At 33.2% G+C, this 70,743-nt stretch overlaps 8 protein-coding genes across 12 annotated transcripts in view; 3 read left to right on the top strand and 5 right to left on the bottom strand.

The window, feature by feature from the left end:
* Positions 1-4,487, bottom strand: part of LOC144576266 (5'-3' exoribonuclease 4-like) — a 6,685-nt gene extending 2,198 nt beyond the window's left edge. Inside the window, exons 1-15 of the mRNA XM_078326583.1 lie at positions 4,214-4,487; positions 3,802-3,904; positions 3,646-3,722; positions 3,302-3,493; positions 3,004-3,123; positions 2,844-2,906; positions 2,529-2,657; positions 2,265-2,429; positions 2,106-2,183; positions 1,878-1,955; positions 1,712-1,777; positions 1,525-1,614; positions 930-1,025; positions 764-834; positions 38-166 (exon numbers count right to left, since the gene is read on the bottom strand). Coding sequence (XP_078182709.1) covers positions 38-166; positions 764-834; positions 930-1,025; positions 1,525-1,614; positions 1,712-1,777; positions 1,878-1,955; positions 2,106-2,183; positions 2,265-2,429; positions 2,529-2,657; positions 2,844-2,906; positions 3,004-3,123; positions 3,302-3,493; positions 3,646-3,722; positions 3,802-3,904; positions 4,214-4,417 — 1,661 coding nt within the window. The 5' untranslated portion in view covers positions 4,418-4,487. The remainder of the gene's footprint in view (positions 1-37; positions 167-763; positions 835-929; positions 1,026-1,524; positions 1,615-1,711; positions 1,778-1,877; positions 1,956-2,105; positions 2,184-2,264; positions 2,430-2,528; positions 2,658-2,843; positions 2,907-3,003; positions 3,124-3,301; positions 3,494-3,645; positions 3,723-3,801; positions 3,905-4,213) is intronic.
* Positions 4,488-9,095: 4,608 nt separating this feature from the next.
* LOC144543594 (expansin-A8-like) lies at positions 9,096-10,250 on the bottom strand. The gene is made up of 3 exons (XM_078291915.1): positions 10,124-10,250; positions 9,683-10,004; positions 9,096-9,507 (listed from the first exon to the last, which is right to left on the bottom strand). The coding sequence occupies exons 1-3, from the start codon at positions 10,248-10,250 to the stop codon at positions 9,198-9,200; spliced, it is 759 nt and encodes a 252-aa protein (XP_078148041.1). The 3' UTR covers positions 9,096-9,197.
* A 4,478-nt stretch (positions 10,251-14,728) lies between these two features.
* LOC144543910 (uncharacterized) lies at positions 14,729-15,673 on the bottom strand. The gene has a single exon (XM_078292361.1). The coding sequence runs from the start codon at positions 15,671-15,673 to the stop codon at positions 14,729-14,731; it is 945 nt and encodes a 314-aa protein (XP_078148487.1).
* A 7,546-nt stretch (positions 15,674-23,219) lies between these two features.
* On the bottom strand, positions 23,220-28,442 carry LOC144543729 (GHMP kinase family protein). 2 transcript variants are annotated; one of them, XM_078292101.1, is made up of 10 exons: positions 28,332-28,442; positions 28,051-28,201; positions 27,650-27,747; positions 27,452-27,564; positions 27,238-27,290; positions 26,610-26,996; positions 26,047-26,148; positions 25,272-25,499; positions 25,062-25,184; positions 23,220-23,731 (listed from the first exon to the last, which is right to left on the bottom strand). In XM_078292101.1, exons 1-10 carry the CDS (start codon positions 28,337-28,339, stop codon positions 23,462-23,464), a joined length of 1,533 nt encoding a protein of 510 aa, XP_078148227.1. In that variant the 5' UTR covers positions 28,340-28,442; the 3' UTR covers positions 23,220-23,461. The 2 variants fall into 2 exon arrangements, with proteins under 2 accessions (XP_078148227.1, XP_078148228.1); XM_078292102.1 differs by lacking the exon at positions 27,650-27,747.
* Positions 28,443-39,217: 10,775 nt separating this feature from the next.
* On the top strand, positions 39,218-44,898 carry LOC144576107 (inactive poly [ADP-ribose] polymerase RCD1-like). 3 transcript variants are annotated; one of them, XM_078326366.1, is made up of 7 exons: positions 39,218-39,611; positions 40,262-41,256; positions 41,552-41,793; positions 42,074-42,150; positions 42,721-42,900; positions 43,840-43,935; positions 44,582-44,898. In XM_078326366.1, exons 2-7 carry the CDS (start codon positions 40,433-40,435, stop codon positions 44,663-44,665), a joined length of 1,503 nt encoding a protein of 500 aa, XP_078182492.1. In that variant the 5' UTR covers positions 39,218-39,611; positions 40,262-40,432; the 3' UTR covers positions 44,666-44,898. The 3 variants fall into 3 exon arrangements, with proteins under 3 accessions (XP_078182492.1, XP_078182491.1, XP_078182493.1); XM_078326365.1 differs by having other exon boundaries at positions 39,442-39,611; positions 40,441-41,256; XM_078326367.1 differs by having other exon boundaries at positions 39,592-39,702.
* A 6,649-nt stretch (positions 44,899-51,547) lies between these two features.
* Positions 51,548-54,108, top strand: LOC144543728 (putative xyloglucan endotransglucosylase/hydrolase protein 30). Its single transcript, XM_078292100.1, has 4 exons — positions 51,548-51,887; positions 52,015-52,115; positions 52,966-53,174; positions 53,310-54,108. The coding sequence occupies exons 1-4, from the start codon at positions 51,698-51,700 to the stop codon at positions 53,809-53,811; spliced, it is 1,002 nt and encodes a 333-aa protein (XP_078148226.1). The 5' UTR covers positions 51,548-51,697; the 3' UTR covers positions 53,812-54,108.
* Positions 54,109-57,717: 3,609 nt separating this feature from the next.
* Positions 57,718-60,108, top strand: LOC144543874 (uncharacterized). 2 transcript variants are annotated; one of them, XM_078292327.1, is made up of 5 exons: positions 57,718-57,798; positions 57,963-58,031; positions 58,288-58,538; positions 58,892-59,317; positions 59,667-60,108. In XM_078292327.1, the coding sequence occupies exons 2-5, from the start codon at positions 57,974-57,976 to the stop codon at positions 59,886-59,888; spliced, it is 957 nt and encodes a 318-aa protein (XP_078148453.1). In that variant the 5' UTR covers positions 57,718-57,798; positions 57,963-57,973; the 3' UTR covers positions 59,889-60,108. The 2 variants fall into 2 exon arrangements, with proteins under 2 accessions (XP_078148453.1, XP_078148454.1); XM_078292328.1 differs by having other exon boundaries at positions 57,747-57,864.
* Positions 60,109-60,888: 780 nt separating this feature from the next.
* Positions 60,889-62,199, bottom strand: LOC144543875 (transcription factor MYB58-like). Its single transcript, XM_078292329.1, has 3 exons — positions 61,904-62,199; positions 61,637-61,766; positions 60,889-61,546 (listed from the first exon to the last, which is right to left on the bottom strand). Exons 1-3 carry the CDS (start codon positions 62,034-62,036, stop codon positions 60,997-60,999), a joined length of 813 nt encoding a protein of 270 aa, XP_078148455.1. The 5' UTR covers positions 62,037-62,199; the 3' UTR covers positions 60,889-60,996.
* Positions 62,200-70,743: the final 8,544 nt, after the last annotated feature.

The following is a 70,743-nucleotide window of genomic DNA, read 5'->3' as shown; positions in this document are numbered from 1 at the left end:
GGGAACAGAGATTAAAAAAGAGATTAAAAAATAGAACCTATCCGCTGGCAATACACCCAACAGTTGATCAAACGGCTTGAAGGGTTTGCCCATTGTTAAACTTATATCTAAACTTTTTAGATTTGTAAACTCTGATGAAAAAGGAGCATAGTAATATGGATAAAACCTGAAATAGAATGAACAAGTAAAAAGCTATTAACAATTAGAAAGACAAAATAGCTTCATAGGATTCAGCTATGGTTGTATATCCCCTTTTACCAGAGTGAATAAAATGCCGTGTTATACATCCATACCCTTGTCCGTGCCACATGGGTGAAACTATGAGAAGATTCTTAATTTACAGTGAAAGAGCAGGGTTGTCAATGGATAAATCCAGGTTGGGTCCGGTCAAAATATTTCATTAATACCTTGTATGGGTCAGATCTAACTCACAAAGCCTTCAACCTGAACTTGACAGTCTAACACGTAAAAGGTAGAAATTATTATATATGATAAAGTCCTTATTTTAATCCAAAACTAAGTAGGAATAGTTGGTCAGCAGTTTTAGCTTCCATTCATTTTTTTTTTCTTATTTACTCCAAACTTTAGTTCCATGAAAAATAATAAATCCCAACAATTCCAGCAAAAACAGATTGGTATCATGACCCTAACCTGTGAAGAGTCAAGAAAAGTTTGACACAGAACTGAAGAAATAAATTAACAGAAGAATGCTAGAAGAGATGGATCAAGATAACCTGTTCAGAGAGAGAGCAAAGAATAATACCATTGCCAGGAACAGATGCCTTGGTAGTAATAATGCATGAACCAACATATTCCTTCCACATACTTTTGCACCTGTATTTACAACAACCAAATATCATTGTACTTTTTCAAGTATTAACCGTGCAAATGAAACTACGACCATAAACAAAAGAGGATAAAGAAGTTACTGCGTGGTCTTTTAGTTTGGTGCGATCATTTGGAGTATCAGCATCAAACTTTTCACAATAATACCTCTCCTTCCACCCTTCCTCAACTGTCCTGGCCTGTTTGTCAGCATTGCTCAATTTAAAAGAATTCAATAATTTGAGTAGAACTAGGGTTCTTAAGCTCATCAAGCCCGTTGATGAGTTTACCTCCAAAATCTATCTAAACGACTTCATACAGCAAATCCAAACCGTTGAAACCAATCTATTCACAAGAGGTGCATTTAAATGTCAAATTTATAAACTTTTGACTTAATATTATAAAGTCAAGCGGTAAAAAAAAATAAAGTCTATATAACTTTAATACATTCATTTTTTATAATTTTTTTTACTGCCTGACTTTACACTAAGTCAATTCAAAATTTTATAAATTTGACATTTAAATGGATCACTCATGAGGTAGATCGGTTTCAACAGTTTGAATTAATCATTTGAAATCAATATGATAGATTTTGGAGGTAAGCTCATCAAAGGGCTTGGTGAGCTCTTAACACACCCAAGTTTTACTCCAATAATTTTATTGTTTTGTATAGTTGGAAAACATATCACATGTCTTTACCTTATCTTCTTTCCTCTCAGCATTGGACAGTTCCTTTTGTGGCATGTCTTTAGAAACTGACTTGGGTTCGTCGGCACCATCCATCCAACCCTGTGCATTATATCAATTCTTCGTATTTAAGAATATTGCCAAAAACAAATAAATATATAAATAACAAGTAAAAAGAAAAACATAAATGTTTGCATACCATTCCATCATCAACGCCAGTTTCACATGCATCTTTCCCGAATAGGGTATCCTTTTCCCATTTGACCTAAATATAAAGAAGTGGGCTTGTAAAATTTTTCAGAAAAAAAAAGAAAAAAGAAAAAAGAAAAAAAAAACAAAACTTGCATTTTCTGGCCCCAGACTACCTGTAACCTTCTTCTCAAAATGGCAGCTTCATGAGAACCCAATGCCTGAAGGAAATGTTCAACACGCCCCAAATCCACCTATGCAACAAAAGAAAAATAATGAGAATTTATGTAAATTGATTACTAGAATAAAAATAGAGTGTAGTGTTCTGCTGCCCTTATAATTGATTCACTTTGCCAATCACCAAATGTTCAAAAAGAATTGAAAGAGATAGTTCAAGTACAAACCTCACAAGAGTTGGTTAGATAACCACCCATCTTATTAAATTCCTTTCTGTAAATATTTATAAGCAGATTTATTGCACCCTGCAAGTAAAACAGCACTTCAATTTCAGTACAATTGAATGGAATAATGACAACATATGCAACAATAAAAGAACCACTTACCTCATTAATTTCCAGCGTGGGGATATGGGGAAGAAAATCATTTCCCACAAATAAACACATAAATACAAAATCATCAATAAGTCGCTCAAAGTCGGTCTTCATTGAAGCCTCTGGTATGCTCAGCTCAAAATCCAAATATTCCCTCAAAATCCAAATATGGACAAACTACAATAAAAAAAAAATGTTCGACAAATTAAAGGAGTTCTTTTGAAAGTGCTCTAGAAATGAATGTTTTTTTTATTTAAAGCATTACAAATGACTGACCTGGAATCTTAGTCTTTTAATGAAATCAAAATCTTCTTTTTTAGCCTCCTTACTTTCATAATTCTGAACCGCTGATCTCTTCATATTACCATATCTATCCCTAACGTCATTCCGCTTACCTTGGAATTCCTTCCATAGGATTAAAAAGGAACAAAAAGGAAGTGGAAAAACACCCCTCGTGAGACACTTGAACAGACAAGGTCTAAGCTTCCACAACAGGAATAAAATAGCGGTTGCTGAACATTTTATGGGAAGTTGGGTATATTTCATCTTAAGGTTTTTTAGACTTTACAAAAGGGAAAAGAAAACAATTACCTCCCGTAGAACAGAGAAATGGATTTCATGAGTCGCCAAAGCAAGCATGATCAAGTCTGCATCCTAAAAATAAAAGTGTACATAATTATGTTTACACTTGGACAATGTACAGATGGGAGACATACTTATCAAAATAAAAAATAGAGAAAATAGTACTTACCAATCCATACAAGCAATGTCTGGTATTTGGGTCAAATCCTGGTAAATTCCTTTGATCACGAATATATGCTGCTACCTTGTGCTCTCCTTCTCCAGGTACATTTGCATCAGAAAATATCACCTAGTGTATTACCATAAAAAATAATGACCCACAAAAGATAATACGATCGAATCTAATAAGATATAATCAGTAGAAATTGTCACAACTAATCTTTAGGAAAACACTTTCTTCATTCAGAAGTTCATTGATTTCATCAGATAACACTAACTTCAATGAAAATAATTGTGACTACATGTACCTTGATTCCCCTCCAGCCAGGATCAGTATTTAACCTAAGTCGAATGTAGTATTGCAGCACAACAGACAGAGAGGCCATGAACTCTGTACCAGGAGTAATTACATTTGAATCCAATTTCTTAGTTTTATCCTCCGGAACTAAGTTCTTACATGCTGTCCCATATTCATCCTTTAACTTCTCAGCCATTGCTGCCTGACAAACATTTACTAAAGAACATCAGAGCAAATTACACAAGATTTTGTATACCATAAAATCAAATGAAAGTAACTTTCATTGACAAATGAAAAGAACAAAAGGCCCACAATGAAAATAACAGGATTAAAGGTATTATAATAAACTAGTACCTCCTCAGCAGCATCCCTAGCGGCTTTGAAACGCCTCGATCTTTGTTGATTCATCTTTGCTCGTGGTGCCACCCCATCTATGAATACATAGAATATTTAAACTTTCTGGTACTAAAGTATAGACCAAAGGAGTAACAGTTCAGGGGTGAGGGCTACCAATAGCTATGAAAAGAAGCTTTCTTGGCCGAATCAACGAGAAAATGTGATCTATATACTTGCATACTCCCTTGTACACTTCATCATATGAACTTGGTGGGGGCTGAGAAGAATCATGTTAGAGAATACAAAACAAATAATATATTAAATCGAGCTGCAAGATTAATGCCAGTTGAGATACTACTGAATAATAAAATGTAGAAAAGATAGGCGTCCATATGCATGGTTTCTAAGACACAAATATAAAACCAAGCTGTTCAACAGGTATAAATGCAAAAATAAACACAAATACATAAAAATTTGCAAACTTTATCATATTTACAGTGAGTTTCAGCAAAGTGGCATAGCCAAGAACGCATGAGCAAGATACAAGAAAACGAAGAGTAAAGTTACAAAATTGCAAAGCGCTAACCCTATCTTCAGAATGGAAACAAGGGTGAATGATTCCATTTAGATCGAGATACAAATTATCGAATTCTATTTCATTAGGATTTGGTCCGCTGGGGTCGATCGGGACCTCTATGCCATTAACGACCTTCGGAGATTCTCGTTTGACATCCACTACTGAGCGGGGATATCTATCCAGTATCCATCGGTAGAAAGCTGGTATCCCCATTGACGGCGGGTTATGGCTGCTCGCTCTGCCTTACTGAAGACCTTATTGTTTGGTGTGCTTAGGTTTTTTGGGGGTTTTAGCCTTTTAGGCAAGCAATGTTGTGTAAGTGTAATTATTGTGTTAAGTGGATATTCCCTCAGGTACCGCACGTATCTATGAGGAAATCCCAGCCGAGTTTCTTTTCGGACCTGTTGAGATTCGTGCCAGGTTGAAATAAACGTCCAGATCTCATTCTACTGGGTCAGATACCCGACTGGATCTGAATTTGTGTTGTGGGAGGCTGGGAGCTCAGCTGCCTTGGAATCAGGACGTTTATTTCAACTTTAATCTAGACCTAATTCAGACCCCACCGCGACCCCCCCCAAAGTAACCCTATTTTTAAATTTTGATCTGGACCGTCTGATCTGCTCTAACACGAATATTAAAGATTCCGTAGTGGAACCGCGGGCTGGATTGAACCGAATTTATGATCGAATCAAAACTAAAAAATTGGGTTACTTTAGGGACGGATAGGACAGGACTCATATGATAACTGGAGATTTACACCGTTGTCATTCCAGCTCTCTTAGGCCCTTGGCTACCGAAATTTTTATTAATAAAAAAAAATATATATATATTCATGGAGAAAGAAATGACGTAAATTTGACATACAGAAAAAAATGTGATTGTTTATAACGTTCAATCACCGCCAGCTTAGTGAAATTTAATTACTCTCTAACTAAACTGTGAAAAACAAAAATTCTTAACTTCATAGTCCATCACGGCCAGAGAATACCTCATACCTTCGTGACTTTGAAGTTCAGAGAATACATCAAGTCCATGTATTCTCTGGCCGTGATGGACTATAAAGTCCAGGAAAAAAAAATCGTTGTTTAATTAGAGAGTAATTAGATTTCGCTAAGTATGCCGTGATTGTTTATAACATCCGAATATTATATTTTTCTTAGATGTCAAAATTATGTCATTTCTTTCTCCATTGTGGATATTTATTTGTTTATTTTCCTATTAGTAAAAATTTCGGCCTTGGCTATGGTGAAAGATAGCAGACAATTTATGTCAGAGGCACAATGCACCGCGTATTACAATGCTTTGTAATATATTTTAGTTTGATTTTTTTTAGATTTTTCTGTAAATATTGTAGTTTGATTTTTTTTTAATCTTTTGTATTTTATGAAATAATAAATAATAACTATTATATATTCCACTTTATTTAATTATAATAATTGTGTAATATCAAGTCTTTTAGAAAGAAAAATAAAATTTCCTACAACTATTTCTGTAATACAACTGAATATTAATTTCAACACATTTTTATAAGTATGGATTCCTGCAGATTAATTTGTAAGTTTTTGTATCCGTAAAATTTTATTTCGCATAATTTCGTGACAACGGAAGAGAGTTTGCTCTTTTCCTTTCTATGTTATTTTATGCAATTCTTGATTAGACAGTTCAAAAGATTCATATTCTATGAATCTGTTTGATATAATTAAGGTTGTAATTTTTGTTTGGTCTAGTGATCGCTTTTTTCTTAAATACCCTTATATTTCTCAGATTTATGTTTTGGGGGGAAATTGATTCTCCGCTGCTGGTCCATAAAAGCCTGTTGTTTTATATATCTTCCCAATAAGTTATATTTATGCTTTTTGGGGAAATTTAAAGTTTGGCGGATCAATATTTCTGTGAGTTATTATAATCCTCTTTATATGTTCGGACCAATTTTCCCGTAGGTTATTAGAATCTTAGAGCATGTTCGTTTGTTATGGGACTGTTCGAGATGAAATTTGATAGGATGGAAACTCACTTTTAAAAAAGTGAGAATCCAGGTATATACATGATTGATCGTGGGAATGTGTTGTAATGGGTGTTCGGTGAAATTGATCATGAGAAATCTTGATTTATTTTAAAAATATGTATATCTATTTAAATTTACTTATCTCTTTAAAATAAGATAATTTGTAAAAAAAATATATTAGATCAATAATGTGATTTTGTAATATAATTTGTAGAAAAAAAAAATTTTTTATACTACACACTTGGCTCCGTCACTGACTGAGCAGAAAGTCTCACCCAAAATTTGAATTGAAGATTTTTATATAAAATATTGGCCAAAGTTTTAACAATTAAATAACAGAAGATATTTTTGCAACAAAAAAATCTTTATTTCGTGACATATAATAAAAGGGCTAGTTACTGTGGAGAGGTCCAAACTGTACTGCACTTGGTCTGATTTATCAATTTTACAAGTAGTTGGCCGGAATATAGGAGGGTATTGATTAGTCCCACAAGTAACAATTAGATAGATGAGGACTAGTTATGTAAGAAGTCGGATAAGTACTGACATTTTGTTGTGGAAACATGTGCAGAGGAAAGAGAGATCAGATAGGGACAACTGAATTTGGGAAAATGAAAATGTAGTCAGAGATGTTAATTTTTTTCTCACCAAATTGCATTGGCGTAGGAACCAAGATAGGAAACAAATTAGGAAAAGATGGGAATTACTAAGTCATCCTAGGATTGGCAAAAAAAAAGCTCGTGACTCGTGGCCCGCTTGGTATTCACCCGTGACTCGATCAGTGACAGCTCGTTCGTTAGTGGATCGAGTTAAAATTAGCTCGCTTACTACATACTCGAGTCAGAATTAATGAGTTTGAGTTTGGTATGGCTCGGCACAAGCCAGCTCGGTCGTTAACGAGCTATTTAATATACATAGTTTAATAGTTTAATCGGATTCGTTCAATTCAGATTGGGGATATTATGGTCTATGGATGTTATAGCCAATGTTATGGCAATTGCACTTTGGACTGTGTTTAAGTTGATTGATAATTTTGTATGAAATATGTGTGAATTAATTATAAGCAATTAATAAGTTAATTTGTATGAATTTGTTTGATTTGGTATGCATGAATTTATTCTGTGAATATGTTTGTATGAATTTAGGATTTTGATATATTTGTATGTATGAATTTAGTTGTAAAGTTAATTTATAGTAGTTAATTTGCTTAATTACAATTGAATTAAGAGTATTCCTCAGTAATTAGTTAGATAAATATTATTTTGTTTTAGCTATAATTGATAAGATGTGTTATGAAAATTTAAGATATAGCAAGAAAGAAAATATACAAATTTATAAATCTGCCAAGCTAGTAATGAGCTAGTTTGGCTCGCTCGAACAAGCCACGAGCCGGTCTTAAGCAATAATTTTAGCTCGGAACCTAAAATTCAAACTCGCTCACTCCACTCAGCTTGATACACCAACAAGCCGAGTATGAGTGTGACCTTGCTCGCTCTTTAAAAGCTCGTTGCCACCCTGAGTCATCCAAACGGTCATTGGACATATTTCTCCATTGATCACCGAATCCCGGTCCACCGAACAGGATCTTATTCTCAACGGATCACTTCAGTGCAATTTTGTGGGATAAAAAATCCAAAGTCTAGATTTTTTTTTCCCAAACTCTCTTTCCACTGGGTCGGGATTTTTTTGAATGCATTTGTTACTCTCTTTCCTCTCTCAACATTTCTTCTAACACACATGTGAGAGATATACAGAGAGCTTTCTCTTTGATTATTATCTATTATGGAACTAAGTCAAAATCTAGATCTGGACTCTCTCCTTCTTTTTTTTAGAGCATCCACAGCATGCTTTTATTAGTTCGTTAAAACAGAGATTTCTCTACGATGAAATTGAAGCTTAGCTATGGAGATTTTATTTAACCAGGGCATGCTATTTCTTTAATTTCACGTGTCACTTAACTGACTGGTATCAATATGATGTGCCATGCAGTCGAGTTTTAATCAAAACGCAATATTAAGAATGTACATGAACAAATCACAAACACACAAATTTCAGCTCTAATGTCAAAAGTGCACAAACATAGCACTCTGGACAACATTGGAACTATTTTTTTGTACTATTTATTTTATTTTAAAGTACCCATTTTATTATTTATTTAATTATATAAAATATTTATATTTTATAAAATAATAATTAATAAGTAATGTTATGTTAATATTTAATTGCATTATTAATAATAATCGTATAATATCAAATATTTTAGAAAGAAAAATAGAATTTCCCACAATCAATTTCACAATACAAGCGAACACTATTTTCAGTACATTTTCATAATCAATCCCGTAGGTACATGTATCTATGGATTCTCACTTTTTCAAATGTGAATTCTCATCACCATCAAATTTCATTCCGTATAATCCCGTAACAAATGAACATGCCCTTTTTTTTCTTGCACAACAGGCCCATTTTACCATCAACACAATTTGACATGTACACAAGCATAAAATTGCATTTGAATGCGGTATCAAGTATTAGCCATCAAACCTAACTACACAAGTGTCCAACAAAGCGAAAAGCTAGCAGAGAAGAAAATAACAATAGGTCATTAAAACTTTAGCCTTATATGAAACTGAGGTACATTTATAATTGAGCAAAATAACAATTAATGCTAATTGCCAGATACTAGCTAGCTAGGTGGGCTCCATCAAGTATCAACAATCCTAAGCCACTGCCTTAGCCCTAGTCTATGCTTACAAAAAAGAGCAACATAAGAAATGAAACATAGAAAAATGGGACTTTTGCATCAGACCCCAGAGGAACAAGAAATTTATTTATATCACGTGTGGAAATCAAATATGACATGATATAAATATACTTCAAGGTTCTTACTGGGTCAAGTATGTAAAATAGAGCCGAATAATAATTAATACTTCAAGAAAGCAACTATATATGAAGACCCATCTCCTCTTGACAATGGTATATAAATGGCTAAAAATTTAACCAGTTGGCAGTGTAGGTACCGCCAAACCACCAATAATAGGGCGCCACGTCATAGAAGGTCACCGTCTTCCAGTCATCAGTCTGGACTTGAAAGGAGAGGCTCTGGCCGTTGAGGTACTCACCGGACTGCCAGTTCTGACCCCAATTTCTCGACATCGATATCCAGTTTGTGTTAGAGCCCTTAATCCATACCGCACGAATTACGCCGCTGCCGCCTACATTGGTGATTGTAACCAGCTGGAAGTATGAGTGCCCGCTTACCTGGAACCTTACACCACCATTTCGTTGACACCTTACCCTGTAGATAAATAATATACATGCTTGTTATAATTAAAATGCATGCCCCTACAAAAGAACATATGTGACCATGCATGCTGCTTATTACAGTAACAAGATAATAAAAGTTTACTAACTAAAACAATTACTGATAATCATAAAAGAAGAAAAAAAAAACAGTATGAATGATCAAGTACCTCTGATAAGAAATGGGGATAATTCCAGCTTGGTAAACTCCGATTGTCTCAAAAGCAGGCTGAGCCATGTCGAAGTGCTGCCTGGGAGGGTTGCACCAGCCGCCATTATCGCTTGGCAACGCATAATTTGGCGGACAGAAGTTTGTGGCAGTTATGGTGACAGTTGGGTAGCCAGGTTTGCACCACTGCGTCTTGGTGGAGTCGCACTTGATCTGATAACATGCTCCACACATCCCTCCATTGTTGAACAACGCTGTGCTAAGCGCCGCTGTTTGCTGCCCATACCCGTCAGTGTATAAATTTCCGTAACCGCATGCTCCACCTGTGCATATGTATATCAAAGCATGAACTCAATTAGCACTACATTTTATTCAAGTTATAATTACAAACAGATATATATCCAGACATAATTTTATCAACCCAAAATATATAACAGCTCACCCATTGTTCCCGAAGCATCGGCACCACCATAAAATGTGGCATAGGCCGAGGTCCACTGAGCCATTGATTCTCTCCATTGAATAGATACCAAAAAGATAAAACAAAACATGACTGGTAGCCTCTCCATTTTTCTCTCTGTAGCGAGCTTCAAAGGACAAAGGTTATTGACATGTATTGGATTGGTCTAAAAGGCTATTTATAGTTGGGTTTCCAACCCCTAACCGGCCTAACTGCTCTTTAAAATATTTGAGACGGAAATGAAGAATAAAATTAAAAGCTCTTCATCTAATTATTGAACCACTTGATTGCAGGTTGACTCCATGAAACGATATATAATTAGTATATAGTTGTGTGAAAGTTAATTTTAAAAATGTCATTGAACATATACAAGTTTTCAAAGTGTTTATTAATAGTCTCTTATGCTGCATCTCAGCCGTTCAACTTTGGAGATTGATCAATTTATCTCATCCCTTCACTATAATCCAATTCCGTAACCCAGAGAACAAAGGTACATATGGGGTATATATAGGGCTAGCAAAAAAGTTCGTAGTTTTCTATTCGATTCGGGTTTGATTCGAGTTAATTCAATTTGAAATTAGTTTGAATAGAAACAAACCAAATCAGGTTCGGTTAAAAATTAATTCAAACCAAATTCAAACTAGGTTTGGTTTGATCGAAATGGGTTCTCGAACTTTTATGGTTCAAATCTCATAATAACATCGGCCGTTCATTTACCTAATAAAATTAAAACCCAAGATAGAGAGTCATAATTTAACCTAGCCGACGCTCTCTGGCTCTCAAAACACTTAGTTCTTGTACAATTACTTGTTTTATTGCATATTTCAGCTCTTGTACTTACTCCTCTTTTTACGATTATTTATTGCGATGTATTTTTTCATTAAAATTTTTCAAATTAAAAACACTCATTTCATACTTTGATGTCACACTAAAGATCTTTTTTTAGTACCGTAGTAACAATTGTGAAAGTTAATGTAGCAGTAATGAAGTTTTAGGGAGATAGAATATGAGGAACAGTATGAATTATGTATTAAGAATTCTGATTTACAAGTTCTCTATACATGTATACTTATAGCCTATTCTATTCTATTAGCCGTTGGCTATTTTCCTTAATAAGAGATTGCTTGATCTCTTGCCTAATTACATCCTGAATACAAGCTTGGTACCAATTATAGCTATACAGCTGTATTTTGCATGCTAGCCTATTTGTTGCCTATTTACAACCGATGATGAATCTTCTGAGGTTATATCATTTCTCAACACTCCCCCTCAAGTAGGGTTCGAATAAATTGATTGAACCCAACTTGTTGAGTATGTTTAGATGACTAGTCTTGTCGAGTGCCTTTGTGAAAATATCTGCCAGTTGCTCTTTGCTTCTGACAAATGGAGTCTCTATTTCTCCAGACTGCACTTTTTCTCTAACAAAGTGACAGTCCACCTCTATATGTTTTGTTCTTTCACGGAAGACCGGATTGGATGCAATATGTCGTGCGGCTTGATTATCGCAGTACATTTGCATGGTTTTTGCGTGCTCTATCTTCATGTCACCGAGTAGTTGTTTAATCCAGATAAGCTCACTCGCTGTCGATGCCATGGCTCGATATTCTGCTTCTGCACTTGAACGAGCGACAACATTCTGCTTCTTGCTTTTCCAAGTTACCAAGTTGCCACCTACAAAGGTACAAAAGCCAGTGGTTGATTTTCTGTCACAGCTCCCGGCCCAATCTGCATCAGAAAAACCAACCACATCGTTAGAACCATTTTTCCTCATCCAAATTCCTTGACCTGGAGTGCATTTGAGGTATCTAAGTATTCTATCAATTGCACTCAAGTGACTGGTACGCGGAGCATGCATAAATTGGCTTACCATACTAACTGCAAATGAAATATCAGGTCTGGTAACTGTAAGATATATTAGTTTTCCCACCAGCCTTTGATATTGTCCTATGTCAGATAGTAATTCGCCATTTTCTAACCCTAGTTTATTGTTTGTTTCCATTGGGGTATTGGCTGGCTTAGCTCCTAGTTTACCAGTTTCTTTTAACAGGTCAAGTACATATTTTCTTTAAGATAGAAATAAGCCTTTGCTAGAGTAAGCTATCTCTATTCCAAGAAAATATGAGAGTTGTCCAAGATCCTTAATATCAAATTCATTTTTCAAGTGTTGTTTGACATTTTTAATTTCTTCATTATTATTTCCTGTAATGATAATGTCATCTCCATAAACAAGAATAATGGTGGTAGAATTTTGTCTATGTTTAATAAACATAGAGGAATCAGCTGTGCTTTTAATAAAATTATTTTTTAACAGAGAAGAGCTTAGTTTAGCATACCATGCTCTTGGAGATTGTTTTAGACCATAGATTGACTTCTTTAACTTACATACGTGCGATGAGTCCAATGTAGTATTATGACCTGGAGGGAGAGTCATATAGACTTCTTCGTCCAGAACTCCTTGAAGAAACGCATTTTTCACATCTATTTGGAACAAGTTCCATCCTAAGTTGGTGGCTACCGACAACAGAATCCTAACCGTGCTCATTTTAGCTACTGGTGCGAAGGTTTCTTGGTAGTCAATACCATAGGTCTGGGTAAATCCTTTGGCCACTAATCTAGCTTTATACCTTTCAACCGTACCATCACTATTGTACTTAATCTTATATACCCATTTACACCCCACGGGTTTTTTTCCTTTTGGAAGGCAAACAATGTCCCAAGTATCATTTTTTTCTAAAGCTTGAAGTTCTTCTTTCATAGCTTTATGCCAAACTGGGTTTTGTTTTGCCACATCAAAAGTGGTAGGTTCGGTTTGATGTGTTATGTTCCCTAAATAAGCCCGGTATTCTGGTGAAACCTTTGTATAAGAAATATAATCTTGAATTGGGTACATCACCTTATGGGATACATAATCCATCAACTTGACAGAAGGTTTGGTTTGTCGTATGGATCTTCTCACGACAATTTCTGGTTGAGTTGATTCTTCATTTGACTCATTTTTCTCATCTTCTCCCCCTGAAGCAATTGCAGTTGTTTCACCATTTTGATCAATTGCAGTTGTTTCGCCATTTTGGTCTTCATTAACCTGTACTTCATTTGTTTCTTTTGGAAAAACAAAGTTATTTGGAGGCAATACAATTGGTTGACTTGGTGGATTTATTTGCTCATTTGTTTGATAATAGGGTTTGTTTTCAAAAAAGGACACATCTCTTGAAAAATAAACTTTAAAATTTTTCGGATCATAGCACTTATATCCTTTTTTTTCAAGAAGAATATCCTAAAAATATAGTTTTAACATAATTTTTGTTTAACTTGTCATGTCTTTTAATGTGTACAAAACAGGTGCATCCAAAAACTCGAATATGGTCAAGGTCAATTTTTCTACCTTTAAGAATTTCTAGAGGACTCATGTTTTTTAACCTTGCACTTGGTAACTTATTTATAAGATAGGTTGCGGTTAATACTGCATCTGACCAATATGTTTTTGGAACATTATTTTGAAAAAGAAGTGATCTAGTGACTTCAAGAAGATGACGATTTTTTCTTTCTGAAACACCATTTTGTTCAGGTGTATTAATACATGTGGTTTGATGCAAGATTCCTTTTGACTTAAAGAACTCTAGAAAGTTTTTGTTTACATATTCTATCCCATTATTTGATCTAAAAATCTTAATTTTCGCATTATATTGATTTTCAACAAAATTAAAGAAATCTTTGAAACATGAAAAAACTTCATTTTTTCCCTTTAAAAGATAAACCCAAGTAGCACGAGAGAAATCATCGATAAATGTGACAAAATATTTAAAATGGTTATAAGAATCAACTGGGGCTGGACCCCACACATCCGAATGAATTAAATCAAATTTTGCTTCTGATATACTAGTAGATAAGGGAAAAGGCAATCTGGTTTGTTTTGCAAGCTTACACACATCACAATAACTAGAGTCTAGATTAGAACAAAACAATTTATTTAGAACTTGATCAGATGGATGACCAAATCTCCAATGCAGTAATTTGTCACGGTCTATTGGATTTAATGACACGTGACATTTATTTATGGGTTCTTCAAGATAATAAAGTCCATTTTTTAAAAAACCTTCACCAATCTTCCTCCTTGATTCTTGGTCCTGAAATATCACTTCTTGTTGTGAGAATATTACTTTGCAATTCAAATCTTGTGTTATTTTTGCTAATTGATAAAAGATTTGAATTAAAATCTGGTAGGTACAAAATATTTTTTACATCTTTTGAGAAAAATTTTGTGGTACCTAAGCCTTCAATTTGGACTTTATTTCCATTTGCAACAAGTACATGTTGTGATTCTATGGTTGGTACAATATTTTGTAGTTTATTTTGATCCCATATCATATGATCGGTAGCACCGGAGTCAATAACCCATTTACTAGTGTTATGCCCCAAATTTGCAAGTTTTGGACTACTGCTATTATTTTTAAAGGAAGATAAATTTGAATTATATAGTACAAAAACTGCTGTCTGTTGTTGTAACAGACTGTTTAACTGAGTCAGAAGCTGGTTTAGCTGTGTTGTTGATGCCACAGAAGATCCAGAAGGATCTGAAATTGGTTCGGCCTAGTTTGCCCCTGCTTGCTTTATTGGATCCGACCCCAATCCAACACTGACTCCGCCAAATGACCCTTGATAGGGCCTCTGCTCATTTCTCCCATTTCCGCCCTTCATAGCGCCGCCCCTTTCTCCCTTGTTCCGATTCAGCCGGAGATGTGGATTAAGCACCCAGCAGCCTTCTCGGTTGTGCCCTGCGCGCTTGCAGTGGTCGCACCAGTCGGCTGTTGTGGTCCCCTTTGTTCTGGCCGACGAGTTAGGGTTAGATAGTTGTGCTCGGAAGGCGCAATTTTCGGTGTTGGTTGCTGGCTGGGGGTTCATAAGTGCACGCCGAGACTCTTCTTGTTGGATTCTTGCCACCACATCATCAAATGTTGGCATTTCGGCTGAGGCAAGAATCTGAGATCGAATTGCTTCATATGTTGTGTCGAGTGCCCCCAGGTAAGTGAAAATGAGATCCTGTTCGGATCTTTTTTGGGTTTCATTTGGGTCTGTTGTTGGTGGAAGATACACATTGAGTTCTTCCCATTTGGACATGATTTCGGTTACTAATTCATTGTTGCTTTGGCCGTTTTGTTTGATTTGGGCAATTTCTTGTTTGAGGCTAAATATATGTGCAAAGTTTTTTTGCTGGCCATACCTTCTTTTCGCCTTGTCCCAAATTTCTTTTGATGTGTCGGAATACATGAGAACACTCGAAATCTTTGGCTCCATAGTGCTCAGTAACCATGACATGATCATCTGATCCATGGTCTCCCATTCTTCTATTTTTGCTGTTTCTTCAGCGGTTGCCTCCTTGGGTTTGTCGGCTACTGGTTTTGCTTTGGTTCCAGTGACAAAGCTTAATTTTCCTTTGCCACCGAGACCAATTGTAACAGATCTGGACCAAGGGATGTAGTTGCTGCCATTGAGTATTATTGTTGTGAGTTTTGTGCTGTCTGATTGTTGAGCCATGATTGATTTTGGAGATACTGGTAAGGACTGATTTTTGCGGAATTTTGTTGTTGATGCAGGATTAAACCTGGCTCTGATACCATAATGAAGTTTTAGGGAGATAGAATATGAGGAACAGTATGAATTATGTATTAAGAATTCTGATTTACAAGTTCTCTATACATGTATAGTTATAGCCTATTCTATTCTATTAGCCGTTGGCTATTTTTCTTAATAAGAGATTGCTTGATCTCTTGCCTAATTACATCCTGAATACAGGCTTGGTACCAATTATAGCTATACAACTGTATTTTGCATGCTAGCCTATTTGTTGCCTATTTACAACCGATGATGAATCTTCTGAGGTTATATCATTTCTCAACAAGCAGCTATCAGTGTTGCACTTGTCTATGCTGTTGGGGTTTACGGGGTGCTATAACCAAAAACCCGTTTAGGCTTAAGTTGCGGAATGACTGTAGAACAAAAATTTCTACGGCCAACTTAAGCTCAGGATTAAACGGGGTATGTCAGGAAACTTTCCAAGGCGGTCCACCTTCAGTATTCCTTTGGCATCAAAACCCAATTTAATCCTTTTTACAGATCTACTCCATGATTGATTTCTAAAACTTTAATCTACTTACCAATTAAATAGATTAATATAGCATATTTATACATTGTTTCCAAATCACAGTTGGAATGCAGACCGAGCGAGTAGAGCCTCACCAGGGAAGGAATTGACTCGGAGTATCACACGTGTGATACCTCTATCGGTTATCCACCAGGACTAACTGGAGAGCGGTTTATTTCTTCTGCCAGAAATACCGTAAACCGCGGAATTCTGTAAAAACACTATTCACGGGAAAAAGACGAAAACCCGTAAACACGAATTTTCGGTTGCTCAGTTTCATCAATATGCAAAACTGACATACCGCTAAATTCGGTAAAACACTATTCATCGATCCCGTAAATATACTCCACAACAACCCGCAAGATTATACGTCAAGTACGTATAACTTTCTTTTCTCAACCGAAACACTATTTGGGAGAGAAACCGAGAAAGAGAGAAAATACCGATCCGTTTCGACACGAAACCGGTACGAATGAATTAGTTAATTTTTCTCTACATGCACCCCTCTATTTATAGGCTTTTGAGGAGGTTCGCAAAAGACCGAAATACCCCTCAACTTATGCCTATTTACAAGATATGCCATTGAATGGATAAGGATAACATGTCATGTGGATAAGATCGATGACGTGTCATCTGGATAGGATCGATGACATGTCATGCGGATAAGCACAAATCTGAAAAGACCCGAATGCCCTCGGCCCGAACACAAATAATATTCGTATAATTATTCTGAACAATTATATATATATTTTTCTTGCGGTTTGTTGTTTCGGTAATTTATACAACGTGTCCTGCACATTTATACAACGTGTCCTCAGCTAAGCTATACATATGGAAAAGCTACCGTTATGACTGCTTTTTACGGACAGCGGTAGATAACAATCACACATACATATTTCTTAGTGGGAACGATAAATACCTCATACTGTAGAACGTGACACTGAATGAAAACATAAATGACACGAACACAATTCTATTTAATGTTTCATTCGGGGTCTGTCAAATACCATGTTTCTAGAACATGTATCTATGTGATTAAAATGACATCTCGTGTCAGGTGGTTTGTAAAACTTAACCATCTTTTAATCCACATACTAACCTTATCGCGGTAATTAGTGTTCCTGCTAATTACCTTGGTCAGTGACTTTTTAAGAGTATATATTATCTATATTATGGAGTTTCACAATTTCAGTAATGAACTCGAAATGATCCATAAATTCAATAATACTCAAGGCAACAAAATGATATTAATCATCCAATTCATGAACAAAGCTTTATGATAAATTATCGTATTATTGACTTCTAGATTATTACACTAACATATGCTCAGTTGGCAGGATTATAGCAGCTAATTACAACTAATAAACTAGCTCATAATTCATTAGTGTGAATTCGTGAAAGGTAAAAAAAAGCTATGTGAATTGTCACGCGAGAAGAAAATTAATGTATAAACTACCGGTATAACTATGACTGCTAAAAAAAAAATAGTTCGTAATTCGATTCGAAAAATATATAGTTCGCAATTAATTTGATTCGAAACAAATCAAACCCAATTCGGTTCAAATCTTATTCAAATCAAACTCAAACTAGAGTAAATTCAATTCGGTTTGATTCGTTGCCACCCCTAGGTATATATGATCTAATTTCATTACTAGAATCCAATTAATTCGATCAATCCAATCTAGCTAAAACGTCAAAAATTAAAAATTGGATGGAATTTTCAAAACCTGCGACCTCTAACACGAAGAGCATTGTTTTTCCCCACCAGACCAAATGCTAGCTCTTATATTTTTGATTGTATTTTTCTAATTATAATATATTGTTATCTAGGATAATTCTGTGGTGCATGCATAGCATATTGATCAGCAGGTGCTATGACTTTAAATTTTGATTTTTGAGATTCAAACGGTCGATTTGATTGAAGAATTCTTCAACAAATGTCCATCAAACATGTAAATTTTGGTTGTCTAGAAAATTCCAGAACTGGATGAGTTTATTTTGTGATTGGTTACTCAATAATTGAAATTAATTATTATAATTTCAACTATAATAAATTGAGGCATCTGATGGAAGCTAGTCGACATCCAGTAAAGCAGCATCGCCGAGAGAAATAATTTCTCAGCGAATAAATTTAGATACATTTTAAAGATATTGTGAGCAAAATCGAGCAAATTTTCTCTAAAGAAAACAATTTGATAAAATGTTGAGTGACATCAATTAATTGAATATTTTATCTTTCCATATATATGCATGATTAATTGCAATCTCACAGTGCCATGCACTGGCATATTGACCGTACTGAATAATATTAATTCGAATATCTATGAATTAAATGGCAAATCGAGAAGATACAAATCAGGCATCCATTAGATTCAAGAAGATACAAATAAAAAACAATTATCAAACTAGATAGTTAGTTGTTTGATATATACATCTCAAGTACCAAACATATATAAAAAAGAAAAAATCAAACTAAAACTACAATCACATGCCGGAAGAATCGGGCCAGCAAAATGATTTTGTGTTCATACCAAAAGATCGAAAAGATCACAATAATCTACTATATATATATATAAAGAGGATGCGTTTTTCAATCTTTCACATTTTTTTTTAATCAATAACTTATTTTCGTAACTAATCATGATAACTTGAAATTAGTAACCAAAATGTTAGTTAGAACGTGCATTCCCGCTAAGCACGGTCACCAGCATGGTATCAAGATTGTCTGTGGCGCTTGCAGTCATATATACATATAGGCTTAGAATTTAGAATTATATATTACACCTCGTCCTCTAAGAGAAACTCAGATGCTTTGGTATTAGCATTTGCCTAAGTAATTGAAAATTAAAAGAATATGATATACTTCCCAGAAAAAAGAAAAACATATAGCTAGATTTGTGTGCAAAAGTATATATGACTGTTTCGAGTTTAGTAACAATATATGTGATAAATTCGTGAATAATTAGTGTTTTATTCGTTTTTTTGACGTTTTCGGATCGAATTCCGAATAAAATATAAAAAAACGTATAATACATTTTATTCGCGAGAAAAATGCAATTTGCTCTTTTCTTTTTCTTTTTTTTTGGGGGGGGGGGGGGGGGGGGGGTGGGTTTTTTTTTTTTTTTCTTCCTTGTTGTACCAAATTATTCATGAATTATATCCGAATCACGAACTTTTGACTCTGCTGAACCGAACCCGAACTATTCGTTTGTAACTATGGTTTCGAGTGACAATACTTTATCACGTGATCAAGCGACATTTAATTTTTACGAGATGCATATATCTCAGTTAGTTAATATATATTTGAGAGATATACAAGTTCAAAATTAACTAGATAATTTCGATTGGGTATATATTTGTATTTCACTGACTTGAATTTTTTTATTCATCATACTTCAAAAGCTTCCAGTTAACGAAAACAGAAGAGTTGGAACTTTTATTCTTCTTAATTTAGATATATTTTGTTTGCATCCGAGACTTTATACAGTTGATCACATGGTAACAGAATTGTGAATGATAAATCGATAACCTGTGGCGTGTTAAGTTTGACTATTCTGCTGTAAACTAACTATAAAAATATCCACATGTGGTTAATTTAAAGGAAATGCCATATTTGTTAATCAAGGAGTGATGAACCATGCATATGCATGTAAGATCCAACTCCCCTTTAATTAGTTCGCCATAATTTCATTTAGGAGAAGGTTAATTTTTTTTTTTCCGAGATATGATTGAATCATCTAATAATCATATCGGTCTAAACGTGACCGCACAAATTATTCAATTTTATGTAGTTTAGTAATTCGAGTAGAATAAGGGTGTTCTTAAGTTCATCAAGCTCTTTGGTGAACTCTAAGTCTAAAATCCATTAAATCGACTTCAAATGACAAATCTAAACCGTTGAAAGCTGCCTATCTTACGAGTGATGCGTCTACATGTAAATTTTTTTTGCATATAGTCATATGGTCAAAAAACGTTAAAAAAATAAATGCATTAAATTAATTTATTAACCTTCTAATTTTGACCGCTTTACTTTATACAAAATTAATTCAAATGTTTAAAATTTTCACATGTAGACGCATCACTCGTAAGGTAGGCAAGTTTTAACGGTACGAATTCATCAATTGAAGCCAATTTGAAGGGTTTTAGACTTGAGTTCATCATAAAGTGTTCATCACTAGATTCACTTCTCCTTTTTCGAACTATTTATATGAAACTTTCATTTAAACACTTTCTTGAATAAGTACATATATAAATTTTACAATTTTTATTGGTAGTGATGTAAGACCACTTTTATCATTCATTATAAAGAAATGTATAAACAAATCTGATGTACATATAATGAGTACATTAAACACTATTTAGGAATAAAGTTATTTCTTGAGAGGTGACGATAATTTTATCTATTGAGTTATTTTTTTATAACTAGTGATCATTTATCTGAAAAGTTTTTGTTGTCGTTTAACTAAATCTTAGACTATTTTTGATAGAAATATAAAAAGATAACTTATTTCATTTAAGAGTAATAACAAGAATTATTTTTAGTGGAGAAGTCAAGATTTGTAAACTGTGGTATCAATTAAGAAGGTTTTTTAACAATAGAAATTGAAGTGTAAATTTTTCTGTTAAATTCACTGAGATAATTTGGGTACACATTTTGACAAGACTGTTTTTAATTCATGCGGGATAAATATCATGAGCTAGTGCTCTGTATAAATTAAAAACATCTCTATCAAAATGTGTACCCAATAATTTAATCTCATGATTGGATTTCATTATATTTGTTAATATGTTATTAAATGAATATGAATGGGGGTTAACTTTTTGGATTTTTTAAGACAGGTTTTTTTGATTATAAGCTATAATTATTGGTGAACCAGATGCAATCATTGCATTTGTAGGTAAAAGAGTGATTGAAGAAGTAATGAAGATCGAAGTACCCGAGGGTGTACAGGAAGCTGAATACTTATTGGAAAAGGGCTCATTGGATTCAATTGTACCGCGTAATCTTTTCAAAGGTGTTCTTAGTGAATTATTCGCGTTCCACGGTATCTTTCATTTAAATAGAGGAGATTTATGAAAAAAGAATTGGTATGTACGTTTCTATTCAGTTTATGGAATCATTTTGTTTAATCTCATGATTGGATTTCATTATATTTGTTAATATGTTATTCCCCAAACTGTTGAAGAGAAGTTAAAAGAGGGAGAGAGAGATTTGTAGGGAGCTCTGCACAGCACAGCTACACTGCACCAGCGAGCGTTCTTTGACTCTTTTTTTTCCTTTTTAATTTTGTCTCTTCGCACTTTCACCGAGAAAGAAAAAATATTCATCTCGCGCGCTATCTTCTTTTGTTATCATTTTTTTTAAATAAGATATGATATCTCTGATATATATTAATATAATTTTGTTTATTTAAAATCCAATCATAATACATATCAGAAGTTTTTAATTTCGCACTTGTAATTGTCAACTTAAATGATTATATTTTTATCTTACACTTTATAGAATGTCATACAACAGATTCATTTATTCGGTACTATAGTAAGGAATAAAATATGATATAAAATGTAATACTATTTTATAAGTATATATTTATCACTCATTAAAGCAAATCACCACCGTATATATATTCAGTTCGGATCATATGTCCGATTTTTTATAAAATTAAATACCCGGAAATTAGTAAGATTTATTTTTTCAAGAAACAGGAACATGATAAAAAATAATAAATAAAATAAAAATAGCATAACAAAAATAAATACAAAAATAAAATCGGTCGGAGGGTGCTTGGTACAAATTGAGTGTTTAAATTAAATAGGTAGGATGCAAATTGCAATGTTAAAACATCAACTAAAAATATGAACCGGCTCGCGAGCCGAACCGAGCCGAATTGAACTAAGTGTTTACATGAGTTGAGCCGAGCTTTTTCTTTAAAATCGAGCTGAGTTAGAGCTGAATCATTTTACTTCTCTCATTGAGCCGAGTCAAGTTTGAGCCGAGTCAATATGAGTATGGATATCGTATTGAATACGATACAGATACAATGATAAAGTAATTTTCAAAAATTAAGAGTACAATACATCTATTATATTATATTATTTTAATTCAACACTTTTATTATATAAACCAAATATAAAAAATTATGAGCATACATTAAATAAAATAGTTACTAGATTCTAACATCCAATGTAAACTAGTGTACTGGTAAAGAGGAGTATGTTGCTGATGCAAAAGAACCTCGGTTCTTCTCCACTGGCGCTAGAAAAAACTTGGTTTATGGTGGGCATGGTCCATGTACGGTGCACACTGGTGTGTATGGTATATTCACCCGATGGTTTATGGTGGGCATGGTCCATGCGCGGTGCACACCGGTGTATGGTGTATTCGCACCGTATTGGAGACCGTATCAAGTATGTATCAGATCATAGATTAAAGAGCATATTAGTAATTCCAAAATAGAAGATCCTTGAGACTGTTGAGAGGTCTTTACAAGCTCTTTATCTGTTGACATTTTCTTCATTCTATCCTAGACTCTCACATCACTCTTTCCTCTCCTCATATCCTTTTGTTCTTGATCTCGGCCTAGCCTGAGGTGCAACACCACCCCAACCCGTGGTGCCCCTCCGGGCTCCGGCTCCTCAGGTGACATATTTTATGAAAAAAACAAATATTTGGTCTAATGTGTTACAACATGTAATATATGAATGGAGATAGCTATACTCTCAGTTGACATACTTTTTTATTTTAGTTGACAAAATGATAATTGCTGAGGCCAGCATTCTTGATCGTGTCAATCTCACATGCTCACATCAACAATTGAACACCATAGCTCCATTCTGCTTTGCTTTTTAATAATATGAAAAAGTATTTTTCAATGCTAAGAAAACAAAAAACATACCAAAGATAATTGGTCAATGCAAATCACATAACCTACTTTAATCTTGACAATCTGAAACTCTTATTCTGGTTTTTGGTTTTTAAAGCATGCTGTCCTCTGGTCTATAAATCATAACAATTTATCAAAAAAAAAAAAAAAGATAAGGCATTTCATGAGGTTTTTGGTTACAAGCTATAGCGGCGCAATAAGATAAGGAACTTGAAAACCTTCTCCATCACTCCCAAAAAAAAATTCGATAAATTACAACCAAATAAAAATGTAATAACCAAATGAAATAAAAATAAATCAGCTAATAGTAATGGAAGAGATAGCAGATGAGACATCTCTAGCCCTCGGATCCCCAGTTTCTAAACAAACACCAAGCGGGTCTTCTCCAACCAACAGGGGAAGGACACCTCGAGAGATCCAAGTACTTATTATCGGGTTATGATTTGCATCTCCCAAAATAACTGCAAAAACAGCATCAAATCCTCCTGCACCGGGAACACCAGCGAATAATACGCCTTCTGTCTCCATGGTGAGGTCTAAAATCTGAGTTTGTAATTCAGGTTCAATCTGTACAAATAAAAGGTCACATGTCAGATAGATCGATAGATCAATAAATAGATAGATTGTGTGAGAGAGAGCAATAGATAGATTGCTGCTATGCTTCTCAAGGGTAAAAATTTGACACATGATGATGAGAGTAATGGGGGTTAATTGTGCTATGAGATGTGTAATGTGCCCGAGTTGCCTGGTGGAGTCCGCCGTCCACCTTTTCTTTCTGTGCCCCTACGCTGGTAAGGTTTAGTGGAGACTATCTTCTTTATCAGGTTGTTGTATCATGAAACCAAGCGAGTCGGTGCAAGAAGTCTGGGAGGGCTCTAATCGGTCTATGAAAATAGAGGGAAAAATCAAAAGTTCTAATAGGTGTAATAGGGCTCTTTATCAGGTTGTTGTATCATGAAACCAAGCGAGTCGGTGCAAGAAGTCCGGGAGGGCTCTAATCGGTCTATGAAAATAGAGGGGAAAATGAAAAGTTCTAATAGGGCTACGCTATTCTTTTGGGGTGTCAATTTTAACAGATCTCTTTTTAATTGATGCAAACCTGAGGTGAGGGAAAAAAATTTGGACGATATTATTCTCTCTTCGAAAGGAAACTACTGTAGTGATGTCATCCAAATCTTATATTCCCAATCTTTATAATAATTGTCAGATCAGCTCCCTGGAACGATGAAAGCCTTTTCAAATTCAGAGCCATTTCAACACACCCATTCTTTTGTGCATGTTGGTTGATTTGGAAGCAAAGGAATACTTTGGTGTTTGGAGGGAAAGTTGTGCCAGCGCGGATTCTAGCAGAAAGAATAGCGCGGGAAGGCGAGCTGTGGAGTAAATATTGCTAGGGAGGCTGCACAAGGGGGATGTAAACAAAAATAGAGGCCTTGGGTGTCGATGTGAGGCCCTGGGAATGGTTACTGGTACGGTTCAGGGAGTGGAGATGGATTTAAGTCACAAGAATGGGGTTACTGGTATGGTTCCAGGGCAGGGAGAGGGGTTAAGAGGTGCGGTTAATACCTACTGGTACGATACTGGTAGACCAGTCGGATTGGACTGCAAGTTCAGTGCTGAACTCAGGGTGTAGATTGTAATTTTTAATCTTTGAGGGTGGTGTTTGATTAAGACCAGTAGCAGCCAATTTCTTTTCATTTAGTAAGTCTGATATATGTTGTACTGTAGAAGATGATGCTAAAAGATTGTAATTTAAACTTTTATTTATAATAGGAGGAATTTCATGTGTCCCCCTCAAAATCCTTGAAATTACGTATTTCCCCCTTTAAAATTCATGGTTTGGCAGCCACTGCCAACATTTTCAGAAAAAAAAACACAGAGAGAGAGAGAGACTTACAGGCACACCAGCATTTTTCCCCATTTCACGCAAGAAATGGCGTATTTGTAGGAAGGCCTCTCTTGTGGCTAAAAGTGATTTCACAATTAAATCTCCAATTTGGTCAGGAACCGTCTCGATCCACTGCATGAAAAACAAAAGACAAATTAAACCCACACTAACTGTATCAATCTGTTGTACCAGAATCAGCACTAGAGTTAAATAACTCACCTTGTTGTATGGAAGGCGGCTACAAGCAGAAATGACATGTTTATATGATTCATAGTGATCAAGTGAATATTTGTTCAAGTTTTTCAGGTGCAATTCTAGCAGTGAGTTTGAATCTGCCAATTTTTGCCAAATTTCCTGAGAAGTAGTAGGGTCTGAGTTTTGCCATTTCCTCACTGACCCCACCATTGATGGAGTAGATGAACCCCCAGTACCAGGTTCACCTAGCAACTGGAAAAATTAATAAATATAGTATTAGTAAATGGTTACGTGCAGATTGCATCCAATATCCGGCAATATTTGCAGACCGAGCATCATATTTTTAATATATTTAACAAGCCCAGTTTTTGGAGATTGCTCACACCTTTTAGTTAATTTTATTGAAAACTTCCATTACATGATCACTCCTATATCTAACAAACTATTGTTTTTTCCTAGATCATATGCTAAGGTTATAACTTATAACTTATCTGAGTCACATCTTTTACACATCTGAGAGGAAGGAGCAAAAATATCACAAGCTTGAGCAAATAGTTAAACTGAACATATATCTTTTTCTTTCTTACATCAGGTGATGTATGCAAAAAAAACAAAAGAAGCGTTGGGCCTATGCAGACATTAAAAAATATAAGTGCATTCTGAAATATAGTGAATGTGGGTGTTATTTGCAACAATACTCCAAGAAATTGAAAGCATCCTGACCACTATAGAAAAAATAATTTTAAAACTAAAAAAAATTAAATGAAAACGAAAAAATGGAAAGGTTTTGGAAACTTACCAGCTTTAGCAAAGGAGGAAGAGAAAAAGGTTTGTTTTCATGGTCCCATTTTTGTTTTAGAACATCTGATACTATTTCGGGCAACCTCCTCCAGCTCGAATCCTATCATATGTAAATTTAAATATTTGTGAGCTTCCAAGACATTCACATTCATTTCTAGGCATGCATGCGTCATGCAAAACTAATAGGTGGACCCAACCAACTAAGTCATAGCTGAAACATTGGGTTCAATAGGTTAGCCTATGTTAAAGCACCTCCTGGCTTGGTCATACCTGACCGGACTCATATAATTACAATATTATGTTATATACAAGTCCAAATTCCCTATACAGCCAATATTTTTTGCAAAAAGATAATAAAATAAAACTCAGCCCAATGGGTTTAACTGGTAGATAAGGGTAATGCACTCTTTCTACCTCATAAAATCAACCAAGTCACAAAAACTGCAAAACGCGCTTGAATATGGCCGATTGTGCCAATTACTAACCTGAGTAGAAGTGTGGATGTGTGTTCATGAGAGAGGGAGGAAAGAAAGGGTAGAGAAAGGAAGCGAGATAGACAACCTGAGTAGAAGTGAGAACTTGAGGGGAAAATCTAACATACTTCTGACTCCCATAAACAGCTGAACTGACGTCGAAACCGCTTCCAATTTTCCCTTGCGCAATACAGTGTGCGCTTTGTGCAATTGTATGCACCAAATCAAGACCACTGTTAATTCCACTTCCGTTTTCAGTGTGCTTGTTTCCTGGTAACGGTATGGAGACGGCGCCAAGGTAGTGAAGCAGAGATGCTACGACAGATGTCGTCATGGCGGCAGATGACCCAAGACCTGTTTTAGCCACCTCCGGTTTGGAACTGGACTGTACATCTCCAGTGTTGAATGTGATTGAAGAAAATGGAGGGAGGGAAGCGAGTGCTTCTGGCGTCAGAGGTAAACCACGTTCTTCAATCTTGACAGAATTAAACCAGGACATTTTATTCAATTTAACTGTGCAATGTGCAAGGATTTCAATAGTAGATATTGGAAACAAAAAATGAGGCACATAGAATTGCTACATGACCAGTAAGTAGATCAGCATATGTTATATAGACCAGGACTCTAATCTGTGGACTAGATTATATATAACTCAGTCCAGAATTAAACAAGCAAAAAAATAAAATAATAGAAAAGTATAAATGAAATATAAGCACCTGACTTCTATATGAGTAGAAATCATTGGATCCTAAAATAGTAATGTCCAGACCTGCAATTTGGAGGTTTAATAAAAAAAAATGCTGATTAATCCAGCATTTTCAGCAAATGAATGAGCTTTAAGCCTTTTTCAAAAAAAAAAATGTTGTTTCACATCTCCAGCATTATCCCCAGAAACATATACTGCTTGAAATTAGGAAAAACGTAGCTTACCTTGCAAGAGCAGTTTATCAAATGCATCTTTTCTCTCTTTTTCAACAATTACTACTTTACATGCTGCAACACAGTATTGTATTGCTTGCTCCACAAATGGATTTGTTGATTCCCTGCAATCAATTATGCAAAAAAGAATGTTGCTTATTTTCAAGAATAAATAGCAAATGCTAATGGTAGAAATAAACATGAAACTACCTAGAAGAGGTGCATTGAAGAGTACAGTCTTTAAGAGACAACTTGTAGCTAGCTTCCCTTGCCAGCTGAGGAGATGTCACTTTCACATCTGTCCATTTCTAATTTCAATTTTATATAAACATTACAAAGTTAGCACTTCAGCTATGTTACATTCATACGATCCACCTTGTAAAACAAGAATTGCAACATACCCAGTTTGTACTGATACCAAAAGCAAAAGTATCTCCACAGGTACCAATTTCAAAGTTGGGAACTTTGCTGGTGAATTTCAAAGATTATAAACTATAAAATGTTAGGTACAAAATCCAACTTTATGATGACATAATTAATGGGATAAAATCCTCAAATTCAATCTCAAAGAAAAAAAATCTTAAAAAAAAAAATTGAGGGAAAATTGATACCCAGGCCCAGCTGTCAGGCATGATCTCATCATAGATCGGTCTAACAATCGCATAAAACCGAGCTGTGGTGCTAAGAACGATCCCTGCATTGGGTCTCTCCAGTACCAGATACCCTCCAGTTAATAGCACCTTCCCTGGCGCAGAAACAACCCTGTTTGACACAATTGCGAGAAGTCATTATGGATCAAACTGAGGTGAGGTGCAGAGTGATCGAAAATTGAGAGAAATTAAGTGGGGATTTCAGTAGTAGCAGAGAGGTAGAAGGTTGAGAGGGCGCTTACACTTCCATCGCTGACTCACGAGATAACTTTGACCCGTCACAGGAAAAGGTAGAAGGACGCACAAATTAATGTATGAAGGGGGGAATTACATGCGGGGTCCACAGGTCAGTGAACTCTTTCTCTTCTACTTCCAAATGAAACGATGATTTGATGAACTCGCGGGCTCGCGGCTGCTAAATCCGAATCCAGGTTTACTGAAAAGCTCTTTTTTTTTTGGGTGGAAAGTTGCTATTATTGGGCTCGTTCTGGGCCTCAGGTTTTTCGTTGATTAGAGCCCAGATTTAGTTTTGCCTCATTATTTACAGAGCTAGTATTGTTTCACGCAGCGGACGATCAATGGAGACAAAATGAAAAGGTATATGAATAGTGCGCTGTATAAAGTGGAGAAATCTCTGTCAATACCTTTACCCCCTGATTAAGAGAACGGACCGGGTCAACGGGCCCCAGAAATAAGCTATATTTAGAATGAAGGTAAATAGAATTAGAATTAGTATTAGCGTTCATATTAAATGCAAATAGTATCGATCTCAGTATGTTGCTATCATTAATTTAAAATCTCTCTCATGGAGCAAAAAATAAGTTTCTATAAGTCATATAATTTCCAAAGAAATATAATAATATTTACGCATCTATAATTTCCAAGCAATGAATTGTAACTTTCTCTGTCTTAAAATCTAATAATCCACCAAAAAAGAAGCATGCGCAAAAAGTGTTTTCATGTACGTTTTTAAAAGAATAAAAAAATCTGTAACAGTCTTCTCGGAAAAAAAAGGAGTTTGATTGATTACTTAATTAACATTGAATAAATCATATTATTTTGGATTATAATGTTGAATTTTCCAAATTAAAAGGTATTAACAAGAACTAAAAAAGATTAAACAACACATAGCTTTGTAAGTATTTTATTTTTCTAAATGATTTCATCAATACAGAATAACTAATTTTATAAGTTGTATATCCAAAAAAAGACATAATTAATGTTCGATAATAAAAACATAATTTTATGTGGTGGGCAAAAATAGAGAACAAGAAAAAGTGAGAGGAAATAAAAAAATTATTTAAATCCTCGCATGTGTCCCATAGCAATTCCATCGCATATGTTGTTGTCGACCATCACATGTGGAAGTATCAATTTTAATTACATAAATTTTTTGTATCTATTATTAAAATACTGATTGTAATTTGTTTTAAATCAAACTAAATACTTTTAATTGTTTCAATTTTAAAAGAAAATCCACACATATTTTGGTTGTTTCATATGAAATATATTTTAACTTTAATCTAATTTAGGATAAAAAAAAAATTCATGATGTTGTAATATTGAACATAACTTAAAAAATTCTAGTTTGTTTATTCAAACGTGCACAACACCTATAATGTAGAATTTTTTAAAAGTCAAATTGTTTGATAACTTCGATAGTCAATTTACAATTCATTGTTATTTTGGCGTCATAATTTAAAATTTATTAATATTATCTATTCAATAAGTGAATGCTTTAGTATTCTTAAACTTAAGCCGACTTTGATGTGAAAAAATTTGGAGTATAAAAAATGACAAATAATAAAAGAGAAGATAAAATAAAATTAAACACAAAAATTCTCAAATTGCATCTTTTTTTCTCTGAAGAGGTTTACAAGGTTTTGTTAGAATTATCAACACCACCAAAATCTAAAACTTCACAAACTAAAACTAAGTATCCTGACCTGCCTAATGTCATGAACTTCCTATTCTTTCTTCTTAATTTCCCCATGAGACAGGATCCCATTAATTATGAGTTAATTGGTTATGTCATGGATGCTTTTCCTCTTAGATTCTCTGGTGCTGTTTGCATTCTGGTTTTGCCTGATAAAGTCTTTTTTTTTTTGCATGGCTACTTGGCTAGCAACTTGGTATCTATTTTTAAAATGTGGAAGTATCAATTTTAATTCAAATTTAATTTCCACATGTAGAAATATCAATTTTAATTACATAAATACTTTGTATCTATTTTTAAAATACTGACTGTAATTTGTTGTAAATCAAACTAAATAGTTTGATTGTTTCAATGTTTAAAAGAAAATTGACACATATTTTGGTTCAATGTTTCAATGTTTCATATGAAATATATTTTAACTTTAATCTAATTTAAGATAAAAAAAAAACCTTATGATGTTGTAATATTGAAAATAACTTAGAAAACATTATAAAAAAATAAAGAATAATTATACGAGTTGGAACCCTATTTTTAGATATATATGTTAATGGTTTGATAAAAAATCACTATAATTCAGAAGTTTGTTACTTTCGACCTATAATTTTGAAACACACAAAATTCTTACAAATGATTCTGAATATTTAAAAATAAAATAAAATAAAATATGATTTTCTATATTTTTGACATTTTTTAGACTTCAATTGATAAGATTGTCATAGATTGATTTTCTCTAATATTCTATTTATATATTTTAATGATCGACAAGCAATATTCTCCTATAAATAAAATCAAAAACATAAATTAACAAATTGCACAAAGCACACCGATAGAGATAATATAATACAGTAACATATACATAAAGTTTAAATGAGTAAATGCCAATAGCATTCTATGCACATGAAATTTCCATGAACAAACGTCACGCGCAGCAAAATCTCGTTTCAAAAACAGGCGAAATTGCATATGCTGTTTCATAATTGTTGGTAGTTATATTATTTTTTCTTTTCGATACAATACCGGGCTTTTTCAGAACAGGAAAGCCCATGAACTATATCTTCCTTGTTCTCTGCGTATCTTTACATTGATGCAAATTTTGAAGAGAGAGAAAATGCCAAACCAGAAAGCAAATATATTCCAAGTACGAAAAGAAGTTTATTTTGACTATGAATAGACATTGAGACGAGTTAGTGCCGGGTCAAAATATACACCCGTACACTAAAGAAAATAAGAAAGCGCACAATATTCTTGTTCTCCAAGAAAATGGTTGGCAAACATAATTAGTCTTCCACGCTAAAATTGAAAAATAAAAATAAAAGAAGAGTCAATTCTAAAATTCTATGCGGCACTTTTTCATGTTGGTATTGCTGTGCTAAAAACTTATTTATTCTAATTTTTTTTTTTTAAACTTGATAGCGACTACCGTCAAAGTTATAAAAAAAACAGAGAGAATAATTGATGAATAATTGTATACAATCTTGACGACCACCGTCAAGTTAAAAAAAAATGAATAATTGTATACACTAGTTTGGTCTCCAAGCTATATATTAATTAAGTAAAAAAGGTAAAATTTGGTCTCAAAGTTATATATTAATTAGTTCATACAATCTTGGAGACCAAGTTTAAGATGATTATCAATATTTTAATTAATAATTTGTAATTAATGTAACGAATGAACCTCACTATAAAGAAAATTTGGTCTGCCTAATTTTGTGCAAATGTAAATTTATCTACTTACAACATATAATTAATTTAAAATAAAAAAAAGAAAAAAAATGTATTTGTCAAGCTATATATAGCAATTAAGTTTATACAATCTTGGAGACCAAGTTTAAGATGATTATCAATATTTTAATTAATAATTTGTAATTAATGTAACGAATGAACCTCACTGTAAAGAAAATTTGGTCTGCCTAATTTTGTGCAAGTGTAAATTTATCTACTTACAACGTCATATAATTAATTTGAACTAAAAAAAAGGAAAAAAAAAATGTAGTTGTCAGCATTTGCCGAAATTTTTAAAAAAAAATACCATAATCAGAAGACAAAAAACCAAATAACTATCGAATTCGGAAAATTCCATTTTTGACATGGCCTCAGCTAGCCGTAGTGGACCCCCTTGAAGGTCCCCTAGATGTGGCCCCAAAATGGGGACCTCAGCCCTGGGATCTCAACTAGAGGCTGATGCCCCCTTTTTTTTTTTTTCTGAGATGTTATGAGTAGTTTGATTTCATTATATTCGGTTTAGAAGTTTGAAGTAGTTCTAAGAAGTTTTTTTTCTTCTGAGAAGTTATAAGTAGTTTGATTTAGAAAAATGTCGTTATGTTGGGTTAAAAATGAAGAAGCAATAAATAGAACAATATCATGCTTAATTAACTTAAGGTACGCCTAACAAACATGAAAGTATTTTTATTCATATTTTTAAATTCAATTCCAACTTTAAATTTTTTTTATTGAGACTTAATGATAACAATATTTTTTTTGTTTGTCAATTTTCAGCTTGAGAGGCAAGCAATGGATATTTATCTAGTAGTCAATTTTTTATTTTGATTGCATTGCTTGTTTTTTATAATATTTCCAAGAATATTATTTAGGAGTACTTTTATTGTAATGAATATTTATTTCCTATTTATTTCATATTTGTTAGGCGTACCTTAAGTTAATTAAGCATGATATTGTTCTATTTATTGCTTCTTCATTTTTTAACCCAATATAATGACATTTTTCTAACTCAAACTACTTATAACTTCTCAGAATTTTTTTTCTTCTTAAAACTACTTCAAACTTCTAAACCGAATATAACGAAATCAAACTACTAATAACATCTCAGAAAAGGGGGGGGGGGGGGGGGGGGGGCGGGGGCTCAGCCCCTAGTTGAGAACCTCAGCTAGGGACTGAGGCTCCCATTTTGGGGCCACATCTAGGGCTGAGGTCCCCTTCAAGGGGGTCCGCTACGGCTAGCTGAGGCCATGTCAAAACTACAATTTCCCAAATTTGATGGTGTTTTTTTTTCTTTTTTCTGATTATGGTATTTTTTAAAATTTCGGCAGCATTTGACCTCCTTTTCTATATATGTTGTTGTTTCTTGTATGCTTGTTAGCATTTTGCTCTATAAATTGTTCTCAATATTGTCTGTATTTTGTTGTTTCTTCACTACAACAGATCGGACTATCAGCGATCGGTGGAAATCGGTCGTTGATGCTCGCTTGATAACGTCATCGATTGCTGGATGACGCCATTCCATTCGCTGATGACTTTTCAACGACCGATTTTTCTTGATCTTTGTTGGTTTTTGCTGACGTCATGTAAAGGCATCAGTACCGGTCGCTAATACCTTGAGTATCAGCAACCAAGAAATTGGTCGCTGATATCAAAAGACCGGTCGCTGATACCAAAAGGCTAGAATTTATATAATTATGTATTTTTAAATACCAATAATATCAAATAATAGCTCGATTTGAATATAATATTAAATAATCATAACATACATAATAGCTCGATTCAAATTTCATATCAAATATAGTACAACAATTAAATATTGCCATACAACATGATATCATATAACATAAATAAAAAGCCATCACATATATATACACATTGATATTTTTCTACAAAGTTACAAACTCTAATAAATCAATTGTACTGCTACTGAGAGAATTTGCCTCAAAAATTAAGTGCAAATCAAACCTAATTATGTTATCTATTTACATTACAAGATTGTTACTGGAATCATTGCCATATTCACTTACATCAGTATATGTTGTTGCCATTCTATTTCTAAGTATTAAAAATTTACTTATTTTCTAAATTTTTTTGTCACATTTATAGTGAAACATAGATTTCAGCGAGTTTTCTCTGAGCATGATGATCAGCCATGAATCTAACAAATGCAAATGATAGTAACACCAATTAATAAAAGGTACCAAGCAAGGAGGACTTATTGCGAGAAATTTCAGCTTAGAGAACAAACAACAATGAACATTTTCAACAAATTTCAGCTTCAAACATAAGCCAATAAGGAGAAATTCAAATCATATATGCTGTTTTTTTTTATATTTTTGAAAAGTCTAACTTTGAAAATAGCTAGAAAATAGCAGAAAAATCCAAATAGAGAAAATTTTGGCTCTAAACCACTTGTTTTTCTGTCCTCTATCTAACTGTGTAAGTGGATTTTGGATTTGGACTTTTTATCAGCCTGCATTGGCTGATCTGTCACAGGAGGTCAAGAAGGGATTGTAGCCAACTTTAGAAATTCATTCCAAGATTTTTACTTAGCCAAATTTGATGTTATTTATATGAAAATTCTCAGGACATGATGTTCTATATGCTGGTAAAGTTCTTCCTAGCTATACCAAACAGTAGCCTAAACACAGGGGTAAACTGGGAACTGTGCTGTCATTTTTGCTGTTTTTTTTTCATTTCAAAGACTGAACTTCAAAAGTTCATTAAAAATAGCAAAAAAATCCAAATTGATCAAAATTTGAGCCTAAATTGCATGAAATTAAATCCTCTATCTGCATGTCCTATTTATTTCAACAAAATCAGAGTTTATATTATCTTATTTGCCAGCTTTCAACAGAAAGGTATTTTTGACTCAAGGCTATTAAAATTTAAAATGTAAAACTATCTAAATTTAGAATTTAAATGATTTTAGATAGATGTTTAAATGCTTGTGAATAACATTTTAAAATGTTATAAACATAGTTTTAAATGTTTGGATATTAGCGTTGGAAATGGAAGTGAGGTAACATTGAAAGTTTTTTCTATATATTAAACTACTTGGGGGACTCGCTCAGAGATTTTGTTTGAGGTACAATTATCAGGCTCCTAAAAGATAGTCTATAGTTTATCTCTATTCTATTATTAAGCACGTTGGGTGTCCGATCCGCCAACGGCTACAATTGAGAGATGAAACTTCGGATTTGAACTCAGCTCTCCAATTACATATTTTGTCTTCTTTTGATTAAATACATCTGTTTTATGTATATAAGTCTAAATTTAGTTAAAAGCATACCCACCACATATGTTGCCACACGATACGTTACAATTAAAATTGACTAAATTCTGAAATTTAATGATATATTTATCTGTTTCCTTATTTTTTTTGTTTCCATATTTTTCCTCTTCAATTGAGAAGACTCCACCTTCCATTTTCTTATTTATTGTTTCCTTACTTCTTCGTTTCTATACGGATCACAATGGAAATCATTTTTTTTATTTCCTTATTTCTCTTTCTTTGTTTCTATACATATTGGTGTGGACAATTTAGAATATATTTCGATATAGAATATATCAATGTGTGTGTGTGTGTGTTCTAAATTGGAAACAAAGAAGAATATAAATTGAAACGTGTGTGTGAAAATATATTTTTCTTATAATATGTGTGTGTGTGTATATATATCCTATATATACACACGATAACACTTTTTATTTATGTTTTTTGATATCATTGGTACTTAAAAATAAAAAATCATCACATCATCAAATTGTTATCAGAGATCACGATTAAAGTTAATTAAAAATACAAAATCATATAAATTTTCTATTAACATGTGTTTTAATTTTTAGATAATTATTATTTTCATTGATATATTTGTTTTTTTATAATATGTCTCACCGTTGCAACGCACGGGTATGATACTAGTATATTAATAAAAAGAAAAAAAAATATATATATATGAGTATATATCCGAAATTTTTATTTCTATCATTTCTCAAAATGTCCAGTTTTCTAGGGAATTTGAAATTTGCCATAGCCGCGTTGGCATTTTGCGGACCAAAAAACTGAAGTCCATATATACTATACCGATGCGGTCCTAGTCAGAGGTCTGCAAAATGGATCAAAATATGCTGTTATTCTTGTACATGAATAGTGTTCTTGCTATCCCTGCTTTTTCAAATCCAGTTATTAAACTGTTTCGAGATGCGTGCATAGAAAAATTCTGAAAAAAGTTGCTTTGAAATTTGTTTCAAAAAAAAATTGAACAATTAAATTAAAAAAAATAGAGATAGCCGAGTTACTATTTACGGAAAAAGAATAACGGCGGATTTGATTCCCTACATAATATCATGGTGGCCCCATTCATTTTTTTTTAAAAGCTGAACGAAAAGACTTTGGTTCAGACTTAAAAAAAAATTGGAATTTGTGTTTAGACTTCATTTTTTCACGTTGATCAACAACTTTGTTTATTTTTTTTTGGTAAAATCAACAACTTGAAACATGTGTCCTTGGGGGGGGGGGGGGGGGGGGGGGCGGGCGCATCGACATAGTGCGGTTCTAAATATTTGAGGCTGCACTGATATTCTGTGACCGTAGTAGAAATTGAATTTTTTAGAAAAGAGGATTTTATTTATTTTTTCTTTTTTTTGAGAAAATACTACAAATAAAAATTTCGGTTTATATATTCATGTCATAATATATGTTTTTGCTCTTTTATTCTTAATCCTATTTTAAAAAAAACATACTTGGAGGTCACGTCGAACTAAACCGCCACTTATCTTTGAAAATAAATCTGCTGTGATCCGTAGGAATTGCAGGGACTGCTATTCCAAATCTAACTTTTCATTTGTTTTGAGATTTGTGCATATAAACAACTTATATTGAGATTCATGTGTTCCAAAAAATAAAAGGTTAGATTTGAAATAGCAGGGTCGGTCCGGCAGTTCCTGTGGATCACAGCAGATTTATTTCCCTTATCTTTTGTAATTTGTAGTGAAAAACCGACTTAACCGACATAATGTGCAGTTCATGTTGGCGCCAACTGGATCAAATGAACCAGATTCTTGCCACCTGCTCCTTCACACATGTAGTCCCTTAAAAGCGGAACTTTTTACCAGTATGGGCAAACTTCATGTGTGCGAAGAAAAACTAGGTGCTCGATAGAAATGGGTCATCTATATATATATCTTGACGAACAAGTCTCAGCCCCTCGTTTTACAAACGAAAGAAGGATATAGATAACTAGAACACCCCAAATTAAATATCCGAATAGTATTCATCAATTATTATTACGAACGAGAGGTTATAATTGTGACACAACTGGGCTTCGTGCCTTCATTGCTCGTGCTGCATGATGTCTTAATTTGAACAGTTGGATGGGTCAAGTGGGCATCGGACTGACTTGACCTTTGGCCTTTAGACGAATAAAACTTGTAATCTGCTTTCAGACCGTATCTGAATATAAGAATTAGGGTTTTCCAATCTCCAATATGTACCTATGATGCACATATTTTTATATGAAATTGTGCATCAGACCAAATTAGTTTATATTAAAATCACAAATTTAACTTGAATTCGATTCAAATAAAATATAATTATAGAATGTTACATCTTGAGATGATATATTTTTCTATCACACCAAGGTATTTTAGCAAAAATTTCTGAACTAATTTAATTTAATTTTCACTATTTAATTTTGCAATTAACTTTAATTTTAATCATGGTGGATAATTTATATATTAAGTTTTACGTCCTGAAATGGACAATTACAAACCAATTGCAAACTAATGTGATATTTTTAGACATATTTGTAATTTAGCAAATATTATTAAATTAACATGCTTTTCATCCCTACAATTGTCAAATTAACTTAAATCAGAATGCAATTAATTAACTACACATGCTCCTAACGGTGCAATTATTTATGATATATTAGGTCTAACACTGATAAAAACAAAGTAGTGAACTGTACCCATGGTTTTCTCTACTGCCATGCCCCTTGATTCTCAAAAGGCACCTAGGAGAGAGATAAGCTCCAATTCTCACCGCACATGTAAAATTTCTGTGGGTATTAATTTTCAATGAAAATTTGTTTAATATTTCTTGATTGTAAATTATAAATTTTTTCCAAGTATATTTTAAAATAGAAATGATGTTGAACAATTATAATTGACTGTTTGAACTTTGAAAAAAAAATATAAAACATAAATAAGATTTGAAATAGTGATTATTGCATCATCGTAAAAAGGATAAAAAAAACGTTATAATTAGCTATAACACCGAAACGGTTGATAGTGTTGTAGCTTTTAAGGTCCAAAAACACTATAGTACTGCTATTTAGAACACTAAACATGAAGGACATGAAGCATTTGAATCCTCTTAAATTATTTATATGATGCAAACTATTAAAAAAAATATTGTTAGACAAAAATAAAATTTGGTATTATAAGACACCAGTTTATAAACTTAATTTAAAAATCTTCATCTATTCTACTATACATTATAAGACACAAGCATTTATGAACCCTTTCTTCTCAAATATAATTATAATTTTTTAAACATCTCACATAATAAATTATTATAATTTAAATTAAAAGCTTCTTCAAATCGAAATTATATCATTGTTTTTGTTCATAGTAATATAATTTTTGGAATTAGAGATTTAAATTTTTAGTTTTTTCGTCAGTAACTCTTTGAATTCAGATAAGACATTAAATTTTTAGAAAGTAAAATATTAAAGATGTGGATTAATTTAGTTCTTAAAACATAGTATGATATAATTATAAATATTTGTTTCCTAAAAAATACTACAGAAAGTTACCTTTTCATCGTTATTAATCTATGTTTTATATTAATTAATTATAAATAATTATATTAATATTGTATCAGATATTTATACAGGCACTGGATCAAATTTAGTTGTCAGTCGGAGAATTAAATTAAAATAATATCCTATTCATTATAATATCAATTCTGATTCCAATCCGAATCGAATATTTAAGTATTAATTTTATAACTATATCATAATTTAATAAGTTATATTTTTTAAATCATATTTTATTTAAACTAATCAGATCCAAACAAAATAATAGGATAAAAGTAGCACTCCTATTTATAGCTCATCTAGCATCATATTACTCTTTTATTTTGGAAGAATTAATTTATATATTTAATATACGGCTCATTGCCATTTGCCAGTCATTAACTGAAATAGAAAAAGAAAAGAAAAGAAAAGTAATAGCTAGCCGCCAATGAATGTCGGGTTCAGATCGTAGTGTAGAATGAGATGGGAAACAAATCTGCTGGAATCCTCGGGGATTTCATGAACCCTGAAAATTCTCAATTGAACCATCTATATGTTTTGAGATTTGTGCAAAAAAATTGTCTACTTTGAGATTCGTATAGGACAAAAATTAGATGGTTGGATTTTTAATTTCAGGTCCCTGATCCTTGTGGATTTCAGCAGATTTAATTCCGAATGAGATTTGCATAGTCGGTTTTAACCTGGCACGAATCTTAATGCGGACCCTATAATCCAAATAGGGCACCGCAGGGAAATACTCAAACCTGCGAAGCACAGACCCATTATTCTTCTTTCATTCAATTAACGAAATATACTTCACGCAACCCAAATTCTCTCTTCCGACCATCAATCAATCAATCAATCACATCAAGCTTTGAAGAATCAAATCGGTAAAATATCTTATAATTCAATCGGTGCGACTACGACGATGAGACTTTCGATTTAAAGCGTTGTTCTTTCGCCCAAAACGGGGCCAGTCGGTTTGAAAATTCGCCCAATAATCAGATCGTGATCGGTTGATAGATTTTCGTAACCATGGTATCAACAATGGATGACTGCTTGCTATGGTAGGTTCTAATTTTAAGTAAGGTATTTCAAAAACAATAAAATTGAAGGGGGCCTGGTTCTTCGCTGGCCATCCCCTGACTTGAACAGATGGTAGTTTATATTATACCTTTGACTTTGCTTTGGGTTGTTATTAAAGTTTCAATTTTGTTGGTTATTGTATGCATATACTGTATGTCGGTTTTAGTAAGAGATGATTTGTTTTACCGTACAACTTAGGAGGTAGGACTAACATTAGTCAGGGTCAGGGTTAGAGATTGGAGGGACTTTTTACCTAAGATAACTTTTTAGTTTAATTATATAAGAAATTTCAGTTTTTTTGGAGTTTCATGGCAAAATTCCCGTCACTTTTATCCTTTTTTTTTTTTGCATGGTTTTAGTTCATGTAAGCTCAATTCCTGTGTCCCCGTGTTTGAAAACATTTGTGTTTTCGGACAGGGTTAGTTTTGTATGTATGTGTTATTATAAAGAAGAAACGAAACCAGATGCCTTTTTTTTTTCTCTAATTAAGAAGATGTGCATATGCATGCATTACAGGTGCATGGCTAGATCTGTTAGTCAAATAAAAAACAAGTACAACCTTTCAATATGTATTTTTTCACAAATAAGTATTGACATTTCTTTTGTAATGAACAATTAGTTTTCTTTTCAGGGTTACTTTTCAGAATATCTTTACCCCTAGAACTGATCTCTACAGGCAAGAACCGATGATGAGAAGCCTACCTAGTCTGACTCATTAGCTTTTGCCTAACCTAACTTTGCCATAGCCTGTAAAGTAACAAAAGTTAGCCAGGAAACTTAGAACTAACTTTCTTGTACAAAAATGAATAGTGCCTTTCCTAGAAACCGTTCCAACTTTAAAAGGAAAAGAGAATGCTCAACCATCAATAACCGTCAACTTGTCAAGAGATACGAGAACTTTCTTACCAGCGGGTCCCCTCAAAGAGTGCTATTTTACGAGAAGAAACAGTGGACTGATTTCCCTCCTCAAACAGTCATTCTGGCTAGCGGTGATTTTAAGAACAAGAAATCAGTCACCGAAACAGCTTTCAGAGGTCAGCAACTGTTGTTGGATTTTGTGCACTGTGTCTGTGTAGATCAGGAGACAGGTTTTAAGAAACCAATTGCATGGATAGATGAAAATGAAAAACACTACTTTCCAGAAATTACACCCGAGATCTGTGATGAAATTGTTGGGACCAATTATGACCCCAAAGGGCAGCCTGAGATCGATAGTATGTCTTCAGCTGAGAGCTCCAATTCTGATCCTGGATGCGGAAAGGATGAAGAGGTAGTTTCCAGTGGTAAGAAGAAAAAAGTTGAACATGTCATAGATTTTGGTGTCATTAAGAGCAAATTACTTCGTGGCTTGGGCCCGCTTTTCAACGAGAGGGATGTAATCAAAATTTTGCAGTTGCCTGTTTCAGACAAATCAGGCCATATTCGGGCTGAGGCTTTTGAACAGGAAGTAGAGAAGGTAAAAAATTTGCGTGGGGATGCAAATGTGAGGTATGCATGGCTTGCTTCTAAACAGGATGCTGTATTAGAGATATTCTCAGGTGGTTCCTTGCAAATTGCCCAGTCTGTGAAGTGCCCCAGTTATGGTATCGGGGCCCACCTTGTTCCAGAAAATTGCTCATACACATGGTAATTTCCATTTTAAGCCTTTCAGATTATGATGCTGCTTTTTTTTTTTTTATACTGTTGAATTTTCATGTGTACCCAGAACTTGCTGTTTTGCAATCAGAGGTTATACCTTTAGATTATGATAGCCACAATTATGTTGGTTGATATGCTAGTTCGATAAATCTGTAATCGCTTTAACTGAACAATATTACATACTTGACTTGTGTATATGTGCATATAAAAGCTTAAGAGGAATGTGTAGATTTTCCTTTTGAATTACAAAAAATGATTTGTCTCATTGAATGCCGGTAACCAGTGCTAGCTATGCTGACATGGAAGAAGATGGTTTAATACGAATGATCCTTTGCCGGGTCATAATGGGAAATATGGAGCCTCTTGTCCTGAATTCCAAGCAATTCCAGCCTACTAATGATACTTTTGATGGCGGAGTGGATAATCTCCAATCCCCAAATTACTATGTCATTTGGGACACAGATTTGGAGAAACGCATTCTTCCCGAGTATGTTGTGACAATTAAAGTGCCTGAAAAAGCTAAAGGTATGGCGGTTTCATTTCTTGTTTGCAATCTTCAATTTAGCCAGATTGTATCGATACTAAATTAGTTTTGTTTATTGCTGATACCGACATGTGCCGACTTGTTGAGGTCGGAATAGACATATGTTTATCATGTTGATGTGATGTAGAGAAATATCATACATATATATACTTGCCTAGATCTTGTCCATCTCAAACAAAGGCTATCTTCATGTTCTATGAATATTGCTATTTGGGAACAAAAAGAATGAAAAAATTGAAATCTCTTATGTTACATGTGCAGAATGGATGAGTGTCAAAGAAAATAATTTGCATAATACCAGCGTCACCAATTCTGGATCCCCTCGCAGTGTTTTGGAGGTTTGCCTCTCTCTCTCTCAGAAATTAGCAGCGGTTGCCAAATTAAATTAAAACTGTGGAGCACAATAATGATATCACAAAACAAACTCCCCACCATCTATGGAGACACATCTGCACGAAATCTCTTCCCCCGCCCCCCTCTCTCTCCTTTCAGATTGCAAAATTCTGTTGAATTTGTACATTTAGTTTCTAAAGCAATAACTTTTTCAAAGGAGTTTGAGAGAAATTTGGGCAGTACCCTACAGCAAAAATAGCCTTACGACTTATCAAGATCCGGTTCTTTGGATTGGAATTCTAACAAGACTAGTTATTTTATTTGGATTTTCATCTCCATGGTCTGGTCATGTTCCTTTGTTTTTTTTTCTGTAAATCTACATGCCATTAAGAAGTTTAATTTCTTCTGAATTTGTGCAATTTCTTTGGTTGTCTCATGCCGTACGAGGCCAACTTTTTACTCTTGATGGAAGCAAAAGCTTGAAAATGTTTGATGTTTGTCAGACTGCACAAGTACATTAATTAATTCTTATTCACTTTTCTGTTTTTTTTTTTTTGGAAAATGTTCAAAATTAGGAAAGGAAATTTTATCCTGGGATGGGACTTAATGGGGGAGAGACTAATCGAAATGATAAAAGAGGCAGTGCAATGCCATCTTCTCAGTGGATGCCTTTTGCGATGCTTTTTGCATCTATTTCCACGAAGGCGTCTCCTCATGCCATGGACTGCATCAATGCTCACTATGAAGACTATAAGGTAAGTGCGCTTTTCTTGTTTTGTTTCCCTAAAATTATAATTTCTCCACATTTGTGCACTAGCATGTTTGGGACTAAAGGCTTGGTTGTTGTTGTTGTATCTGTGCACTAGCATAAAAGATGGCACCACATTACAATAAAATTGCAAAGTTGGCTGGTGACTTGAATTCCATCTGGCATGTACTGGTTTTGGATTCAACTACTGTGGGACTTCCATGTCAAAATACTTTGCCAATTTTGTTGTTGTGCAAATTGAAATCAAGACAACAATGACAGGAGGAGGAAAATTAAAGCATCTGATCTGTTTGAGCAACCAGAGTTTTAAGAGTTTCAAATAACATTGATAAAAGATCACAATTCTATATCAAATTTCAAATAGTGTAATTTGCATTGGTTGAGGGTGTTGATCAAAATTTTAAGCTGATGTCAATGAATGATGTGATTAAATTCGTCCCATCTATTATTGTCTCCTACGATCTGTTTGTAGTTTTGCTTAGGTGGATTACAGCTATTTCTAACTGTTTCAGTCTAGTCCATTGGTCCTCGTGTCGACCATTGATTTAATGGAAAGTAACCGATGCTTAGCCCTAGGGGCTTTGATCTTATCCGTTGATTAATATTTCTGTTCTGTATTCTCTGCTGCCCTGTGTATTCAAGGGGCTATATATATAGCTGTTACTAAGTTCTCCAAAGGCAGCTTTTAGAGTGCTGCACCTAATATTCATAGGGTTTGTAGTTTGGGGCCTTCTTTATAAGATATTTTTGATGTACTTTTGATAGAAACATTGTATGGGTAGAGTATATGCGCTGTATTGGAACCTGAGACTGGTACCCAATACATATATATATATTTTTTTTCATATTGCATTTGTTAAGTCATAATTTGTATTAAATAATTTATGTTTTTTATTCATTTATATATATGTTTAAATTAAAACAGAGAAAGAAGATAAGCCGGGTGGAGCTGGTCAGGTGGCTCAGGCACATAGTTGGAGATGGGGTTCTTTATTCCACTATCAAGCAACTCCAGCACAAGGTTTCTTCTATTATTATTTTTTTTTTACGTTTTACTTTTTGCTTATCTCTGCCAGTGGCTGGTGTGTGCCGGGGGGGATTGGTTGATCTTAAAAATTTGATCTGTGCTATGGCTGGCTATTTGTACCCTGTCTCACCCATCTAAGTTCAACCTGATGGGTTATCGGGTCTGCTTCAGGCTGTATACTCCTAACATTTCTTAATCTGTAGCAGGTCAGGTAATGTACAAGTTGGTCATAAGTGGACCTGACCTTTTTCCTGGGTTAGATTTTCTGCAGATCAAATAACAGGCTACTGGGTGTAGAAGTGGGAGATAATTAGAGAAAATTAAATGAAGTTTCAGCCTCGTAGACTGGAATTCATAATTTATTTGCTAGGATAATCAACCTCTTCGACCAGTGTGATTGTTACTTTGCATAACTTGTACGAGTTGGTTTAGGTCTGATTATCTTGACCCATTGTTTGGTCGGGCTGGGACCACCCTGTGAAATAAAATGATAAATAGTGTTGACCCAACTCAACCCAATCCGACTTAGCTATTGCAACCCGTAATGGGGCAATCGATTCTTGAAGCACCCAAAGGTGCTTACCAATTTTCTCATCTCAAGTATTTATCTGATCTATTGGTTGCTGTTTTATTTCTCAAGCTTCCACCAATGCCAAGCAATGGGGCACGTGGCAATCAGGTGAATGGCTCTCTCAACACGGGAATTGTGGACCCGACGCTTTGAAGTACTCCTTTTATTTCATATCGTATCATATCATGTAATAAGGTACTGTTGGGGCTAAAACATGTTCACAATGCTGTTTGGATGACGTTTTGCTTATTTCAGCTATAGTTTCAGTAATTTTAGCTAAGAAAGAGGCAGTTGTTAGGTCTTAAAAGCATGTGATAACTAATGTTCTGTGTTTTTCTCTTTGATATGTTACTGTGTTATTATTGAATTCTTATCTGTTTTGCCAAGTAATTGCCCCTCTTCCTTAATTAACCATCTTCGTTCTATGCAAAACTAGCAAGGTTTTGTTTGGGTGGTGTCATGCAGTAGTTCTATTGAAAATTGAAAATGCATTTTCGATGATATATGCATTTTAGAGAACCAGCAACAGTGCAGGTTTAATGAATTGGCCATCACAGAGCAAACTATGATGACATGCCTCTTGTCCTGAATTTGAAGCAATGGTAAACTGATAACAATACTCTCTCCTGGTAGCAGCTGATATAATTTCTGATTAGTGCATGATATGTCATTTGGGAGAGTAATCAGGAGAATCTTATACCTGTGGAGTTCCCTTTGAAATTGGACTTCCTAAGAAGGTTAAAGGCAAAAGAGCTTATTTTTCTTTTATAAAAAAAGGTTGCATGTTAGATGATCAGATAATATACTCTATTAAAAAAGAAACTAACCATGAAAAAAAAAAAACGAGAACTACTAGGATAATTTATGTTGAGTGAGGCTATTTTACTTGGCAATAATCGTTTCTAGCATTGGATTCTTCAAAGTCTAAATAGTCGATTCGAATCTCTCAACATTATTATCATATGATAATATACTTGGAGATCAAATTTTATATTTTTTGAAATTTTGTACTATTTTTTTTAGTAGGTAGAAAAACACTACTTTTGGATGGTTTAGATCAAGTAATTTTCTAATTGTAAAAAATTATAAAAATATATAAAATTTGGTCTCCAAGGCATGAAGTATATTTTCATATGATAATAATGTGGAGCGGTTCGGATCGATTATTTGACTTTGAAGACGGAAATATGAATCTAATACACGGAACGATTTGCACATTGCAAATTACCATAGCCTCATTCATTTATGTTTAGTATTTTTTTTTTCTTCTGTAAGTTAACGAGGAGTTTGTTTTAATAGAAACTATTTGGAGATAATAGTTCAAACTTCAAATGGAAAGATAACGGACCGGAAAGCTGGACTATATTTGGTTGACGAAAATTAATATGATACCTAGGGAAAAAATAGCAATTTCAATGCTTTAGAATGGCACAAACAAGAACCTCACTGTGCTAAGTCCCGTCTCTCCACAGAGAGACCTATTTCTCTATGCAAAGAGATGCACGTTCAATTCTCACGAAAAATAATTAAAAGATGTTGGGTGTACAGGCCTTTAATCGGAAATAAAAGGAATGGCAGACAAAGCTCAAGCTCAATTGTCAAACATGATATGTTGATTACTGGCCCAAAAGCATAACTTGGAGCATTTTAAATGGAGGGTTCTAATACATTATTATTATTATTTTTTAAGGTTAGCGGCTTTAAATGTTTACTAATAATTCGATTAATAAAAAACGTATTTACAATGAGTCAAGCGATTCTAATTCTGAAATTTACTCCTTTATTATCACAAAATTATCTAAATTACTCAAAATTACTCTAATCGCCCTCTAAATTCTTATATCTACTTTTTAACTAGATCTACTCTTCTAATTCTACTTATATACACTTATAATCACCCTAATACCTTAATCTTCATCTCGCTCCACGACCGGATCCGCTCTTCCAACCGTCGTTGCACTCTGATGACTAGATCTACTCATTGTCATATTTCGATCAAGATGAGGACTCTATGCTCCGAACTCCGATGATACCGCGCTCTCGGCTCCACTCGGTTCCCTCCTCTCTCTCTCATTCTCCTCTCCGCTCAAAAAAATAGAGCCGAGCTTAAGAGAGAGGAGGACATGATGCGTCGGAGATGAGATATACAAGTAGTGAAAAAAAACAGATGAATATCTCATCTCTTTCATACCTCATCATACCTCATATTGTATATTTCCGTTTTCAAAGTCTAAACTGTCGATTCAAACCGTTCAACATGATTTCCATACTAAAATATGCTTAGTGATGAAATTTTATAATTTTTGAAAAAAATTTACTATTTTTTTAGATGGGCAGAAAATCACTGTTTTTAAACAGTCCAGATACAGTGATTTTGTACATATCTTAAAAAATAGTAAAAAAATTATAAAAATTATAAAATTTCATCAATAAGAATATTTTAGTATGAAAATCATATTCAATAGTTTGAACTTCAAAAACAGAGATATACAATATAAGGTATGATGAGGTATGAAAAAGATGAGATATTGAAACACTCCTCTTTTAAATATCACATCAATACTTGAATTATTTTCTTCACATTAATTTATTTTATAATTTCAAATTTTTTGATGTGATAAAAAAACTTAAATTTTAAAATTAACAAAGATATATGAGTGAGTCTATGGTACTATGCATATTACGATTTGGTCCGTAATACGGCTCAATATTCGACTTTTCAAATCCTAACAGTCGATCCGAACCGTTCATCTTGTTCTCCATATTAATATGTGTTTGGAGACCAAATTTTACATTTTTTGAAATTTTTTTACTATTTTTTTAGATTTATTGAAAATCACTGTTTTTGGATGGTCCAGAATTTTCAGATCAAGTGATTTTCTAAATATCTAAAAAAATAGTAAAAAAATTTCAAAAAATATAAAATTTGGTCGCCAAACACATATTAATATGGAGAACAAGATGAACGGTTCGGATCGATTGAGCCGTATTACGGACCAACCCGTGATATGCATAGTACCATAGACTCACTCAAGGAATTAAAAAAAAAAACACTCATACTACTTACAAACTTATTGTAAAATTATATGTGATATTTTCAGATAAATTGTTAATTTAATAAATTTGCAAAATTAATAACCCCTTTATATTTATGCAATTAAAATTATGAGTGCCATGTCCGCATTCCTAATTTTTCCGTGAGTTGGATGGAGACACTTTAGCAACAGACTACTAATCCGAACGAGGTCTTTGCCAAAAGAAGGAGAGACCAAAAACCTCATTTTCAGCGTGATTGGTATGGTGGCAGAGGAAAGGTGTTCAGAAGGTGCAAACGGATCGGATACGGAATCAGCCAGTGATAAAACAATACCCGTATCTGCTTTTATTTTTTGGATATAGATACGTATCGAATATTAGACGGATACGGATTAGATATATATTTTTCAATATTATTATTTATTAAAAAAATATTATTAAAAAATATCAAAGTTCATAATACTTATCTAATTAAATGATAAATAACATGTTATTTTTTATTATATATATTATAAAATATAGTATATATCTACTATTTAGATACGAATAATTAAAATTGAAAACCATATGTGTATGACTGTATCTGCACGGACACACCTTGAGTTACCTGTCTCCTAATTAACTCCAAGGGATTATTTTTGTTTTTGGTTATAATGATATTCACAGCAATCAGCATGGAACCCAACAAATCTGGTATCAGAATCTGAAACTGGTAATACTGAATCAGGTACCTACTTGGAAATGATCACGGCGTCACGCAAACTACAATCATCTAAGCTACTTGTTACTCTGTAATCCCACAGAACTGGTGAAGCAATATTGTTATTCTTTTCAAATTTCAAATGCTACATTATCTGATGTCAAATCCAAAACAAGAGACTGAGTACCTAATCTTGATTATATCATGACAGGGAAACCTTACCTACCTATCAAGCTAAAGAGAGGCCATGCATGTCCCCCTTGCACCAATTGGGTGCTAAGGCTAATTAATTATCCATCCTGATAATACAAAAGTACAAAACAAAAGAGTTTTTGTGACTAGGAAATGGACCCAACTTGAGACTTATCATTTCAATTGTTAGATTTTATGTGGCGTAGATCCGGTGTAGTCGATTACTTAGATCCTAATTAAGTACATCTGAAGTGTTTAACTCATTTATTCATAATGGTCGAGATTTTGCAATAGTGGAAGTTTACAATTTGAAATTATTTCATAAAAGGACTCGAAACTATTTCATATTTTCATAGTGGATGTTTACAAGTTGCAGGGTGTGTTTCATTGCTCCCTTTTTGTTATTTTTCCGTGTAAGTTTGATCTTTCTATTTCTTTCTCTAAATAGATCACTGAATATTTCTAAAGGGTGTCTTCTTTCTAAATTTAGAGAGAAAGAAATAAACACAATCACCATTGATTATCTTTGAGATAACTTTTGAGTTACGGAATCGTCAGACAAGCCCGATACCACTATGACTATCTTCTCTTAGTTAAATTTTTGATGTTTTACGGAAGCAAGACGCTATGTAAGAATAATCGAGCGAAAATTGTGAAAGAACCATCATAAATCTCAGCCATTTGTTGATTGCAATATTTTTTTTTCTCAAATATTACTTGCATTACTACTGAATAAGTGCTTACAAGATGCTTAAAGAAGTTGAAAGTTGTCAATATACATCAATTGATTAATGCACAGATCATTTTCTTTTATGATGATCTGTTGCATAGATTTATGCATGAAAAGAGGTTGCAATTTGGTAACACACATGAAGTTAGTTGATGTATACAGCTCAATCATCACAAACGCCATAATGCAATTTGACCTTGAATTGCTTATAAGGATAAGCCTTACCCTTTTGATACTAAACCGGATAGCTACTTAAAATACATACTATACAGTCTGTCTTGCTATTATAATTTTTAATGTACTGAATTGCATGTGAACAGCAGTGCATTCGTATAACAGACTTAGTTGAGAAATTTTATATGACAGGTTTCCTATCTGTGAGAGAGAGAGAGAGAGAGAGAATGCATGCATTAAAATAATTGTCTGACATTCCCGGAGCAGAGCAGCCTATCAGAGGCCACTACTTTATAAAATCCTCTGCATAATTTATGTACCGAATGATTGGCATTTATACATGATTTATCTAAGTTTTACCATTTTTCTTCAATCTCTTATTATTACGAGATATATATATACAACTAAGTTGTTGTTAGAGCATCTTCAATCCACCAATTGAAATTAATTGCTAACTAACAATTATGAAAATTTTAGAAATTAAGCAATCCACTCCTACATTAGTACAATCAACCAAACAATTGAGAATTTAACACTTGGCCAATAAGAATTAAACATTTAGCCAACTTATTTTTAGAAAATGATTTCTTATTAAGCAATTATTTTCAAGAATTGCTAAATAAGCAATAGCCATACAATCCAGCAATTACAAAAATAATTGACACATCAGCATAAGCAATCCATAAGCAATCACTGTTGGAGATGCTCTTAGTAACTAGACAAGACGAGAAGTTCTAAAATTGCTGATATAAATTGAAATAAAAGAAAAAACTTCTATGAAATGTATGAATTAACTGAGAAGATGGGAGTCTATATATGCAAAAAAAAAAAAAATTTATCTTTCTTTTTATTTTTCTTTTGCCAAGCAGAAATGAATGAGCATTGAGCAGTGACATGGGGCATTGCGGCTATCATTTAGTGTTAGTTAGAGGTTGGCCTATATTAATTATTCTTGATCTTATTTTAGTACTTTTAATATGGGTTAGTTGTGTGGAATCTTGGAACAAAGTTATATGGCTCGCCATTTGGATCTTCTGTGGCGCACTAAGTAACAATCCATGTGGTGAATAACATAATATATTAGTATTTATTGATTAACGCTTCAAGTAGGTGATATGTAGAGGAGTAGAAATATTTATACGGGTACAGTGCATATTAAGATTTATTTTATTATAGAATAAAGTTTCTTTCTAAAATTAATATTTTATATTAATTAAGATTCTTTTGTTATAGGATGCAGTTATATATTACTCAATTTGATGTTTACATTTTATTTTTATTGTTGTACTTTTTTATTTTTTTTGCATATATATATATATATTTGCAGAAATTATCTTGAACTTAAAAGTTCTTTTGAGAGTATTTGCATTTAATTTCTGTATATATAGAGAGAGACTTTCTCTCTTTAGAAAGTTTGTCCTACAAAAATCATGAATTGACGTAACTTTTTTATGTATCAAACGATTTAATTTGTTTTGATTTATAATATCTAAGTGTTTAATTATTTTATAATATTAAATGAAATTCAAATTGCATAAAATTTAATGAACGATCAATCTATAATTAAGGTTAACTAAGAAGCATGTGTGCATCTTTAATTTTTAGAGTTTTAGACTTGATTTCAAAAATATATTTAAAATTGTAAAGATTTTTTAGCCTAAGACATTTTGGTTTACGTCATTCTCAAAGGATGAAATGGAACGAAAAATAAATAATCAAATTAAAGTTGCATCTAGAACTTCTGTCAATTGACCATGGGGGTCAAATTTCGTTCTATCCCTCTAACTTTGCTTTTATTTGAAATCGATTCTCAATCTTAAGTTTTGTAACATAACTTGGAGTCCCTATATAGCTATTATTTGTTGTGATGGCACAATGGTGTCCTTATACATTAAATCAGAGCCATTTTATTAGATCTGATTTCATTTGAAACATATAATTTTATATTATACGAGAGATCTATTCCAATTTATCCAATATGATACTAATTAAATTTCCAAAGGTTACAAACAGGGATGATCCAAAGAATATTAATGTATACAAAGATATGTTTTTGGGGGGGTTGCAATTGCAAATATGCTAACAATAAAATGTAAACATCAAATTGTTCATTGCCAGATAAGCCTTCATTTGTTCCTGTTCTCTCTCTCTATAGTTGACATGTCACTGCCACTCTCTAATAATTCTGTGTACCACCATACCTGACTTTATAAACAAGTGGTGCAGAAATAAGAGAACACAAGCATAAACTCAACTCTCTCTCACTATAGAAAAGAGGAATAGAAAGAAAAGAGACTACAATCAAACCAAATTTTGAGAAGATAAACTCAAAGAGAGAGCTTAGAGTACACCTATGCTAATGGGCACTTGCATGTTCTTCCTGAGAGCATTCGTTGCCGCGACATTTTTCTTTGCGTTTGTATCTGCATTTGATGTTCCTACACTAGCCTTTGAGGATGGATTCTCAAAGCTTTTCGGCGAGGACAACCTTGTTATTTCACCCGACGGCAAGAATGTCAGCCTCATTCTCAACCGCTATACCGGTTAGGCTCTTTAATTTTCCCTCTATGATCATTTTGGTCTGTGTTTTCATCTCAATAGATAGATATCATCAATAATTTATCTTCTTCTTAATTAGTGTTCATTTTGGTTTGTATGACAATAAAACAGGATCAGGATTCATTTCTTCTGAAGCATATCAGAGCGGATTCTTCAGTGCCTCGATAAAGCTACCGAAAGGACACTCTGCCGGTGTTGTCGTTGCATTTTATGTGAGTTATATTGACATAATGTTCAATCTTTGCATCTTCATCATCACTCAAATTGCTTAAATTCATCTTTTATTATCTGGATAAGATGACTATAATTAATAATTCACCATTCATTTAATTTGGAGATGAGGTGTTGTATGTGCTGACCATCTCTCCTTTCTCTCTATGGTTTGCACATGTGAAGGTAGAAGGTAAGCATAATTAATGCATAATTAGTTGTCGGAATGTTTGTTCTAAATCTTTAAATTATTCAAGATTCTTCATTAGTTTATTCATAGTCCAACCAAGAGTGCGCTGAAGAGGTTATAAACTAGTACTACTAGTTACATTATATTACTACGCAAATAGCTAAACTTGTTATATACTTATATGTTAAATTAACACCTAACTAAGAATTTGTTCAACTAATCATATGGGGCTGAGAAAATTAACCTGCATTTGTTGTTTTAGTTTTATTTTTAACATGGTCCAACCAATAATTATTATATAACTAGGAGCCGCTATTAAACTTTTATTGTTAGAATTTTGTCTTTCTTTTTAAGTAAAGTTAACCCCCAGAATATATAATATAGCTAGCACTACAAATTTGTATATATTGTTTCAATTCCTTATGGTTGCTATAATCATATATATAAAGTAAATCATACTGATTACCTTCACCAAAATTAGAAGAAAAAAAAATACAGAAATTCGCCAATTAGCGACTTCTGTTTCTATCATCATCTATAATTTCAGAATTCTCTAAAATATGATGGTTGTAAAATTATGATGTAATTTTCTTATCTGTGCATTTTAAACTATTCAATTCAATTGTCCTCTTTATACCAATTAATGGTTTTGCATCATGCAGCTTTCAAATGGTGATGTATATGAGAAGACTCATGATGAGTTGGATTTTGAGTTTTTGGGGAACAGAAGAGGAAGAGAATGGAGGATTCAGACAAATGTATACGGCAATGGCAGCACCGATCATGGTCGCGAGGAGAGATATCTTCTACCGTTCGATCCTTCGGAGGCATTTCACCGATACTCCATACTTTGGACTGCAAATCACATCATGTATATATTCTTTCCAATTATCAGCATGCACTGATATATATATATATATGAATATTCATAAAATAAGCCTTAGATTGTTCTTCTCCTCTGTCCTTCCACTCACTTGCATTTCTGTCTTTTCATTTTTCTTTTTAGATTTTACATTGACAATGTGCCGATAAGAGAAGTAATCCGCCACGAAGCGATGGGCCTGGACTACCCATCCAAGCCTATGTACCTCTATGCAACTATTTGGGACGGCTCGGCATGGGCCACAGAAAACGGCAAGTACAAAGTTAGTTACAAGTACTCCCCCTTCACCGCAGAATTCACCGACTTAGTACTTGTCGGCTGCCAGTCGAGTGCAACTGATTGCACTGGTCCGGATTTTGAGCTCGCTACAGCAGATTTCAACATCATGACACTGCCAAAACGTTCAGCCATGAGGCGGTTTAGAGAGCGTTATATGACATATACTGTTTGCTATGACTTTATTAGATACCCGAATACATTCCCGGAATGTGAGCATGATTCGTCGGAGCGACAAACGTTTTGGGACTGGGGTGAGTCCAAGATAGTCATGCCACCCAAACCTCGATCGACCCGGTCTAAGCGCAAGGCACGGAATGCTCGTAATGTCGGCCCAAGGGTAACTTAGGGATATGTAGGATTGGATAAATGATTCTCATCTCTGTATAATTATTGGGTTAGTTATGTATGTGATATCACAAGGGATGCATGATTAGATGGAATATGGGTTGGTGGTTTTTTTGTATTTGTTTATTTTTTTTTTGGGTTTTAGTGTGGAGGATTAATTAGCTTTTGTAGTTGGGAGGTCAATTATTCATTGGATCTTTCTCGGTTAGGACAGTTAGGTTGGAAAATTATTCTTTTTTCTTTCGATTTTTTTATTGAAAATAAATTTGTTATGTGAATAAAAGGTAATTAATTGGTTCAATTCTCTGTTGAGCATTTAACACTAATTAGTAACAAATATATATGAAAAGATACTAAGCAATATCCAATCTCTCTCTTCTCAGTGCAGCTCACAAAAGGATATCTGAGATTGTCCCAAGGGTAGTTGAATCCAAATTTTGGTCCTGTAATAACAAAGCGGATAATCCCCAATTTGAATCATCAACGCTTATGCAAATTTTGGGCTAAGAAGTTACTGTGATTATTTTGGATTATTGGGCCTATCTAAAACTGTGATTTGGGTATAGCAATTGGGCCGAAGTTTATTTAATGGTGGTTTTAAATCTGTGGCAAGTGAAATCACGGCCTCACACCATTCGGAAAAAAAATGGTGTTACTTTGAAAGCACAATTTTTATTATTGAGAGCTAATTTTTTTATCTCTTTATATTCAATTTGACTTTAGACTCTCCTTTTATTTTTTCACAATGAAGACGCAACATATCTAATTAATAAAGAAAGACACAAGAAAATATATTGTAATAATATAAACGATACATCTCAAAAGGAAAGTTGACAATCACCTTTTTTTTCTTTGACCCATCCTTAATTAGTAACGTGTATATGCTATTGTTATTATTTGTTCATCTTTAATAATCACTAGTTGGTGATATGATATGCTTGTGCTCTTGACAATGGAGTTGAAGAAGTGAGAAAGAAAAGAAAAAAGAAAGTTAAGGACAACTCAATATTTCTCAAAATTTTTGGAGAATTTGATGATTTGGATATATATAGCATTGGACTTGTAAGCTTTCAGTTCTCTATACAAAAAATATATTTGTGATATAACAATTGCTTTACTTAAATATAGCACACTGAAAATTTAAAATGAAGTTTGGTGACAATTCTCTAGACAAAAAAATCAACCTGGTACTTGTGATAAGGGGTCCGTTTTGAGATCCGAATCGTTATCTCAATTTAATCCAATGGACAAGAAACGTTCCCCTCTTTATTAGTGCTGCCCCACAATTGCCTAAACTGACCGAATTTTCTTTCTCCCTCCTCCATCAGCTAAACCCAATTGGGGTCGTTTGGCAACAAAGGATTAAGAGTGAAGGATTAAAAGCTTAAGGAGCGCTAAGGAACCGATGTTCGGTTGTCTTAATCCGTAGATAAAAGCTAAGAAAGCTAAAGGAAGGGGTATGAGTGCCTTAAAGTCCGGGCAGAGGATTAAGATCCGAGCAAAATGAAGCTAAATGAGGTGTTCTTAATCCGCACTAAGGAACCGGTGTTCGGTAGAATTAACCGACTAAGGAAGCTAAAGGAAGCGGATTAAGCCTTAAGGAGGCTTAATCCTTTGTTGCTGAATGGCCCCAATGAAAGACGTCAGAATTTCATTGCTAAATCCTCTGATGAGAAAAAAATCTGAAGCAGCTTTGCTATCATCAGACAATTGTTTGAAGTATATTCATTTCTATGTTTGTAGCCTTGTATCAGTGAGTTAGATTTTGGTTGACTGTAATAGAATAGTATAATATTGTCAGTGGGACACAGTTAAGCATTATTTATTTTTTGTTTCTATCATTTATGATAAATAAATCAAGAACAAATATGAAGCTTGATAAATTTCTCTTTTGTATTACATTTTACATTGTGGTTTTGACAAACTAATTTAAAACTACAATAATTAAAGTTCAATATTAGGTACTTTGTATCAGAGCCTCAATTAAGACCTAGACAAGTCCAAAGATCTATACAAACCAAACAACAAATAAATAATAAACAGTAGATGCATTAGAGCATCTACATCTCTGAAACTCTTGGAGTTTCTAATCTGATGTGGCAATTTCTAAACCAGTTTCAGAGATGCAAATGGGTTTCTTATTTAGCAACTTTGTTCCAAAGTTTCTTAATAGAAAATCGTTTATAAACTCTGACGTGGCCAAATAATTCGCTGAAATTATTTTCTCTTGTAATTTATTTGCTGATGTGGCAATTAAGAAACTCTAATTTTAATTTCATGAATGTGGGGGTTTAGAAACTTTCAGAGATAAATTTTTTAAAAATTAGTTAACAGTTATATAGAAACTCCAAGAGTTTCAGAGATGTAGATGCTCTTAATCACATGTATTAAAGTAACTCCTTCACCACACGGTGTGCCCGAAAGAATTAACTTCATCCAATCACCGATCCTCGCATACTTGGGCACTCTGATAGTCCGATATCCTCCACCCCTACCCTGTTTGGATGGAAAGTACAGGAAGGAAGGGGAGGTGAAGAATAGAAATGAATGGAATGGAATGGAATAGAAATGAAGATATAACATATTTAATGTCTTCGTGTTTGCATGATTAATTAGGAAAATAAATTTAACTTTTCTTTCCGTTTTATTTCTTGTTTTGTTGATTAAAATTTAGAAAGTTAATTAAAAATACAAAAAATTTATATGATAATTATATAGATAAGATATAGGGTTGGACAATTGTGTTATTTTTTCTAAAAATATTTGCAACAAAATTTATTTTCATCTGTTACACTTCAAATTAAAAGAAAAATTAATTCTATTAATTATAATGATACAAGATTAAACCTTTGGCGGATTTCTTTTTCCTCTCCATTTTTCTGTAATGCTTTTCCTTCTCGATTTCGTCACCAACAGTATGTATCAGACTGCCCATTACATTGCAAAGAAAATATCTTGTTTCAAAAGAAGGCTGTGTATTATAGATCACAATATGATTGAGAATCCATAACATCCAGCTCTTCACAAGAAGTACGGAGTCCATTACTTGGGGCCCATTATGCTTATTTTACAGTTATTCACAATCCATCATGCTGGGTACTTCACTAGAAGCATGATGGAGTGTGAGGCCCATGATAAAATTATGTTATTCACGGTGCTATTCAGTACTACAAGTACATGCCCATTACAAACGTCTTGCAGTACTAAAATTATGTTTTGAGATTTACTCTCTGTTGTTTTGAGATTCGGGCTAGTGCAGTGGCAGTATTATTTAGACTTTGAGAATCGTGCAAAGTTAAAAGAACGGTCCGGATCCACTAATTAGGGAATGGAGAAGAGAATTCGGGCAGAGCTAGTTAATTCGTATCTGCTGGATTATATGAACGACGAGGATTGATTGAGATATCTCAGAGGATACGCTTTTCCGATCGATAGGGCTGTGTGTCTGATGAAATCATGGAAATAAAGAAGATAAGCGGTTACCAAACAAAAAACGGATTTCAAAAAGTTGTTCGAATTAATAAAAGATCAAACGGACGCGGCGCAGGAAGGTGCATTCCCATTTTTATATCTGACAATCCGGTTGAAATTGTCATTTTTCGCGTACCGAGATCACCTAATTTGTGTAAGAATCTCTCTTGACCGTTAGAGCCTAGCTTGAATTCGAATGCTCTGCATTAACTCAACTTTTGAGATAATGAAGAATGAATCAGGATCGTTCGATCTGCGTAGGCGCAAAGATTAATGAAGCCCCTTGCATTTCACCTAGGGCCGGATTGGCCTGGATCCTGATCAGACGGTTGGATGTATTAACTCAAAAAGTTGAGTTAATGCAGAAATTCGGTTCTCGCCTGGTCTGCCAGTCAATTTAAATAATTTGAAATCCTCTTCCTCTTTTAATTTTTCGTTCGTTCAAATCTCTCCCAAATCTCTCTAGCTCTCTGCGCCAAGAGAAAGAAATCAAGAATTCAAGAACTCAAGGAAACAGGTGTGCTATTTAAGCCCGATTGTCTTGAATTCTTAAATTTTCTTCTCCTTAGACATTCCGCACTTGGTGAACTTTCTTTGCTTTGTTTTGAAATTAACATATTTAGATCTTCTTCATCCTTTTCAAGATCTACAAAATAATATGGTATTCTTTTTCTAATTTAGAAATAAGCATAATGGACACTCCAGCATCGATGAGAAGGATTACCAGATCTCAATCTGCTGCTCTGTCAAGTAAGCTCCTCAGAAAATGCATTTTTGCGTTATACCTACAGACTTCGTTCATTGTACTTTTCTTTTCTTTTCTTTGTTTGGAATTCAGAACAAGTAGTATTAAATACTATTTTCAGATATGTTGCAAATTCCTTTTGGCAGTTGTTCTTAATTTTCAGGAACTGCAAAGCTCTGAAAAGTTGAACATAAAATAAAACCTTTTTCAACATGTTCTGAAAGTTCAATTGTATTCCCTTTTGCTTCCTTATTCAAACAGAGAAAAGCAAGATGCGAGAAGAAGTAGAAGCAAAGAGGCAACCGCTTTTTGACATTACAAATGATTCACCTATCACCAATCTCACCACCAAAGAAACACCAACAAATCGTAATGTCTCTTCAGTTAAGGCTGGTGCTACTGACAAGCGGACCCCTTTTTCTGGAGAGTCACTTCTCCGGTGCCAGGTTCAGACCCTATTACAGAAGGTTGAGGAAGGAAAGGACGGTAGTTCTGTTCCTACGGCTAATAAGGTATGTCAAATCCTTCAATTTTTTTTTTTCAGAACTAGAGACAAAAAGCATACTAGTCGATCAAAGAGAAAATAAAAAGAAATTAGGAAAAATACAGTTGCATAACATTTTGTTATATAACCTCATCAGTCAATCTCAAGACTGGTTGGACCATGTAGATGGAAATATCAATTATTTATTTTGAGGAGGATTTTAATTCAGAAGCAACTTTTGAAGAAGGCACCTTTTGGATCTTTTTTAAGCAATTCAAATTGGTCAAGTTTGATTGACAATTCCTCCTTTGTTTCAATATCATCTGTGACATATAAGTTTTTTCCCTTTCTAGTTTCTTTTCTCACATTTTATTCATGTAGGTGGTCTTATTTCCTTCTGAGAAAGAAAATCAGTTACACCGGGCATTGCTTTTTGATACCCCTGACAATTTTGAGCTAACTGATATCGGGTTGATCTACTCTTCTTCTCTGGCCTCCATGGATACCCCTGACAATTCTGAGCTAACTGATATCGGGTTGATCGAGTCTTCTTCTCTGGCCTCCAATGCTACCCCTGACAAGTCTGAGATAACTGATATCGGGTTGATCGACTCTTCTTCTCTGGCTTACGTGGATACCAGTCAGGCCCAAGACCCGGTAAGCCCCTCCGACGATGACTGCTCATCAGTTTGGTCATTACAAGTCAATGACTGTTCTGAAAAAGAAGAACTTGAAGAGGAAATTAAAAGAGAATTTGAAGAAGGTGAAGAGATAGAGTTTTATCCTGACCATGAAGAAGACAATGAGGTAAATAGTAATTCACCAGGAGAAATTTTTGTCTTGAATAAATAACCAAATGATGTGAAGAACATTGCTAATTTTCCTAAGAGTCTAATTGCAAACTTGTGCCAGCAAGGGCACACATAAATCGGTCTTTTATTTACTGATACAGATATGAAAGCCCCTAAAAAGAGAAATATCGCTTCTGCAGTTACTAATCCATTGGTTTAACATGTGCCAAATCATGCAACATATACACCACATAAGGTTCATATCCAAATAAGAGCAACCCTTTCTGTTGCATTCAATGGATTTGGAATAGCATACAGACATGTCATTATGTATAACAATTTATGGTTCTTTCATTCTGAAATAGGAGGAAGAGTTCTTGTATGATCTATGCAAGGGGATGAATGAAATGTGTATAGGCAAAGAAACTAAGAGGGGAAAAGGTGTAAATTTGCCAGAGTTCAGAGGCAGACATACAAAATTTGTTTACAACAGTGAAGATGAGATAGAGGACCAAGTGATTGTGCTAAGAGGATTGCCGGCACCTGAAGGGACACACTTGCGCTTCAGTTATGAAGATGATGAATAGTAAAAAAGAGAGGGTCTCTTCTGAAAAACAATTAGTTTTTACTTGGTAGTGGCATTTTTTTTACTCTTAGTGGGAACGCTTCTGTTGAATGTGTCATTCTTTGACACAGCAATTAGTTCTTTTATTTCATGTTTGGTGCTTTCTTTCTTAGTTCTTGATTTGTTTTTCATTGCATCGATTGGCTTTATTCAATTATCTTCCTGTTTGAATCCTGTAAGCAGATTAAAAAAGTTTGCTATATATGAATTGGTTGTTTGCTTCTATGGCATTGCTTTTACTATCAATTTTGTAACAGTTGTTTGTTTCTGTCTTTAGATGAGTCCTGGGTTGCTTTTAATAGCAGAGACTCACTTGTAATTTATAGTGACAATTCGTTGTTTGCTATATATGAATTGGTCGTTTGCTTCTATTGCACTGCTTTTACTATCAATTTTGTAACAGTTGTTTGTTTCTGTCTTTAGATAAATTCTGGATTGCTTTTAATAGCAGAGACTCACTTGTAATTAATAGTGACAATTCGTTACCAAAAAGTTCGAACTTTTCTCTTTCTGAGTTACATTTGTACCAAACTTGATTTATTTTCTACGAAAGGTTGTTAAGAATAAAACAAAGTTGACCAATCAGACACAGTATTCTTTGTATACCCATGCTAGCAAGTAGCAATAGCCCAACTATGAATTTTACAGATATCATAATTATATGAAGTCACACATAGTTGAGTTGGTACAGTACGAAAGCAACCACAACTACTTTTCTTACTTCGTATGGCCTAAATCATACAATACTCCACAATTTGTTTGACCCTATCCAGACCAAACTTTTTTCATATAGAATATTAACCTAAAAATTGACATCCACTATTTTGACTACTTCAGAGAAAAAAGATGTCTTTTTCCCAACCTCTTTGGAAATGAGTCCCCGACCCTCAAACTTTGTCGACACAAAGTTAAACTATAGCATCTTTGCAAGCAAAAAATAATGAAAATCTTAAAAGGAATAACAATTATGGTACTATATTCACAGCCAAAAAAAATTATGGCAATATATTGTAGGTTGATTTTTTTTCTGAATGACTTTTTTTTTTTTTTGTAAAATTGTACATCTCTGTCTAGAAAATAATCTTAAAGTCATCAAAATTCAAATCCCTAAGAAATGGATCTATTTGATCATTAGCATCCTTCATCAACTCTCTCTCCAAATGTTTGAACCAGTCTCTCACCTCACCACCTTCATTTTCTTCCCTCTCTTGACTAATAATATCTCTCTCCTTTGGCTCAATCTCTTCCCAAAGCTCTGGTTCTATAATCAGATTTGTTATATCAAAGGGATCATTCTCGATATATCCAAAGGAATTCACGGCATCAGAGAAAGTGAAAGTCGAAATGGAATCGGAATCAGAACACACTGGTTTCTCAGCATTTTTAGTTTCTTCAGCTTGGCTTGAAGTTGAGTCATCCATTAAAAAACTAGAAATATCCATCTCGTTTTCGACGGGTATCTCAATTTGTTCCAACTGGAGATTTGAGGAATCTGTTGTAGTATTTTTACTTTTCACATTTTGTTCTGTCGACGCCAACTGCTTCTTCAAATGAGTGTTCCATACATTCTTTATTTCATTGTCGGTTCTACCCGGTAGGCACGACGCGATTTTAGACCACCTAAACGAAGAGTAAAAACTTAAATACGTATGATCCAATTAATGTCCATTACTAAAACAAGGACCAAGGATACATAATTATATTTCTTACTTGTTACCGAGCTTGTTATGTAGCTTTATTATCGTTTCTTCTTCCTCTTGTGTGAAGTTGCCGCGCTTTATATCAGGTCTGAGGTAGTTAATCCATCTTAGTCGACAACTCTTCCCGCAACGTTTTAAACCTTTGAAAAGTTTGTAAAGTTACAATTATCAAAATTAAAATTCTGATAATTAATCATATTATATATTACCTATGAACTTTTGATATAATCAAAGTTAAATTCAAAAGTATACTAGAGAGAGACAGAGAGAAAGAAACCTGCGAGCTTCGGCAGAGCACGCCAATTACTATGACCATACTGTTGGATGTAAGTAATGAGCCGGAGGTCCTCTTGCGGAGTCCATGCGCCTTTATTCAAACCGACCTTGGCACAACACGGAGCTCTTCCCATCTCTCTCTTTCTCTCTCTCTCTCTCTCTCTCTACTACAGACTTCTCATGCAACACACTCTAAATTGAGTTGTTATTTAGCTTGTGACCAGCCCTTCACTTGTGGCAAGCAAGAGAACCTACTGAGGGACCTGTTTATATATATGTGTCTGTTGATATGTGATGACTTCTTCAAGGGGTGGGGTATACAAAGTTAAAGTAACTTCACTGACAAGATCTCTGGGCCCACAAAATATAGATTCTCTCTTTACCAAACCCTATTTGTGTATGACAATTTAAGGAAACGCTAGCAATAAATTTTTTGCATGCCGCGCTTGGACTTGAGTTCATGATTATATAAGATAATTATCATGCTCTCTTTTACTTTAATAGTATGAAAGCTAATATAATCCTCATGATAACATTCTTTTCTTTCTAAATTGACACTAGTACCAGATCCTTACTAAAGTATAATTATTGGTAAGGTTGGTAGTTTTGTATATAACTTTGATAACAATTAATCTCATAAAGAGATTTAATTTTGAAACTTCATCTTATTTAAGAGGCATAACTTTGCTTATTCATTTTATTATTATTTTATTTTAGAGATGAAAGATTTTCCTTTATTAAATATAGATCTAAATTAGCTTGACGTTCTTAATTTTTTTGTAATTGATTTTTCAAATACCTATTAAAATTTTGATCTCTAGTTTAGGTAGAGAAGTGCATGCACCTCTTATCATTGTCAATATATCATAATAGCAACATTTACTTATGACCAAACTAGGTCTTTCTTTGCTTCTAAAGTCGCTAATTAATTGATAGATAACTTAATTAGAACCTCAATCTAGCCTTGTTCAATGAAATTAGAGAGAAACCTACTTTACACCTGTCTTAGAGTGAGATAAAGATGCTTTTTTAAAGCTAATAACAATTGGCTAACTAATTAATTAATCTATTTTTAATGAGACGTCCAAGTCATAACTAATGACAAGTCTAATTGCATCTTTTTATCTTTTGTTCAATGTTCATGCCGATCAATTTGTTGGTAGGCTAAGTTGTACTTGTATTTGAATTTACAGTTGTTGGAGGTTAGAGGTCTAATCAATGTATAACTAGCAAAATCCCTTGATGAACAATAATTAGCAAAACCTGGACATTTGTAAAAATGTCAGCACTTTTCAAAGCTACTTTTTTTTACATGAACAATTAATTTGATGAATTTTACATCACCTCCTCTCTCACAGAATTAAGTATGATATAATCTGAATTCCTTTCACATGCTACCAAACATTTTGTTAATGTGTACCATTGAGTCTAAGGAAGCCCATCAAACTAGCTTGTATATATTTTGGTTACCTGTCCAGCTGTCCCATATATATATATATATAGGGTCCAGCTAATTTGTTGCCGGCAGCATTTTAGCCGGAGGTGCTGCCACCATATTTTTTATTTTCTGATGTCCAAATAACAAATCCAAACCGTTAGATGTTTAATCTATACTATAATCTACTTGGAGACCAAATTTTACATTTTTTGGAATTTTTTTTACTATTTATTAAGCTGGTTTGAAAACCGCTGATTTCAGTAAATTTCTGCAGCATTGAAATCAGCGGTTTTCAAACCAGCTTAATAAATAGTAAAAAAATTTCAAAAAATATAAAATTTGGTCTCCAAGTAGATTATAGTATAGATTAAACATCTAACGGTTTGGATTTGTTGTTTGGACATCAGAAAATAAAAAAAGGCTGGCAGCACCTCCGGCTGAAATGCTGCCGGCAGCAATTTAGCCACACCCTATATATCTATATCTATATATATATATATATATATATATATATATATATATATATATATATATATATATATATATATATATATATATATATATATATCATGTATTTTAATTGGAACATTAATTTGCTTTATTGCGGCAATCCTTTATAATACATCACCCCTAGCTAGCTAGCCTAGTGGACATGCAGATACATCATATATACATGTATGACTTAATTTGAGTATGTTTTGTAGTTTTAATTAATTAATGAGAGAATTTACATGTAGTGCGGCCAGGAGCGGATCTACTGTAGCACTAGTGATCTATTGGTACTAATCGACTTTGTCCTTGGAAATTTTTTTGCCCCCCCCCCCCCTGGATGGTTGATTTGTAATTCGGGTTAAATATAGTGTTAACATCAAAATAAATTTCTTGAATTATAATTGGTAATATTAATTATAAGTTATAGGATCAGAAATTATATATAAGTCAGGGTATTGGAAAATATAAGTCAAAACATTATTTTTTTATCGAGTACCCAATTAGTTAATGGGTTTAAATCCGATAAGCTATTTAAACCCGATTCGATATTTTTTTGTCCCCCCTGATGAAAATCCTAGGTCCGCCCCTGAGTGAGGTTGTATATGGGAATATGTATATTACATAGCGGTTTGTACTATGGATTTATATTTTCGTTTTCAAAATCTAAATAATCGATCTGAACCGCTTAACATATAATCTCTGAGATTATATAAAAATGTACTTGCATGTCAAATATCTATTTTTAAAATCTTTTGACTATTTTATTTAGATAGATAAAAAAATTACTTGATTTAAAAACTCCATACCATCCAAAACTAGACATTGTTATCTATCTAAAAGTAGTAAACAATAAAAGTTTCTAAAAAAATATAAAATTTGATTTCTATGTACATTTTCATATATATGATGATTATGTTTAACAATTAGGATCAACTGTTTGAACTTTGAAAATAAATATATAAATCCATACTATAAATTGATTCTTATATAAGGCTTGGGTGCTATGGATAGCATAGAGGGCTACGGTGCTATGGCTCAATATTCGAGTTTTCAAAATCCTAACGGTCGATCCGAACCATTCATCTTGTTCTCCATATTAATATGTGTTTGGAGACCAAATTTTACATTTTTTAGAATTTTTTTTCTATTTTTTAGCTAGGTAGAAAATCACTTGATCTAAAAAATTCTGCACCATTCAGATATTTGATTTTCTACCTATCTAAAAAAAGAGGAGAGTTCAAATGCCTCCATTTTTTGTGCCTCCACCATGCCTCCATTTTTTAAAACTTTAATAATTCAAAATTTAAAACTTAAAATTCAAAATAAAACCGTTGGATATGATCTACATCATTTTATCTATGCACATGTAAAAAATTATGACATTTCAATTTTATTTTGATTGTCATCAAGAGCTTGTAAAAAATGCACTAATTTGGATAATTTCTAGACGTTGATTTTTGAACTTATTGATTCACATAAAAAATAAAATTGAAATGTGATAATTTTTTATGAGCACATAGAGAAAATAACATAGATCACATCTAACAGTTTTATTTTGACTTTTAAGTTTTAAATCTTGAGTTATTAAAGTTTTAAAAAATGGAGGCATGATGGAGGCACAAAAAATGGAGGCATTTGAACCCTCTTAAAAAAATAGTAAAAAATTTCCAAAAAATGTAAAATTTGGTCTCCAAACACATATTAATATGGAGAACAAAATGAACGGTTCGGATTGACCGTTAGAATTTTAAAAACTCAAATATTGAGTCGTAGTACCGTAGCCCTCTATGCTATATATCCATAGCACCCAAGCCTTACTCTTTATATAATATGTATATTATCATGTGAGTTAGGCTGGGGTGCTATGGATAGCATAGTGGCCTCCCGTGCTACGGCTCAATATTCAAGTTTTCAAAATCCAAACGGTCGATCCGAACCGTTCATCTTATTCTCCATATTAATATCTGCTTGGAGACCAAATTTTATAATTTTCTGAATTTGTTTACTATTTATTAAGCCACTTTGAAAATCGCTAATCCAACGGTTTTACTGTTTTGTGCAGCCACCGTTGGATCAACAATTTTGTAAAATACTTAATAAATAGTAAAAAAATTCAGAAAAATGTAAAATTTGGTCTCCAAGCATATATTAATATGGAGAATAAGATGAATGGTTCGGATCGACCGTTTGGATTTTGAAAACTCGAATATTGAGCCGTAGCATAGAGGCCTCTATGCTATGGATAGCAACCCAGCCTAACTCTTATCATGTAGTCTCCCTCATTTATATGCATAGGTTCGTATGAGTTTGTATGGTTTAAAATATCTCACTCTGTGATGTTGGTCAAGTCCATGATTCACACGTTATGATTATGATTGTGATTGTGCATAGGTAGATTTTTAAGGACCTGTTTGTTTTTATTTTTGTAAAAAAAATAGTCCGAATACTGCCAATTTTAATAAAGCACACTTTATCATATTCTCTCACTTCTTTATCCCTATTCACATCTTAATTGTCCTCTTAACTATATCCATGCCTTACTTTCATTTATGAACATATTAAGTTCAATTTATTTAACACTGTTATACTGTGCTTTTAAATACTTAGATAATTAAATTTATGAAAAAAAAAAATTTAATTTATATTATGAAAAATATGCTCTTATTACCGTGCATTAACTTGCTAAAAAGTGAGAGAATATGATAAAGTGTACTTCACTAAAATGTGCAGTATTCAGAACTATTTTTTTTACAAAAATCAAAACAAAGTATTGGTCCTAAAAAATCTACTTATGCACATGGCCATTAATTATGACTTGCTAGAGTGATTAAAAATATTGGTCATTATTTAGCGGATTTAATATAGAGGGGCAGACCCCTCTATAGAAAAATATATATATATGATTTTTCCACGTTTAATGTCATCCATTTGAAAAAAAAATTATACTTGCATATTAGATAAAAATCTCTTATACATTTATATTTGTCATTTGATTAAATTTCCTAGTAAAGGTTTATACATAAGTACATACCCCTTTTATGATCAATCGCTATAAAAGCTTCCAAAGTGCTATAATTAAAAATTACCCAAAATTAATGGTTTGTACATAAGAGCATCTACATCCCTAAAACTCAAAAGGATTTCTAAATAACTGTTAACTATTTTTTAGAAATTATGGTCTTTAAAATTTCTAACTCTCACATCCCTAAAACTCATTTTAGAGTTTCTATTAAGCCACGTCAGCAACAAATTAAAATATGAGAAACAATTTGAGCCAATCATTTGGCCAACATAGAGTTTATAAACAGTTTCTTAATAAGAAACTTTCATGCATAGTTTCTAAATAATAAACTCTCTCACATTTCTGAAACTGGATTAGAAACTGCCACGTCAAATTAGAAACTCTAATAGTTTCAGGGATGCAGATGCTCTAGGTATATAACTACGGTATATATTGCTAAGTGAACCTCTATTGCAACTTTACCTAGTATTTCACCAAACTTTTACCTTATATATTACCTACCCATTGACTTGTTTCTACGCTAGTGTATACTTTCATGCCACCTAGAGGCTGGAGCATAGTGTTTGCAGCAAATTCATACTTGCAAACCTTTTCTAAAAGTCATAACAAATACTTCAAATTGTCGTCTTAGTTGTATTATTTTAGTTCTCACTCTAGGAAAAGGGGTGAGATTTTGTTATTTTTTTCTTCAAGAAAAGTAGGCACTTTTTTTTTCATCTAAAAGTTAAAATATTTTTAACCATTCACATCTTGAAGTTAAGAAAAGAGCAGCGGATTTCATATCTAAATTTTGACTGCTAAACATTTGAACAGTTGGGATGAAGAAAATTTCTGCTTTTCTGAAACAAGAGCAACCGATTTTGGTTTCAAAAAAAAAGATGCGGTCCAATGATAATTAAATTAAATTTGATCTGATGACAAATTAGAATCCTCTGATCTTACATTAAGATTCATAAAAACTTAAATATTTTGACAAATTAAGTGCACATAAATTTTGATACAGATTAAACAACTTTGATCAGATATCGGATCAAATTTAATATGATGCTCGTCTGACTGTCCCATCCCACTAACTAATTAAGAAAACTAATTAAACAATAATTAAACATGGTATATATATATAGTTGGTCCCCAGCTATACACCAAAAACTAAATATAGTATGTTGACTATATTAGCATTTTTGAACTTGTGCTGTTGTGCATGATCTCACTAATGACGTCATGATACAAATCGATTAATACTACCTTAACATTTTTGTGAGGTAACTATTAATAACAACTTTTATTATATTATTTTTGAGCTTTGATGGGTGGTAGCACAGTTAATTAGAAAAAAAAAAATTCAGACTACTCAAAAGTCGGGAGTTCGAGCTCCTGATCATAACTTCGCAGCCTCTGCAAAAATTACAAAAATGTACTTTTGAGCTTCTTATTTAGACTTTTCAGTATAAGAAACTTTTATTTCATTTTTATAAAAAATAAAAGTTAGGGTCTTGATCCCTTCTTATTTTTTTTTCATTCCATGTGAATTCAGATAAATGTGTTTGAAACTCAGATAAATGATTTCTTTTTTATAAATATTTAAAATTGAATAAAATATCTCATTTATCTAAAATGTATTACTTTACCGATATAAATAAAATAGAAATGTTCTGGTACCCCGAGCCATCATACCCGAGCACGTCCCCCAAGTAGTTTAACAAAAAAAAAACCTTCTAATATTGTCTTACTTCTATTTCCAGCGCTAATATCCAAACATTTAAAGCTATGTTTATAACATTTTAAAATGTTACTCACAAGCATATAAATCTCTGTCTGAAAGCATTTCTAGATAGTTTTAACTCTCAACTACTTTCGTCTTCAAGCCAAAAAAATAAATATTCTTTTCACCCAGTCTTTTTTATTTTTTCTCTGATTATTATAATTTATTTTTCCGACGATCCGTGATGAATTTTACTAATCTAAAAATATAAATATTTTCTATTCGATTTTATCTTTCAAATAAGATCTATGAAGAAATACTTTTGAGTACTTTTAAAGTCATTTTTTTATTTTAAACTAAAACACATGAGCAATTTCAATTTTCAAGTTTTTAAATCTCAGTTTACAACCATTAAAATTTTCAAGGCTTTGTACATGAAGTTTATATGCTTTGTAAATGCAGTGTTATTGTTGAGATTTATATGCTTTGAAGTGTTATTGTTGAGGTTTAAATTCTTTGTACATGAGGTTTATATGTTTTATTCTGGAGATTTAAAGTGTTATTAATGAGGTTTATATGTTTTATTCTAGAGATTTAAAGTGTTATTAATGAGATTTATATGCTTATAAACAGAGGTTTAAATTATTTTGAAGCAAAAAAAAAAAAAACTGAAAGTCACAGAGATTTAAAGTGATAAAAAAAATTACGACTCAAATATAACTCGAAAGTTATTCTTCGTGGATCTCATTTGAAAGAGAAAATCGGGTAAAAAACGTTCAAATTTTTAGATTCGCAAAATTCATCACGGATCGTTGAGAAAATGGATTGGAATGATCAGAGAAAAAATTTAAAAAAAAAGTGGGTGAAAGGAATCTTTCCATTTTTAGCTTGAAAACAAAAGTAGTTAGGAGTTAAAACTATACATATTTAGAATTTTAATGCTTACAGATAGAGATTTAAATACTTACGAGTAGCATTATACAATGTTATAAACAGAACTTTAAATGTTTGGATATTAACACTGGAAATAAAAGTTAGATAATATTGAAAGTTTTTCTGTTAAACTACTCGGGGACGCGCTCAGAGATTTTATTTGAGGTATAATTATCATGCTGCTAAACAAAACATGTTTAACATGCTCTAACATCGATCAATCATGAATATGCATTTTGACAGGACAGTTTTTAATTCAAACAGAGTAAAAACTGTCATGTCACCTTGTTCCATGCATGAATTAAAAATTGTTATGTCAAAATGTATACTCTAATTATATTTAAAATAATTGTCACAACTTGGTACTTTTTCTTTATTTAACAAAATACATTAGATAATAAGATGTTCAAATCAGATGATATTTAAAATAACAGACACAACTATAATTGACAGTGCTTTTTCTTTATTTAACAAAATACATTAGATAATAAGATGTTCAAATCAGATGATATTTAAAATAACTGACACAACTTGGTACTTTTTCTTTATTTAACAAAATACATTACATAATAAGATGTTCAAATGATCAAATCAGATGATGCTCAAACATTCACATAAAAAATATAAAACATAAACAAGGAAACGAAAGCATGACATCATGGATAGTTGGTGCCCAGCTCTAAACCAAAAACTAACATATTTTGACTATATTGGCAGATTTGGTCTTTAGCTGTTGAGCATGATCTCGCTTACGTCAGCAAATTGATACCTTTAAATTTTAATCATGCTAATTTAGTTATTGGAGATTTATTTATGTATGTATGTTTGAATGTATTTGCTAATATATCTTTAAAAAATATAGAGGAATCTACTAATATTCAATTGAGATCAGGGCGGAATTAGAAAATTTAAATAGAGAGAGCTAAATTATAAAATATATAATATGTAAAATGACAAAAAAAAGTATAATCGTCAGAAATTGAATCCAAAATCTCACAAACACTAATTGAAACTCTAACTACTAAACTACAAGTACACATTTGTTATTTTATAAAGGATAAAAAACTATATAAAAACTTAAAAAAAAAGAAAAATTTAATTAAAATATAATATACATTATTAAACAAAATATAATCATATGATGGCTTAGCACACTCTGGCATACACGTATATCAACTTATGATTGAGGCCGAAAGGAAATATCCGTATTATAATTACTTTTATAAAAGGTTGTTTGTTTACGAATGAACTAAG

Source organism: Carex rostrata, chromosome 25, assembly GCF_964058835.1.
Source record: "Carex rostrata chromosome 25, lpCarRost1.2, whole genome shotgun sequence".
In the NCBI taxonomy this organism is placed as follows: Eukaryota; Viridiplantae; Streptophyta; class Magnoliopsida; order Poales; family Cyperaceae; genus Carex; species Carex rostrata.
This window is presented reverse-complemented; position numbering and strand designations above follow the sequence as displayed.

Bases quoted from the DNA above. Each gene is read 5' to 3' on its own strand.
- LOC144543594 (XM_078291915.1), bottom strand. From the start codon at position 10,250: ATGGAGAGGCTACCAGTCATGTTTTGTTTTATCTTTTTGGTATCTATT. The intron at 10,005-10,123 runs GTGAGCTGTTAT...ACATATGCACAG, and splicing joins CGATGCTTCGGGAACAATGG to GTGGAGCATGCGGTTACGGA. The intron at 9,508-9,682 runs GTACTTGATCAT...ATTTATCTACAG, and splicing joins ATCCCCATTTCTTATCAGAG to GGTAAGGTGTCAACGAAATG.
- LOC144543910 (XM_078292361.1), bottom strand. From the start codon at position 15,673: ATGGCTCAACAATCAGACAGCACAAAACTCACAACAATAATACTCAAT.
- LOC144543729 (XM_078292101.1), bottom strand. The intron at 27,291-27,451 runs GTAAGCTACGTT...TCCAAATTGCAG, and splicing joins TGATAAACTGCTCTTGCAAG to GTCTGGACATTACTATTTTA. The intron at 26,997-27,237 runs GTGCTTATATTT...AATTCTGTCAAG, and splicing joins TCTACTCATATAGAAGTCAG to ATTGAAGAACGTGGTTTACC.
- LOC144576107 (XM_078326365.1), top strand. From the start codon at position 39,580: ATGGTATCAACAATGGATGACTGCTTGCTATG. The intron at 42,151-42,720 runs GTTTGCCTCTCT...GTTCAAAATTAG, and splicing joins CCCCTCGCAGTGTTTTGGAG to GAAAGGAAATTTTATCCTGG. The intron at 43,936-44,581 runs GTTTCTTCTATT...TTATTTCTCAAG, and splicing joins TCAAGCAACTCCAGCACAAG to CTTCCACCAATGCCAAGCAA.
- LOC144543728 (XM_078292100.1), top strand. From the start codon at position 51,698: ATGCTAATGGGCACTTGCATGTTCTTCCTGAGAGCATTCGTTGCCGCG. The intron at 51,888-52,014 runs GTTAGGCTCTTT...ACAATAAAACAG, and splicing joins CATTCTCAACCGCTATACCG to GATCAGGATTCATTTCTTCT. The intron at 52,116-52,965 runs GTGAGTTATATT...TGCATCATGCAG, and splicing joins GTGTTGTCGTTGCATTTTAT to CTTTCAAATGGTGATGTATA.
- LOC144543874 (XM_078292327.1), top strand. From the start codon at position 57,974: ATGGACACTCCAGCATCGATGAGAAGGATTACCAGATCTCAATCTGCT. The intron at 58,032-58,287 runs GTAAGCTCCTCA...TTATTCAAACAG, and splicing joins TCAATCTGCTGCTCTGTCAA to AGAAAAGCAAGATGCGAGAA. The intron at 59,318-59,666 runs GTAAATAGTAAT...ATTCTGAAATAG, and splicing joins ACCATGAAGAAGACAATGAG to GAGGAAGAGTTCTTGTATGA.
- LOC144543875 (XM_078292329.1), bottom strand. From the start codon at position 62,036: ATGGGAAGAGCTCCGTGTTGTGCCAAGGTCGGTTTGAATAAAGGCGCA. The intron at 61,767-61,903 runs GTTTCTTTCTCT...AACTTTTCAAAG, and splicing joins TGCTCTGCCGAAGCTCGCAG to GTTTAAAACGTTGCGGGAAG. The intron at 61,547-61,636 runs GTAAGAAATATA...CTCTTCGTTTAG, and splicing joins CATAACAAGCTCGGTAACAA to GTGGTCTAAAATCGCGTCGT.